At 37.8% G+C, this 72,089-nt stretch overlaps 2 protein-coding genes and 1 pseudogene across 2 annotated transcripts; 1 reads left to right on the top strand and 2 right to left on the bottom strand.

The window, feature by feature from the left end:
- Window positions 1-559: 559 nt before the first annotated feature.
- LOC110579898 lies at window positions 560-17,695 on the bottom strand (annotated as a pseudogene).
- A 2,525-nt stretch (window positions 17,696-20,220) lies between these two features.
- NDUFA4 (NDUFA4 mitochondrial complex associated) lies at window positions 20,221-27,813 on the top strand. Its single transcript, XM_021689648.1, has 4 exons — window positions 20,221-20,382; window positions 21,444-21,532; window positions 23,234-23,294; window positions 27,597-27,813. Exons 1-4 carry the CDS (start codon window positions 20,341-20,343, stop codon window positions 27,651-27,653), a joined length of 249 nt encoding a protein of 82 aa, XP_021545323.1. The 5' UTR covers window positions 20,221-20,340; the 3' UTR covers window positions 27,654-27,813.
- A 32,247-nt stretch (window positions 27,814-60,060) lies between these two features.
- On the bottom strand, window positions 60,061-60,458 carry LOC110579984 (60S ribosomal protein L36a-like). The gene has a single exon (XM_021689629.1). It carries the CDS (start codon window positions 60,432-60,434, stop codon window positions 60,114-60,116), a length of 321 nt encoding a protein of 106 aa, XP_021545304.1. The 5' UTR covers window positions 60,435-60,458; the 3' UTR covers window positions 60,061-60,113.
- Window positions 60,459-72,089: the final 11,631 nt, after the last annotated feature.

The following is a 72,089-nucleotide window of genomic DNA, read 5'->3' as shown; positions in this document are numbered from 1 at the left end:
GCTATGTGCCCCCTCAAACCGTTCTACAGTGCTGTAGAAACTTAAATTCCAAAATTGTACAACCTTCTTAGTAAACCCTCTTCCTTTTCAATGACCATTCATGCACTTCCTTGTCTAAAATGGAAAGTTACCCTGCAGCCCTCTCAACTGGAGGCCACTCAGCCTCCCACACCTCATTTTCTCAAGATCCAGAGGTGGCATCGAATCCTTAATACTCCCCACTGGCCTTCAGACCTGTTATTCCTCCAGTTAAAAGCCTAGCAACTTAATTGACCAGCTCCACTTCAGGAACTTAATTTCCATTCTATTTCAAACATGAACCATACTAAGGATTGTTTTACTTCTGAGGTTAGAGAACCAAACATTCCACTCTCCTAGATTCATTGGGAGGAATTATGCTGAATTATCTAAAACGGAAAAGACACTCCAAAAGCTAGCATTCAAGTTTCTATAAGAGAAATTTCTAGAAATAGATTGTCTTTTTTTTTCTTCAAAGATTTTATTAAAGGTCTTTACATGGCAAAATCCAGACTCCAGATCCAGCTGCCAAGGGACCCTGTTATCCTGTGGGTATTGGCTGCAGCATGGCAGGCCACCCTGGATTCCCACCCTTCTGTTCCAAGATGGGGGTGGTAGGCAATATCTCATCTTTGGGTTCCACAATGCTCACATGACCAAGCAGGGGCTTCTTAGGGCCAATCTTACCACGTGAGTCCCCAGGAAGCATGATCTTCACTTTGATGCCTCAGCAGTATCAACATAGTAGTTAATAGGGTCCCCACTGTGAATCATCAGGCCATGCATAAACATCATGGATTTAGGAGTTTCCCAGACACCAAGATCTCACAGCCTTTGGCTCCACCCTTCATGATGAACCGCAGCACACTATAGCAAACGCTCTGCACAGCAAGTCCTCCTAGGAGTTTGTATTGGAGAGACTCTGCCCTAGTAATAGCACACAGACCTCTTGTGGCCACCTTTTCAGTTTAAAGTTCTACACTGTCCTCGGAGAAATCAAACCTCTTCTGAACCACAATGGTCAATTCCCATATCTGCTGGCCCTTCTCACCAAGAACATTCTGTGTTCTGGTGGCCAAGATAATGATTTTTGTCCTGGTCGGTGTAATTCAGACCTCAATCCCAGAGTAGCCATCTTCAGTCAGCTCCTGAGTGAGAAACTCGTTCAGTTCAGTTTTAAAGATGCCATTGGCAACAAACTTCCTCTTCTTGGAAATCTGCACCACTGTCTTGCTGCCATGGGCCACTGATAGAAATAGATTTTCTGAATAAAAAAATATAAACACATTTATATTTAATAAACATTGCCTAATTGCTCTCTAAAAATAGGCTGTACTAATATATATTATGACCAAGAGTGCATGAGAATTCTTTCCAAACCCCTGGCCATTGAGTATTAAAAATCATTTTTTTTAACTTTTAATTTCTAAGTAGTTTTAGATTTATGAAAGAATGCACCAATAATACTGTTTGTATATACTCCTCACCCTGCTTCCACTAATGTCAATATTTTGCATAACCATGTTACATTTACAAAACTAAGAAATTAACATTAGTACAATATTATTAATTAAACCAGAAACTTTATTTGGATTTTACTAGTTCTCTCACTAATGTCCTCTTCTGTTCCAAGATCCAGTCCAGAGGACCATGTTGCATTTAAATTAGCAATCTTTTTAACCTTTGTAATACATGAGTTAAAAGAAAAAAAAGACAAAAAGGAAAAAAGGAAGGAAGGAAAGAAACGGAGAGAGAAAAAAAAATTTTAAATAGCGAATTGCTTTTTTGATTTGTATTTAATAAATGTGGAAGAAATTGCTAGTTGTTTCCCAATACCTATTATCCTTGTCTTCAAAAATAAAGCCCCAGGGGCGCCTGGATGGCTCAGTCGTTAAGCGTCTGCCTTCAGCTCAGGTCATGATCTCAGGATCCTGGGAACGAGACTTTCATCGGGCTCCCTGCTTAGCAGGAAGCCTGCTTCTCCCTCTCCCACTCCCCCTGCTTGTGTTCCCTCTCTTGCTGAGTCTCTGTCAAGTAAATAAATAAAAATCTTTTTTAAAAAAATAAATAAATAAAAGCCCCAAATTTTAACTAGACACAAGTTTTTCTCTTTTTTGAAAAGATTTTATTTATTTATTTATCTGAGAGAGAAAAAGCTGGGAGAGGGGGAGGGGAGGAGCCCAGAGCCCAGCACAGGGCCCAATCTGGGCTTAATCTGATGACCCTGAGATCATGACCTGAGCCAAAATCAAGAGTCTGACACTTAACTGACTGAGCCACCCAGGTGCCCCACTAGACACAAGTTTTTCAAGAATAGCAACTATAGGGGTGCCTGGGTGGCTCAGTCGTAAAGTGTCTACGTTCCGCTCAGGAAGCCTGCTTCTCCCTCTCCCACTCCCCCTGCTTGTGTTCTCTGTCTCGCTGTGTGTCTCTCTCTGTCAAATAAATAAATAAAATCTTAAAAAAAAAAATAGAGACTACATTTTCTAACTTTCTCGAAGTTATCTGTGGTTACATAATTAAGTTCTGGCCAATGGGATGCTAGCTGAAAAGGTATGTACAATTTCCTCACTTTTCTGCCCTCTTTTTTTTTTTTTCCTAATCATTGTGGTTAGAACTTCCAGTACACTGTTGAATAAAAGTAGTAAGGGTACAATTCCTTGTCTTGTTCTTGATCTTAGAAAGAAAGCTTTCAATCTTTCACTGTTTTAGTCTGATGTTACCTGTGGGTTTTCATAGATGCTTTTATTTCATAAAAGAATAACTTCTTTTCTGTTTCTAGTTTGCTGATTGTTTTCATTTTGAAAGAGTTTTGAGTTTTATTAAATGCTTTTTCTGTATATATCGGAACAATCATGTGGTTTTTTTATACTTTTGTAATTTTGTCAGTATGGTGTAGTACATTGATTTTCATGTTGAACCAACCTTGCATTACTGGTACAAATTCCATTTAGTCATGGTGTATATGTTACTGGATTCAGTTTTGCTAGTATTTTGTTGAGTATTATTGCTTGTATGTTCATAAGGGATGTTGCTTTGCTACTATTTTTCTGTCATATAAAGAATCTTCATTGTTTATGAACTGCTATATTAGCATCTCCTATAATATTTTTCTATGTGTCTTGAAGGCACATATTATAAATTACTGTGAGCATTCTTAACTCAGAAAAATTTGAATCTCCTAATGATATGCCATCTTCTTGTTAAAATACTTGTGTTATATAATCCCGCATGCTTTTCTTTTTATTCTCTATTCGATTCAAGGTATCCATGCATTAGTACACATATTAGGAGAATAATTATTTCCTAATAGTTGCAACCACAGACAGCCTTAACGTAGTATTTTGTCAAAGAATACTCTTAATGTTCACAATTCTCTCCAACTAATCAAGCTGAACATGACTGTACAAGTATCATCAACAACAAGTATAAAAAGCAGATTTATATTTAGATATGGTCCTTCAAACTACTCCTACAAAAGGTGGTGAAGTAAGCGGCGTAGTGTTGTATGGACACTTGCTATATGAAAAAGAATCAAACTGAAAAAAGACAGCAAACAGAGAGTCTGCAGACCTGAATTTGAGTCCAAGCTTTGCCACTGAATTTCTGTTTGACCTTCAAAAGGCAATTTGAACTCTTTGAGCCTCTGATTCTTCCTTTAGAATCTGGGCGTGATAATAATAACCTCTCTAGTTAAATGAGAAGTTTTAAGAAGCAGATGACAAAGGACTCTATCTCCAAAATTACTCCAGAAAAATGGGAGAAAAACAAAACAAAACAGAACCCAAGAACATGCAATGCACATAATGATGTAAAAAGAAAAGAGAAAAAAAGTTATAATTAAATATGAATAATTATTGATAATGAAATTGTGAAATTTAATACAATTATTAAGCAAGGATAGGTAACCAGAAGAGCCATAATTCTAAAAGATTATAACCAAATCCAAGAGATTCGGAGGTAAAAAGATGGGAAGCATGGGGAAAGTAAAATAAGAGAAATGAAAACAAAAATTGAATTGTCTTATATGGTTCAAGGGAGAAGCTGTAGATCCTGATTAATTTTTTTAATCCAGGAAAGTACAAATCAGTTTGTTATAAATCTAAGGATAATATATCTGGTTCACAAAGGGTAGTTGAACACATGAATTACCTTTCTACCCTCCCCAAATTTCACTGAAGTCACCTAATAAATATAAAAATAGAAATAAGACCATAAAACCATCGTACTGTTATAAACCAAGGAGGAGTGTCACCAACAAACTTTTGAAGGCTATTGAGGAATTTTGATAGTTACAGAGGTAGGCTCAGATTGCCAACAAAACCCACCAAACTAAGAAGCTAATAATTTCATCCAGGTGAAAAAGGAGTTACTGAAGTGAGATTTTCCTACAAAGTGCCTGCATATCCCTCAGATGAGGGATAATAAGGCCTGTAAAAAGGGCCAAGACTAGGACAACAGTCTGGATGATTCATTAAAAGGAAAAAGTCACACAACAATCCTGTTTTCAGCTTTCTCTCCTGAAAAAAAGTTCAAGTTCAGTTCTATTAAGTGGGAAGTCTGACTCCAGAAATTTTCAGAATGGGCACTAGGTTATAAGAGAACGAATGATAGTGAGCCCAGTGACGATCAACTGCCACAAGAAATAGAAAAATCTAGCATTATAAACTACTCATAAGCCATAAAGGACAGCCTACTCATTCACATGCACCCTCCCGTACCACCAACCTTCTTCCCACCCACTATAACCATTGAAGCAAGGATGTCTATAAGCAGAACCTGCATTCATTATTTGCCAAGTGAACAGGGCTTCTTATTTAGGCAAGGTATATAAATTTTGGCTACCAATACCATGCAATCCATGTAAAAAGACATATATAGGCAACCAAGTTTCATTAAATATTAAAGTAAAACTAACAACATGAGAGGAACTAAAGTTTTAAAAATCTTTAAAACAATTATATAATTCAGATATATCAGGGCTCCTATGTACATCATGAGAATTTAGAAGGTAAAAGGGAGGCCAAGGCCATCTACTTTTAGCTGCAGCAGCACCAAAACAAGCTCCATAAACTGTGAAGGTAGAATCCACATTCTGGCATCTACTCACCAGCTTCAAAGGTATAAGGTTATGTTGGAGGAACAGTTCTGGAAAAGGTTAGCGGCAATAGCTGCACTCATTTTCTGACTTCTAGATCACAGCTACAAGTGTATGATCTTCAAACTAAAAGTCTCATTGGATCCCTGACTTTCATTCCTCCAGCCTTTCAAATGACTTCATATGCACCAACTTTCTTTTCAGCATAACATACTTAGAGTGGTTTCTGTTTCCTCTACTGAAACCTTGTCTGATACAGTGTTTAGTGCAGAAAGGTGTTCAGAAAATAAATAAATAAAACCTCAAAATGGGAATTTAAGATTTATTATTTAACTTGGTGTGGGTCAAAAGACAGTGGTGATTTTATTACCAGTGGAAAATAAGATATTGGCAAGCCAAGGCATGCATGATAAAAGAGTTACTTATATTATCACATGTGATCACCTGGAATAAGGTGCCTGTTGAAGGCCAGCTTTTTGTAGCAAGTATTTGTTTTGATAGAATGCTAAGATGAAAACAAGAAATATTTAACTGCCTTGGAACCAGCACAAGCCAGCAGCTAGCCATCATTTACAATCCTTTAAGGATATCCCCTGCAGAGAGTCCATAGCTCATATTATCTCGCCATAATTAATATTTTCAGAGGGGCGCCTGGGTGGCTCAGTCGTTAAGCGTCTGCCTTTGGCTCAGGTCATGATCCCAGGATCCTGGGATTGAGCCCTGCATCGGGCTCCCTGCTCAGCGGGAAGGCTGCTTCTCCCTCTCCCAGTCCCCCTGCTTGTGTTCCCTCTCTAGCTGTGTGTCTCTCTCTGTCAAATAAATACATAAAATCTTTAAAAAAAAAATTAATATCTTCAGAGATATTCAAGAGAAAACAATATTGATGAAGAAAAGATTGTGCTCAAATTTCTGAACTTCAAGAGAATTCTAAATATTCCTTTAGAGAAAAGACAGAATATCTACAAAGGAATAGGAATCAGGTTCAAGTCAGAATTCTTAACTACAACTTTGGGTGTCTGGGAACTTCTAAAATTCTTTCAATGTTGGGGTACCTGGGTGGCTCAGTTGTTGGGCATCTGCCTTCAGCTGAGGTCATGATCCCAGCATCCTGGGATCGAGCCCCACATCAGGCTCCCTGCTCAGCGGGAAGCCTGCTTCTCCCTCTCCCACTCCCCCTGCTTGTGTTCCCTCTCTTGCCGTGTCTTTCTCTGTCAAGTAAATAAATAAAATCTTAAAAATAAATAAATAAATAAATAAATAAAATTCTTTCAATGTTTTGTAATAAAGGGTTCACTGATAATCATCCTTTTCAAATTATGTAAAATATACTGACTACAGTATTTTCTTCAAGTATTTAGGCAGCAAAAATCTACTCTAGTATTACATGAATAAAATCTTTCTACATATTTAACAAATGAATAATATTGAAAAGAATTTCAGTTAGTTTCTCACAGCTAGTATGTATATATAGTACAAAAATTTTAAATGCACAAAAGAGTATCATGAAAATAAATTATCATCTTATCTTTGTACCTTAGCCAGTCAATCATCTCTCTTGATATAACAAGATTACTTTTTTAGAAAAGGTGCTTGGGGTGCCTGGGTGGCTCATTTGGTTAAACATCTGACTATTGGTTTTGGCTCAGGTCATGATCTGCTAGAGACTGACCCCATTAGAGTCTGCTTCCTCTTTCCCTCTCCCTCTGTCCTTCCCCCTGGTCTGCTCTCTCTCTCTCTCTCTCACTAAAATAAATAAATAACCCTTTAAAAAACTAAAAACTAAAAAACTTGCTTAGCTCAGGGCGTAGTTTTTATAATGGCTTTATTGAGATATAATTCCCATACCATAAAACTTACCCTTTTGTGGTGTAAAATTCAGTTTTTAGCATATTCAAAAGTTGTACAATGATTACCACTATCTAATTCAAGAACATTTACTTACACCAGAAAGAAATCTCATACTCATTAGCAGTTACTTCACATTTCCCCTATTCCTAGTCCCTGGCAATCAATAATTGACTTTCTGTCTCTATGGATTTGCCTATTGTAGGTATTTCATATAAATGCAATAAAAATGTCGGTCTCATGTGTCTGGATTCTTTAATCAAGCACAGTGTTTTCATGATTCATTCACATAGTAACATAGCTTTTTTATTTTTATTTATTTATTTATTTTTTAAGATTTTATTTATCCATTTGACAGAGAGACAAAGCGAGAGAAGGAACACAAGCAGGGGGAGTGGGAGAGGGAGAAGCAGGCCTCCGGCTGAGCAGGGAGCCCAATGTGGGGCTCGATCCCAGAACCGTGGGATCATGACCTGAGCTGAAGGCAGACGCTTAATGACTGAACCACCCAGGAGCGCCATAACTTAGCTTTTTTATTTTTATTTTTATTTATTTATTTATTTTTAAAAGATTTTATTTATTTATTTGACAGAGAGAGAGACAGCGAGAGAGGGAACACAAGCAGGGGGAGTGGGAGAGGGAGAAGCAGGCTTCCTGCTGAGCAGGGAGCCCCATGCCGATGCGGGGCTCTATCCCAGGACCCTGGGATCATGACCTGAGCTGAAGGCAGACGCTTAACAACTGAGCCACCCAGGCGCCCCATAACTTAGCTTTTTAAAAACTAACATGACGGCGCCTGGGTGGCTCAGTTGGTTGAGCGACTGCCTTCGGCTCAGGTCATGATCCTGGAGACCCGGGATCGAGTCCGGCATCGGGCTCCCTGCTCGGCAGGGAGCCTGCTTCTCCCTCTGACCCTCCCCCCTCTCATGTGCTCTCTGTCTCTCTCATTCTCTCTGTCTCAAATAAATAAATAAAAATCTTAAAAAAAATAAAAAATAAAAAAAATTAAAAAAAAAAAACTAACATGATACCGTGAAATTTTATCAGTATTTGTTCTGTATGAAGAAAAAATAAAAGTAAGAGGTGAGTTCTTCAATATTTGCTATAATAGCTGTTTATTAGACAGATCTCTTAGACAAGCTAAGGTATTTAATTATTTTTCGGTGCATATGAATGGCAGTCTTAGGAGCTGTGTTTCACAAGGGGCAAGTTCCAAGAAAGCAAAGCAGATGGGCAAAGACAGCATCAGTGAAGCAACATCATAAAATGTACAATATTGGATGTTAGACAAATAAGATTAGTAGAGACAAGTTTCATGTTATCATCTCAAAAGCTGCAGAGAAGCTTTCAAACAAACAAAAATGCACAAATGACACCTTCTGTTCTTTTTTTTAATCCATCAGATCTTTAAGTGACAATCATAAGCAAACTCCCTAACATTGTTCTAAATCTAAACAATTCAGTTTAAAGAAATTATTGGAAAATATAACAGAGAAAAGTGAAAAATAAACAAATGTACAGATCAAAGGATCATCAAGAAGCAAACATCTTTCCAAACACCACGTAAAGGGGCACCTGGGTGGCTCAGCCGGTTAAGTGTCTGCCTATTTTAAAATTTTATACAAATGGACTCACACAATGTTGTTTTGTTTCTGATTTCTTTGAACAATTTGTTTTTGTAAGAATCATTTATGTTGTTGTGTGTACTTGTAGTTCATTTGCAATATGGAATCACATGCTTGAATGTACTACATTTATTTATTCATTTGCCCTTGATAAACATTTTTGCTCTTTCCAGTTCAAAGCTATTATAAATAATGATTCTATATGCATTCTTGTTTGTGTCTCTCGATGCACATAAGCACACATTACTGTTGGGTTTATATTTCAGAGTGAAATTACTGGATCGTATAATATTCAAATATTCAATTTTGGTACAAAAAGTGAAGCAGATTTTCAAAGTGTAGTAAATTTATACTCTCATCAGCAACGTATTTAGGTCTGTTTTTCTTCTCTTCTATAGGATACTTAACGAGAGTTTTGCATCTTTAGTTTGATATCCTACATCAGATTTGAAACAATCTTTGTTATTATATCTCCAATTTTTTTGCCTTAAAATCTTAGTCTTCTTCAGGACTTCAATTTCATGTATCTTGGATGCTCTCTATCGCGTATGTCTCTTGCACTATCTCCATTTTGCTTAACAGTTACTTCTTTATTCTTCTCCTCTTGCATTTTACTATAAGTAGCAAGGAGAAATGAGGCTGTACCTTTAACACTTTACTTGGAAATCTCCTCAGCTAAATATCCAAATTCATCATTGACAAGTTCTACTTTATACCCAACAAAAGGACACAATTTAGCCAAAGTTGTCTGCCACTTATAACAAAGATCACCTTTCTTCCAATGGCCAGTAACAATGGCCTCATTTCTTTCTGTCACCAGAAGCACCTTTAATATTTATAATTCTACCAATATTCTATTCATGACAATATGAGTATTCTCTAAGATGACAGAAGCTTTCTCTACTGTGTTCTCATTTCCAACAGAACCATCATCAGAACTGCCTTTGATGTCTATATTTCTATGAATTGTCTCTTCAAGGCAATCTAGGATTTTTCTATCATGCACCTCAAAATTCTTCCAGCCTCTACCCCATTACCCAATTCCAAAGGAATTTCCTCTTTTTTAGGTATTTGTTATAGGAGCAACTCACTTCTGGTACCAAAATCTGCCTAAGTTTTTGAAGTTTACCACAAAAATTATTATAATTGGGTGGCTTAAAACAGTAGGAATTTATTTTCTCACAGTTCTGGGGGTCAGAAATCTGAAATCAAGGTGTTGACAGGGCCACAATTCCTCCAAAAACTGTAGGGGAGAATCTTTCCCTGCCTCTTCCAGTTCCTAGTGGCTCCCGGTGTTCCTGGGCTTGTGGTAGCATAACTCCAATCTGTGTCTCTGTTTTAACATGGACTTCTGTGTGTGTCTATGTCTTCCCTTCTTTTCTTATAAGAAAATCAGTCATTGGATTTAGGGCCTATTCTAATTAAGTATGACCTTAACTAATTACATCTACAATGACCCTAATTCCAAATAACTTCACATTCTGAGGTTCCAGGTGTTCACAAATAATGTCAGTGGACATTATTCAACCCTCCACTCTTCAATGTCTTTGAACAGAAAAAGAGTCTGCATTGTCTGAATGATGTAATCTGCCAACTAAAATCAACTAATTTTAACTAATATTTCACTAGGGCCCCACATTTTGAGGGATCTGATATTTCTTTGATGAAACTGTTATTAGACTGGTTGGAATTAAAGGAAATATGCGTGGACTCTTCTTGTCAAATTTTATTATGAGGTTAATGCTTATTTTGTAATGTGAATTTTGAAGCTTCCTTTTTCAAAGATATGGGACAAATTTAATAGCATGAGAATTATCTATACCTTGAAGGTTTGGTAGGTATTATGGACTGAATGATCGTGTGCCCCCTTTATATGTTGAAGCCCTACCCTGCAATATGACAGTATTTGGAGATAGGGCCTTTGAGAGGTAATTAGGTGTAGATGAGATCATGAGGGTGGAGTCCCCATGATGGGATTAGTATCTTCATAAGAAAAAGAGAGGCCAGAGCTCTCTCTCTCTCTCTCTGCCAAGTGAGGATGGCCTCCATCTGCAAGTCTGGAAGAGGGTTCTCACTAGGGACCAAGTCTGCTGGCACCTTAATTTTGGACCAGTGAATGCTTTCCATATCTATAGCTGTTATGAAAAACCAGCAAAAGTAATTTGCTTTCTGTAGATGAGTAACACACTTTGACTGTCTTACCTTATGGATACATCAACTCTGCAGCCCTATTACAGGTTCCTAGATCATCTCTATTCCACAGAAATTCATTTTGGTCAGTTACATTGATGGCATCATGGTAACTGGACCTAGTAAGAAAGAAGTAACAACAACTTAGGACATAGGTAAGCCAGATGGTAGGAGGTAAATCTGACCAAAAATCAGGTTTCTGCCACCTCAGTGAAATTTCTAGGGTTCCAGTGGTCTGGGACATGTCAACATAGCTCTTTGAAAGTAAAGCACAGATTATTGCATTTGGCTCCTCTTATCACAAAGATGCTTTCTACTCTGTGGGCCTCTTTGAATTTTGGAGGCAACAATTACCTCATCTGTGTATGCTACCCTGATCCATTTACTGAGCAACCTGAAAAGTTGCTAGTTTTGGGCAGGGTCCTGCAACAGGTCTGGGCTCCCATGCAAATTGTTTTTTTTTTATTTTTTTTAGATTTTATTTATTTGTCAGAGAGAGAGAGAGCTCTTGCTCAAGAGCATGGGGAGGGGCAGAGGGAGAAGCAGGCTCTCCACTGAGCAAGGAGCCCAATGCAGGACTTGATCCCAGGACCCTGGGATCACAACCCGAGTCAAAGGCAGATGCCTAACCGACTGAGCCACCCAGGCATCCCCCATGCAAATTGTTCTTAACCTGAGATGTATAACCTAGCAGATCTGTTGGTGCTGGAAGCAAATTACCATGTTACCTCAGTTATCTATCATGAACTGGGTCTTATCTGAAGAACAAAGCTATAAGATTGAATATACACTGCAGCATTTCACCACCAAATGGAAACCATCACCAGATGGATTTGAGCAGGTCCTGAAAGCCTAAGTTGCACGCCCATGTTCAATACTCCCCTCTCAACCTGAACTTATGGTATGGAGCATTGCCTATGGCCAATTAACTAAGAAAGATATATTTGAGCCTGTTTTACAGATGGTTCTGTATAAAATGCTATCAATATTCCAAAGTAGACAGCTGTAGCACTATAATCCCACTCTGGATTGACTCTGAAGGACAGCAATGAGAGACAATATGGAAGTGGTTCTTACCTTCTGTAGTGATCCACTAGTAAAATTATGACTTACCATCCCTGCAACTGTAGCTTTGCTGGTCTGGAAGTCATAATTTCAAGGAAAGAAAACTCTATTACTCTATTAGCTTGGGTGGTTGATTTTGATTAGCAAGGGGAAATTGGAATTCTACAATTCAATGAAGGCAAGGAGGAATATGTCTGTAATGCATGGAGCATCTCTTAGTTTTCCTTTTCTTGTCAAATTCCTCCTTTAGTTTCTATATTCTTGAACTAGATTTATATCTAATTCCGTGACAAAGGGTTCTAGAAATAAGGTCTCTCTGTCCTCATGGGTTCCACCTGTCCCCACAGGTTCCAATATATCTTTGCTTCTGACTTCATGTTCCTCTTCCCTTACTGCCTCCCCTGTTGACTTCAGACTGCAATAAGATATTGCTCCCACAATTGCATAATGTCAATTCCTTGTAATAAATTCCTTATTATGTATGTATATTTCCTAGAAGATCTGTTTCTCTGGCTAAACCCTGACTGGTATAAAATATTTATCTGCCTCCATTTCTGACTTGATCTAACTTTGCTGTTCTGATTCCTCCTTCCTGGCCTGGTCCCCATTTTGTTCATGTTCTTTAGGATTTTAGCATTAACGCTCTTCTCTCATTACACTTTCTTTCACACATATTCTTCATGGACAAGCTCATCAGTTCCCAATAACTGTCACTTATATCCCCTTTCCTCTTAAATTGTACCTCTAGACCAAACTTCTCTCTGAGCTGAAGAGTGATGTTTTGCCAGCCTTCAGAACATCTCTAATTGGATATTTTGGAGGTATACCAGACTTAACATTTCCAAAGATGAATTTATATTCTTGATCTTGGTTGGGACACTATATATCGAGTAGCCTAACTCATATATCAGTGTCTATTGTAGCACTTATCAGAAAGCTTTGTAATAATGATACCCCTAGCCCCACTAGACTTGAAGATGTTGAAGAAAGACAGCAACGTGTTATTCTTCTTATCCTAAGCACTCAGCATGAGGAGCAATATATAGTGGGCACTTAATATATGTTTAATGAAGGAATGGATGAATGAATGGATTCATAGAGAAGACAAATTTCAGAGAGATAATAAATAACAACAGAAGAGTAATTTCTTCAACAAATTTCTAATTTGAAGATCTAGGTGTATGGTATAATTTTCCAAAAATTGTAAATATGCAGTTTTCCTAAAATATTGTTTAACCAGAAGGTTTCAGTGAAAATGAGTGTATTTCAAATTGTTAGATTTTTGGGGTTCCTGGGTGGCTTAGCCGGTTAAATGTCAAGACTCTTGATTTCAGCTCAGGTCATGATCTCAGGGTTGTGGGATCCAGCCCCAGTTAGGCTCCACACTCAGCTGGCAGTCGGCTTGAGATTCTCTCCTTCTCCCTCTACCCCTCTACCTGCTTGTGTTCTCTATTGCTTTCAAATAAATAAATAAATCTTAAATAAATAAATAAGCAAAGTTTCTTTGCTTTTTAGTATTCATTGAATTTTGTACATAAAGTTCTTCAGGTATTTAATTTAAATTAATGACAGTATGTGAAGCTTTGAGATTTACAACAGTGGAAGTAAACTTTCACAGACGAAAATATGTTCTAATTTTTCTAATAGAAATTTTATAATTAAATACAGTTTATGCTAAGTAACCATAATACTAGTGGAAGAACATATTTATTTTTAGATTAAGGATAGCTGCAGAATCTTCATTAACAAGTGAAGGTATAATTTGTATTTGCGTTATCAGAAAAACAACTACAGTTGTCAATATATCTGCTAGAAAAATAATTAAATGCCCAAATGCAAACAGTAAAACATAAGATTCTGCCTTCAGTTGCATTATCATATTCCACGGCTCACTTATCAAATTATTCCTCTCTAAAGAAGCCATTTCTTTACTGTCACACATTAATAACAACACATAATCACTATACCTTCCAGAATTTTCTAGGCTTGAATTTTCAGAGAAACTCTGCAAGAGAAATCACCTTTGGGGTGTGCTATTGATATACTCTTAGTTTTTAGACCTATTCATAGTACAACTTACATTTAATTTAGAAAACTCCTATTTATACATTTTTGTATTTTAAAATTATTCACAAAATTAAATCAAACAATGGAACAGAAATCTAGAGGACACAAGTCACAGAGTAAAATGGTAAAAAACAGCTCCAATTAATTTATTAAGATATTATTGCAGGATTTTTTTTCCCCCGCCTGGTGCCAGCGGTTCTTGGTCATGCTGCTTCGAAGAATGAAGAGGTAGACCAGACAGAGTGGTGGGCAACAAAGTAAGGTTTATTGAGCGATAGCAAAGTGATAGTACAAAGCTCCTGAGGGGGGAGGGGACCCGGAAGGGGTTGCTGCAGTTTTTTTCTTTTTTTGAAGATTTTATTTATTTGAGAGAGAGAGAGAGAGGATGAGAGGGAGAGAGATCATGAGCAGGAGGGAGGGGTAGAGGGAGAAGCCGACTCCCCCCAGAGCAGGGAGCCGGACATAGGACTCAATCCCAGGACTCTTGGATCATGACTTGAGCCGAAGGCAGATGCTTAACCAACTGAGCCACCCAGGTGCCGGCTACCGGGAGTTTCTAAGTCTAGGGGTTTTTATGGGCTTTGTTAGCGGGCTGTTTCAATCTGATTAACCCTCCCTTTCCTGTCATCCAATCAGATTTTTGTCACCTATCTATAATATGGGAAAGGGTGGAGGACTCCTTCCAGGATAGTGTAAAATCCTTTTAAGGGTGGTTTTCTCTTAGGGTGGGGGCCCCTTGTCCCTGCCTGCCTACCTTCCAACTATCCTTCATCATTATGTCTTGTAGTTGTTTTATCCTGTGTTTAGACACAAAGCTTTTATGAATCCTCACTACCTAAAGGATCAAGTTACAAATCTAAAATTCTCAAAAATCTGGGTTAACCTTTTCTGGTTCATTTTCTAGAACCCCTCCCTATGCAATCTAAGCTTCCAACACACTGAATTCATCTCAATTTCTTATACATATTATGCACTTACACTATGAACTTTTCTTTCTTCCGCCTTATTTCACCCATATGGAATGCAAATCTTCCTCTTTTTTGGCCTGATCATTCCACAAAGATCATAGTCTTCATTAAGTTCTTCATAGGCCCCAAAGTCTTATTTCCTTCTGTTTTATCAGTATTTTTACTTTTGCATGCTTATTGCTCAGATCAAGTCATCTGACAAAGCTTATCAACAGGGAAATAAAAGACAATCTTTTCCCAGTAAGGACATTAAATATTTGTGATCAAAAAGACAATCTACCACAGTGGCCCTTCTGATTACAATCATTCAGATCTTTCTCCTTTCCTCTTTCACCCTCCTCGCCAAGGGAAATTACCTAAAAGTCCTATACTGTCATTATTTCCAACTCAAAGCCCATGATCTATGAGTGATGCTGTAGTCTCTGTTCTAGGTATGTCTCCTCTTAATTTGGAGACCTATGAAATAGGCAAGTTAAGTTATTTGCCCCACAACACACAAAATGCAGTGGTGGAACAGGGACTGGATAACCACCATGAATGATCCCATTCAGAAAAAGAAAGAATGGGAGGCACACACCCATCCTGAAATCTCACAAAGTAGAAGTTGCTGCTGACTGAAAGTGTGGAATATTGAGTAGGTCCTGAATTTGCTATTTGGAGGTTAGTTCTAGTCTGGTCTTCTCTGTGGCTCCTGTTTCACCTTTTGGGAAGTCTTGCCCTAGATCTATCTAAAGGGGGCATTAGAGAATAGGCTCTTGGGCGCCTGGGTGGCTCAGATGGTTAACCGTCTGCCTTTGGCTCAAGTCATGATCTCAGTGTCCTGGGATACAGTCCCATGTCCTGCTCTCTGCTCAGCAGGGAATCTGCCTCTCCCTCTGTGCTCATGTGCTCTTTCTCTCTAAGAAATAAACCAATAAAATATTTTTAAAAAAGAGAGAGGAATAGGCTCTCCTTGGAGGATGAGTATATCTCTCAACCTGCTTTTCATCTCCAGAACACTGGGAGTCCAAGTGTCATTTTACATCTCAATTAGTCACAGTGTCTTTAACCAAATCTGATGTTTTTTTTTTTTTTAAATCAGTACTTAGTCTATGTTTCTTTTATTTGATTCCAGTCAACTCTATCCATCAATGGCTATACTCACATTTCTTTTTAGTGTATACCTTTAGTATACCTCCTTCTTTCTTGAGATTTAATGATCCTGCCAGGCTTTGGTGAGAGAGCTACACCCTTATCTCTTTGTCCAGACTTTCAAATTGTTTAGTTGAGAGACTTTACTAAGACACCTTAATTTACTGAGATGTTTCAATAAAGGTGTGATGGCTACATTCATGACTGGGTCACTATCTTGAGATTTTTAATTGATCTTTTTGATTAAACATCAATCTCCATTTTATCTTGTACAGCTGAAGGTAAGTATCAGCCATATCTTCTAACTCTGCAAGTCTCTAAATTTCTGGATGCTCCATTCCCTGTCCTTGAAGCTTGCATATGGACCAATTATTTTCTGAGTCCATCTCTATATTGTATTACCTTGTCAACTGTTGCCAATAGTAGCGGACACATGCAGCTTACATACCCTTTGCCTGCCATTTCACTGAAACCTATGAATTTATGAGGGACATTAACTGCCTTCAAATGAGAACAATTTCATCAAATGTTCCAACACTGTATAACATAATTGCTATCCTTCCAGCTTCTGGTAACAGTTATCTTGTGACCTGTTGCTGGGACCTGAATCCAATGCCAGATATTTTAGGATTTTTATTATGGTAATATACCACCATACTTTCAGTGCCAAATTCTTTATTAGAGTAAGCTAAGTTAGGCTGCAGTAACAAACCACTCTTAAATCTGGTGACTTACAGCAATAAAGGCTTATTTCTAATTCTCAATACATGTTCATTGTAGGTCAGCAATGTCTCTGCTCCAAGTAATTTTCACCCTGACACCCAAACCTCTATCTAGAACACTGCTGATCTTGTGGCAAAGAGAAAATAAAAAACATGGCACATATCGGATATTAAAGCTTCTGCTTGTGCATGACACAGGTTACGTTTCACATTTCATTTGCTAATAAAGCAAGTCATCTTATCAAGCCTGACATGGAGGCAAGTGAGTGATAATCCCCTTCCAGGGGCAGGCAACAGGTATTTGTGTACAATATAATCTACCACACATACAAAAACCACTTCTAAAGCTAAAATGTATTTTTACAATATGCATCCTCTACTATGGCTTCTTTTCCTTGATTGTCTCTTCTATTCTTCCAATCCCTGCTTAAAATATAGGTCACAGACTCTTTCCCCTAACTCTAATATGCATAATTCAAACTTTTATAATTTGACATTCTGGTTAATATTTAATGAAATTTATATTCTGCAACCCTGCTTTGTTAACATTTCCAAAGGCATCACTTGACTACCTGTATTATTCTTACTGCTAGAAATTAGGTCAATAACCAAAAGGTAAGCCTTTGGATTTTACTTTCTTATCAACAGTGATATTCCTGTATACCTAATCACTTATTTTAGTATCATTTGTTATCATTAAAAATAAAATATTACAAGAAGAAATCTTCCTTCTAATTTCTTTACTTTCACCTGCACTTACTGCTGTTAGGTTTCTGTGTTCACTTTTAAGTATTTTCCATGATCTTTGTGCTGATTTTTAAAAATATAGCCACATTCCTCACCATCATCTGTAAAGTCAATGTCAGAGTCCTTTACAACCTCCCTGATCTCATTTTCTTCTCTCCTTTGATATGGCTCGGCCACACTGGCCTTGGGTTTTGTTTTGTTTTTCAATCTCAAAACCATTTCTCTTGAAAATAGAACATTCTTCACCTATATTGTCACCAGGTTACCACCTTATTTAAGTGTGGTAACCTTAATTTATTTAGATATTATGGCTAAATTTATTTATTTACCTCCTCAGAGGGACCTTCCTTATCTACTTTCACTTAAGTAATCTTCTTTTCTCCACTCCCGCATGTCCTTCTCTCATTATCATATTTTATTGGTTTATCATGATCTAAAGTTATCTTGTTTATTTATGTGTGTATTCCCAACTTCCATGTAATCTCCATTAGGATAGAACAATGTTTGCATTCACTGCTTTCTCCCAAGTTAGAACAGGGCCTGGTGCTGAGTAGGTACTTAATGCAAGATTTACTGAATGAATTATAAAGACACCATCTTTCCAAGCTTCATGATATATCATCTTAATAATCACCACTTATTTATTTTTTATTTCTTGCTGAACTTATCTCCTCTTCCAAACATTGCATGTTGGAATTCCTCACCTCCATGTCTTTTGTCTCTCTTCTTACCTTCTACCTTCTCTCCCTAAGCAATCTCATTCAGTCATATGGCTTCATTTCCCATGAATAAACTGAGTCCTAACTATATTTTTCTAGTCTAGATCTCTTCTGCCCTTACAGAGCTCTACTTGTATTTTACATAAATACATATCCCATCATTCTCTATTGTTTCTTCTCTCAGTAATTGGCATCAACATCCAAACAGCCGGTCAAAACTGAACCTCTGAAATTATCCTGGGCTTCTTCTCCTCACTTCCTCACATTCGACCAATGTCTGGAATCCTTTCTACATCATCACATTGCTCACACTAGTCCAATCTACTATTATCTCTTGCAAGGACTACTACAGTGTCCCATGACCCGTCTACTCCCCTTTCATGCTTATGTCCTCTAATCCATTCTTCATAGACAAAGCAATCATTTACAACCACAGCAACTTTTTTTTTTTTTTGCATAACTTACTAATGCTTAAAACCCTTGATGTGTAAGTGGTCACTGGCCCAGTAGATCTGATCCCCACCCTGCTCTCCCTTCAAGTTGCAACCATACCAGACCTCCTTCAGCTCTTCAAAAGGATCTCTCCAGTTTCAGCCTGTCACACTTACTACCACTCTTTTGTACACCTGCGTCACCCGTTCTGACTTGGTTAATGTTTACTTCTCCTTTAGGTCTAACGTTGCTTTTTCGGAGGAGCCTTTTCCTAGTCTTTGCAGTCCCAGTCACTGGTGTGATGATTCGATTAATGCTTTACGTAGGAGATAGGAGAGGGTTCAGATTGTCCGGAGACCCCTGAAGCCTGTCCCATGTTACGACTTTCAGATTAAAAAAAATAATAAAAACAACAGATAAATGAAAATTGTGTTGGAATACTATAAGGTATGTATAAGCACAGGGGCACTCAAAACACATTTTTTTTTATTTTTATTTTATTTATTTATTTATTTATTTAAAGATTTTATTTATTTATTTGAGAGAGAGAATGAGAGACAGCACAAGAGGGAAGAGAGTCAGAGGGAGAAGCAGGCCCCCCGCTGAGCAGAGAGCCCGATGCGGGACTCGATCCCAGGATGCTGGGATCATGACCTGAGCCGAAGGCAGACGCTTAACCATCTGAGCCACCCAGGCGCCCTCAAAACACATTTTAAGAATGCAATTTGGGGGGCGCCTGGGTGGCTCAGTTGGTCAGGCGTCTGCCTTCGGCTCAGGTCATGATCCTGGAGTCCTAGGTCATGATCCCGGAGTCCTAGGTCATGATCCCGGAGTCCTAGGATCGAGTCCCCCATCGGGCTCCCCGCTCAGCGGGGAGCCTGCTTCTCCCTCTGACCCTCTCCCCTCTCATGCCGTTTCTCTCTCGCTCGCTCTTAAATAAATAAATAAATAAATAAATAAAACCTTTTAAAAAAAATGCAATTTTGGGTCCCGGGACAGGGTACAAGGGTATGGCACTGAACATTAAATCCAGAGCCCGGACCTGGGGATTTAGAGATTACGTTGAGAGGCCATCTTCAAGTCATTTACTAGTTTTTAACTTCTGCCCATAAGCGACAGTCTAAGACAGGAAGCAGCTGCAGTCCTCTTAAACCGCAGTCGCTGACCTTAGTAGCAAGAGACTCGACCCGCTCTCCAGGCGTCAGACGCTCAGCAGCCGTAGGTGCCGCGTGGCTTCCTCTGCGCCCGTCACCGCCGGCAAGCGCGCGCCCAGCACGCGCGCCCTCAGCGCCTTAGAGCGCGCGGACAGGCTTGCAGGCGCCTCCCAAGAAGACCCACCCATTCCATTTCTCAACGCGAGTCCTCCCGAGAAAGTGCCTGTCTAGTCAATCAAAGTGTTCCAGTTTCGACGCAAAAATTTACCGGTCAGAAGCATATATAGGACAGGAATGAGAATGTTTCGCTTGGGACTGGAACGCTAAGGGTCTGCCCAGGTTAGAGCGGACGCATAAGGCGCTGGATCAAGGCAGGCACTGTTAAGGACAGCCGCATCCGGGCCCTCCTGCTGCAGACTGCCCTCCGAGCCAGGGGTCCTTTAGGTAGGAGGTTCTGGGTGACTTTGGACGTCCGTTCATCCTCGGTGTAGGGATTACTTAGTGGTGGGCCTTGCGCGTTTGGTTTTTTTCTTCTTGACCGGAGGCCTCTGCAGCAACCATGTTACGCCAGATCGTGGGTCAGGCCAAGAAGCATCCGAGCGTAAGTTCGTGACCCCTTTAGCAGTGTCTTCACTTGTCCATTCTGTGTCCGGCTGCGGCTTCCTCAGCTCCCTGCGGGCTTCCTCCTTCACCTTGGGGTGGACCCTGCCTCACTTATTTTGTCGTCCTAGTTACCCAGGCCCTTGAGCTCTGACCACGCCAGGTATTGAGGGGCTTAGGCTGGCAGGCGGAAGGTGAGGGATACCTTCGAGGGAAATGAACTAGTGAATGTTGGAACAGTCTGGTGGTTGCACCCTCTCGTATGTTGGTCCGACCCAGGGGTAGTTGTGCGCCGTGTGGGTTGGAGACCAGCAGGTCAGGTTTCCTATTTGTTGTGCCACCTCAGAGATGTAGTGCACACCGCATTGCACCACCAGGCAATTACAAAGGTCTATAATCTTGAGGATTCTGAGACGTCTTGACGTCTTGAGATTTGGGGGGAGTTCGGTAGCGCAGAGGTGACTCGCGGTTAAGTTCATCTTAATTTTCTCCCAAGCGCATCAATTTGTTGTGGTCCTAAAACTCAGTTACGCAGTTTTTATCTTAAACGCATTTCGTAACTACGCTTTAAGCATTGGTAGCAGTATGTTTTCAGAGATTTATGCACGTAACCAATATTTGTAATGGGCGTGCTTTTGTTTTTGCTCAAACTCTTAATTTCACAGAATTTGTGTTTCTCAAAACACTTATAAGACAGACCAAGAAGTTGTTTTACAAGCCTCAAGATAAAGGAGGCTGGGAAATTTAATGAGAATAATGTATAAATATTAGGTGACGATTGGATATATTTTCCTGGAAATTTAAAAATTTGAATATGTTACTCTACATTAAACCAGATTCATCTTCACATCTTTCAGAAATTCCATTTCTTTTGAACACAGTTATAAGAGATCTTATCTCAATGTAAGGTCTATCTTTATTCAAATTTTAAAACAAGACCGAAAAATAGCAGTTTGAGACTTCAGAATTAGTGTGTAGGAACTATTGTAGCCTTTCTTTTTTTCAGTAGCTAGGTATTTGAAGCTGGCTGTTAATTCTTGTCTGTTTTGTGTTTGATTCTAGTTGATTCCCCTCTTCGTATTTATTGGGGCAGGAGGTACTGGAGCAGCGCTGTATGTCTTGCGCCTGGCATTGTTCAATCCAGATGTCAGGTAAGTACTTAAAAATATTTATAACTTTAGTGGTCTAAAGCTGGTTTAGGAGCCACAGTCTTCAGGGAGGCAACATCAAGTAGTAGAAAGAGCCTAAAATTTTGTAGTCGTATATAGAAAGTTCAGATCCTAGTTCTGTTGTCATCTACTTGGTTCATAAAATTGTCTAAATTTCTCTGAGTCTCTTTTTTCTCGTGGGTAGAGTAGAACTACTAATATCTATTTGTAATCTTGTGAGAATTGAGATAAGTATTTTTATAAAATACTTAATCAGGGTTACTCATGCATGTAAATGGTTTTTCCTGCTTTTCCTCAATAAGGAATGCTTTTTTTTTTAAGATTTTATTTATTTGTCAGAGAGCGGGCACAAGCAGGGGGGTGGCAGGCAGAGGGAGAAGCAGGCTCCCTGCTGAGCAAGGACCCTGATGCTAGACTTGATCCCAAGACCCTGGGATCATGACCTAACCCGAAGGCAACTCTTAACCGACTGAGCCACTCAGGTGTCCCAGGAATGCTTCTTTTTGAAGTTAGAGAACAACAGCCAACAAAAAGAGATTTATTGTTATTCTGTATACTTTTCTATATATCACTTCTTTAGTAAAAGCCAAGTTTAAAGTTTCTGGTGACAGGGATAGGGACAGATACACTGCCCCAGGGGCCCTGTGTTCTACCCTTTTTTCTTTTTTCTTTTTTTCTTTTAAATTTAAATTCAGTTAGTCAACATATCATCATTATCATCATATCATCAAACCATCATTAGTTTTTGGTGTAGTGTTCAGTGATTCATTAGTTGCGTATAACACCCAGTGCTCATCACATCACATGGACTCCTTAATGCCTATCACCCTGTTACCCCATCCCCCAACCCACCTCCCTTTCAGCAACCCTCACTTTCCCAGAGTCAGGAGTCTTTCATGGTTTGTCTCCTTCTCTGATTTCTTCCCATTCAGTTTTCCCTCCCTTCCCTTAACGATCTTCTGTGCTAATTCTTATATTGCACATATGAGTGAAACAATATGATAATTATCTTTCTCTGATTGACTTATTTCACTTAACATAATACCTTCCAGTTCCGTCCATGTTGATGTAAGTGGTAGGTATTCATCCTTTCCATGGCTAAGTAATATTCCGTTGTATTTATGAACCACATCTTCTTTTTTTTTTTTTAAAGATTTATTTATTTATTTGACAAGGAGAGAGACAGCAAGAAGAGGGAACACAAGCAGGGGGAGCAGGAGAGGGAGGAGCAGGCTTCCCGCTGAGCAGGGAGCCTGATGCGGGGCTCGATCCCAGGACCCTGGGATCATGACCTGAGCCGAAGGCAGACGCCCAACGACTGAGCCACCCAGGCACCCCTGAACCACATCTTCTTTATCCATTCATCTGTTGAGGACACCTCAGATCCTTCTGCAGTTCAGCTATTGTGGACATTGCTGCATGAACATTGGGGTGCAGGTGCCCCTTTTTTCCACTACATCTGTATCTTGGGGTAAATACCCAGTAGTACTCTACCCTTTTTTCTAACTGATTACATGGAATTGCTAATTATAGAGCCTGTGTCTGCTTCAACTCTAATGAAAACAACACCATACTTATTCTAATAGAAAATGAGATCTATTCGAAATACTAGCTTCTTAGGAAGTACAAAAATATTTTAAATAGTTTTATTTTTATAACAATTATAGTGTTTGTTCCTTTTAGTTGGGATAGGAAGAATAACCCAGAACCCTGGAACAAACTGGGTCCCAATGATCAATACAAGGTAAGCTACAAAATTGTTTCAGAATTGCTAGAAAGTATATTTTAATACTCATGTAGTAGGTTTTTGTTTTTTTTTTTTTAAATTGGATATACATGTAAAATTCCATTATGATGAACTTTGGAGGAATTGCTAGATTGTTCTATATGAAATTAAAATGGCATATTTCCCTAGCAAATATTTTTTTCTAAGGATTTTATTCACAGACTTTAGACTCTGGATGTGAAATTAAGACAATGTTTTCATGATTTGACTAAGGAAAAAAAGGAGAGGTGGTAATAGCTATCATATACCATTTTCTTAGATTTTGAATAGTCTAGTGCAGTGGTTTTCAGACTTCAGTGTACATCCTCACCTGGACAGGTGGTTAAAACACATATTGTTCAGCTCCATCTCCAGAGATGCTAATTTAGTTGGTCTGTTGTGGAGAGTAAGAATTTGCATTTCTAACAAGGTTTCAGGTCATGCTGATGCTGCTGGTCCATGGACCACACTTTGAGTAGTACTATTTCAGTGGATGGTTTGGTTGGCTCTTCTTTCTTGTTGGTATGGTTGAAATATTTCAGGTGAGGGTAATTAGGAAGAAATGAAAGTCACGTGGAACTTAAATTTTACAATGAACCTTCTAACTAAACTTTTTAACATCTTAACCTGAAAAGTGGTTTGTGGGACTATGCTTTCACAGAATGAGTTTATGGACTGAGACCATTTATTTATTTAATTAATTTTTTTTTAATTTTAATTTTTTTTAAAGATTTTATTTATTTGTGAGAGAGAATGAGATAGAGCATGAGAGGGGGGAGGGTCAGAGGGAGAAGCGGACTCCCCACCGAGCAAGGAGCCTGATCTGGGACTCGATCCCGGGACTCCAGGATCATGATCTGAGCCGAAGGCAGTAGCTTAACCAACTGAGCCACCCAGGCGCCCCTATTTATTTTACTGAGATACAATTGGCACATAAAATTATGTTAAGTATAAAGTATACAAGGTTGGTTTGATAAATTTATGTATTGCAGTATGATTACTATATTAGGATTACCTAACTCTTTTATTGTGTCACATAATTACTATTTTTTTGTGTGTTGAGAATAATTAAGACCTAGTGTCTTAGTGGCTTTGAAATTTATAATACAATATCGTTGACTATAATTCCTGTGTTGTGTATTGTATCTCCAGGATTTATTTACTAGTTGCAAGTTTGTACTCTTAAACAGCATCTCCCTGATTCCCCCACCCCCCAGCCCCTAGTAACCACCATTCTACTACTTTTACAAGTTCAGCTTTTTTAGATTTTGCATATAAGGGATATTATGCAGTATTTGTCTTTCTCCGTGAGATGTATCTTACTTAGCATAATGCTCTTAAAGCCCATCCATGTTGTTTTAAATCTGAGACCATTTGTTAATTCCCTAAAAGAACCTTCCTTATGTGTAAAAATTTTGCATACAAAGAATCTCTGGAAATGCTAAAACCAGGGCACCTTTATTAGGGTATAATTCACATTGCATACAATTTACCTATTTAAAGTGTATAACTCACCATGTGCACTTCCAGTGTACTAAGGTGCTTCATCAAAAGAGAAATAGCAGTGTGCTTAAGCACTTTCAAGAAGGGGTGCTCTGACCAATGAATGTCCAGGACCCTTAGCAGATCTACATCAGATGGAGATGGCTGCTATCATTATTGATAAGAGCAACTTTGAAGATAATTATTGCCTTTTTCTGATTACAAGCTTTCCACTCAATTGTCTGATCATAATTGGGCTCCCAAATCTAAATGGATGTCCCTGCAAGAAACAGATAAAAATGTGCTGGCAAAGCTGAAATAAGCCACCTAACCTGTGTATTACATTTTAACTTGAAAAAATGGTAAAGGGGCATCCTGATTTATTTTTCCTCTCTTATAAGATTGTTTAAATTAAGTACATTCTAAAGAAAATGATTCCACATCCAGTAAACTTTAAAAAAGAAAAGGGAAAAAAACAGGCCTTGATCCTTCCACCAAATTGTGTATTGGAGTCTCTGGGTAGGTGTAGTTCAAAAAGCTCCCTAGGTGATTCTGATAATGAAGGCAATTAACCAGTGCCCTGGCACTATGATAACACATGCCAGTATGAGGACATATGAAGTGGAAATGGAATGTTGCTGCAACAAAAGTCTAATTTGTGTGGCATGAATGGGATGAGTAGCTATGACGCTGATTTAGAGATTGGAAAGATGAATCATATTTGATATAAAACATTTGATAAGTATCACCTGCTGTAACTTGGAAGGACGACCATGTGCCTAAAGAGCTTGTTACAGGAAAAGATCTTGGAAAACAGGATTTTAGTGGACTATTATTGGCTGTATTTGCCAAGAGATGAACTTGTAGAATTGGGCGATTTGTAAGCAGAAATAAAAGGGAACCAAGTCCAGAAACTTGTGAGCCTGGAGTGAAAGAAGCCTGCTACTGCTTCTAAACCTAAACAGTGAGGTAGACTAGATTATTTTTATCATTCACTACCTGTCACCTAAGATACTTGTTTTTTTTTATTTTTGGCCACATCACTTATTCTGGAAAATCCTAAGTGAGGGGAAGTGATACCTGCCATTTCTGAACCAGTGTGTGCTTCCTCCATTGTTCTATTTCATCTGTCCTGAGACCAAAACGGACAGTTAAGGGTTTTTCATTCAACCCAGAATTGCAATGAAGAGAACATGGAGCAGTCAGCTTACAAATGGCTTGTAATGTGAGTGAAAAACAAACCTTTGTTGTTGTAAACCACTAAATTTGGGGGATTGTTGCCACTTTGCAAATCTAGCCGAAGTTAAGACAAACGAGAGGACTAAAATAGGATTTAAGCTTATTAAAGGCCCAGCAACACTCTCCACTGAATAAAACATCCCAAAGCCATGATCAGAATATGTGTGCCTTCCCAACTGTTGTTCCAGAGACTTCCAGGTAGCCACCATTAAATTGAGAAAAAGAATGGGGACATGGAAGCTGAAAAATAAAACAGATTTGAAAATTACTTCGTTACTTCAGCAGAGAATTTTGATGCTGGCACATGGAACCAAACAGAAGCAAATACATCAGAAGCCTGCTTAGTTTTGACAAAATTGGCAAAGATACTATGACCTTTCCACTCTGCATGAGTGTAAGGGCTTGATCCTGTTTCTCATTCAGTGTTTGGCGAATCTTGTAACTTGATCTTCAGTTGCTTCTTTTATAAAGTAAGAATGAGTAAGGCTGTGTCTGGCATCCATTAGAAGAACCCAATCAGTGTTTACTTTCTTAATATGTAGCCTGTAGTTCTTTTATAAATAGTCCCTCTAATTTTGTTAACATGTTAAGGTCACACAAATTAGTTTATTTTCAAAAATCTCGTTGTTTAGGTTCAATTGCTTCATAAGAACAATGTCAGAACAAAGATTACTGCTCTTTGGCTTATTTGTACTTCTCTGTCTATGCAGCTTTGTGTATAACTCAAGGATAAGCCTTACAACCTGGGAATTTTTCTTTTTTTAAAACTTAAGTAAAATAAGAATTTTGAATTCTTCAGTTAGACATAAAGAAGTTAGGGTATGTTTGGAAAAATAAAGAAAAGGGTTTGAAAAATAATAGAAACAGATTTATGAGCTTCTTAAAAACCCTGAAGAAAATGTTGATGATGATTCTGCAGCTTTAGTTCTTTTGGAGTTAAAATAACGTAGTCTTCAAGTAATTATATCACAACCTCTTCAGTGTTCTTTGGCACAAGATTCTGTAAACCCAAGATTATAGCCTTGGGCTTAATGTATAAATCCTAATGTTTTCTCAGTAGAAACTCTGGAGATGTTTCAAATACAAATCATTTTAAAAAAAAGATGTTGAGAGTTAGAGGCAGTTTTTTCCTAAAGCAATCATAGATTTCTAAAATTAATTTTAGTTGGAAATTTTTAGAAATTACAGGTTTCCAAACATGCATTATGATTTAAATACAGTATTATTTAGAAGCAAAAATATGGTATTTAAAAACTTTTGTACCGGAAGTGGTCAGATGTCACTTTGATATTGATGCAATTTGATTTAGAAAATTGAGGGAACATACTAACACTGTTCTTCTGAGGTAGATTGAATATTTTTACCTTACTAAAATCATTATTAAAGGACTGGAATTTTAGTGTCTTTCTTTGGATGACTTTTATATTGTTAAATATCCATAATAAAAAATTCATGTCTGTAATTGTTACTATAGAAAGCTGAATAAAAATAATTTTAAAACTTCTGTATCATCTCTGTGTGTTTGATAGATTATCTAAAATATCTTTTTTCTTTTCCAAGTTCTACTCAGTGAATGTAGATTACAGCAAACTGAAGAAAGAAGGTCCAGACTTCTAAATGAAATGTTTCACTATAAAGCTGCTTAGAATGAAGGTCTTCCAGAAGCCATCCGCACAATTTTCCACTTATCCAGGAAATATTTCCCCTCTAAATGCACGAAATCATGTTGGTGTATTGTGTTGGGGTTTACACTGAATAATAAACATCTGAAACTTGATATGTGTCACTATTTAATGCTGAAAATCTGCTCTGAACTTTATAACTATATAGAGTATAAGAAATAAACTTAGAATTTAAGGAATTTCCTGAATTTCCATCTATTTGTATAATTTGAAAATAAGACTTTAAGCTGCTCAAAACACTTCTCATTTTTTTGTATAGGACTTGGTAACTTCACTAGGTATATTTAACAACTGGAACTGGAAATATGCAAAGATAGATCGGGAAGAGTATTCAGGTGTCTGGCATTGGCAAAGTGGAAACCTTTGGATTTCTGCTACTGACTGATGTTGAAACATGTTGTCAATGATTTTTACCATGGCATACTCCATGCTGGAGATTTTCAAGGTTATCCCGGATTGTAGTTGGATCTGAGTCCATCTAGTTCATTGAGTTAGTGGCCATTATGCTTTTACTGTGCTGATTTAATCACAGCGGACTACTTTGTTCCTTAATGAGGTCACCAAGCAAAGCTGCATTTAAATACATGTCTTGGGTTAGCATTTATGTATATTTGATAAGTTGCAGTTTTCAGAATTTGCAAATGCTTCCCAGTAGGTACTTGAAAAGGAAACAAAAGAGAGCCAAGCAAAAATTACACTGAATTTCACTTCTTTAAAGTTTTATTAATTCACCCTGATCAGAATTCACCTTTACTACTCTAAAAATGATTCTATTAAGGTCATCTGTTACCTATGTCCATGTTTCTAAATTCAAAAGTCAATAATCAGTACTCATTTTGACCTAACACAGTTGACATAACTCTTCTTGGAAACATTTTAATCCTGTAGTCTATAGAACAACATACTTTGTTTTACTTTTACATAATTGGCTTTTCTACTCAGTTTCTTGGTTCTGCACTTTCATCTTTGTGACCTTTTAATACTGGAATACCCCAAAGAAAAAACACTTAGGACCTCTTCATTATCTGCAGTCTTCATCCAGTCTCATATTTTCAAATACGATGTGGATGTCCTTAAGGCAGACGCTTAATGACTGAGCCACCCAGGTGTCCCTAACCTTTTTTTTTTAATACCCCAATATATCAGTAAGTCATGTTTGCTCTAACCTTCAAAATATATCCAGAATCTCACTGTTTTCAACAAATAATTCTCTCCCCTGTCACCATGGTCCTAAGCCATTGTCAGCTAACGTCAATTATTTAACCTCTCAACTAATTTCCCTGTCTATGGTTCTCAACACAGCAACCTAAATGATCTTTAATGTATGTCAGAATATGACATTTTTTTGCTCAAAGCCCACTAACATCTTTCCATTTTGTTCAAAAGCCAGATATTTCAACTTTCTGACTCTACTTTCTCTTATTTTCTACTTTGCTAACACACCTCCACCAAGTGGATTTCCTCGATTTTCCACCTCAATGCATATTTCCTGCCTCAGGGATTTGATCTCTGGTTTAGAATTCTCTTCCCCAAATATTGGCATGGCTTGCTCTCTCACTTTTTCTAGTCTTTTTCCAGTGTTACCTTTTTCAATGAGGCCTTCCCTGTCCCAAATTTTGCACCCTGCTTCACCATCATCACTATTTTTTTCCCATATTTATTACTGTCCTAATATGTAATTAGCTTACTTATTTTGTTTGAAGTATCTCCCCTCACTAAAAGTTAAGCTCCATGAAGACAAGTATTTTTTGTCCGATTGTTGTATCCATAACACCTGCAATGGTACCTAGCACATAATTGGTGTTCAATAAATACTTGTTAAATGGATACTTAAATAAAGGGCCAGTCCATTAAGCATCTAGAACAGAGTATCCAGTCTTTAAGTCGGTACAGGTGACTCTTAATGGAGGCAGTCAATCAGAACTGGAGATGCTGAAACACCTTTTACAATAGAACTCTAAGCTATGCTCTCTCATCACTGCCCCCAGTTGATAATTTTTAGTAAGTTTTTAAAATTTTCAACTGGAACATTATGTTTGTACTAAAATAGTATCTACTGTTCTGGAGTTTGAAGGTTATTTTCTTTCACAAACTACAATCAAGATGAATCTGAATGAAAAAAAGAAAAGTATAGGCACAAAACCAGATAGATCTCTTTTTTATTAAAAAAAAAAAAAGTCCTTGAGTCCCCAGTACCATAGTCCTTGCCAAAACTATACATTTTCTTTTGTTTCCAGTTGTAAAAGCAATGCATGCTCAGCACAGTTAAAATAGATTCACAGAAAATATGTATCTAAGGCTTGTTTTTTTGTGGTGTAGAGGATATGTTAGATACTATTTTGTAACCACTTTTTCAAAAATGCTCAAATATGGCATTCAAGAATGTCATTATTTTAACAAATAACAGTTACCGTTAAGCAAAACAGACCATGTATGTTAATGAATAGTGAAATGCAATAATGAAAAATATATATTATACATATTAATTATATGTACATTTACTACCCTTTAACATTTCCCATTGTACCAGTTTGTCCCTTTCCTCTGGGGTGGTTGGTGGAATTCATTTTTGGAGGAAATCTCCACTTGGTTATGTAGACCGTAATGAAACCGAGAAAGGGTTATAAGAGGGCATCTTTTAACAGGATGGAACTAATAATAATAGATAACATTATTCAGCTAGGCACCACACTAAGCTCCTTACATGTGTTCATTTATTACTAATTACAACATTGTATGGCAGACTCTTTACTTCTCCCCACCCTTTTTTTGACAAATAAGGAAACCAAGACATAAAAATATGCCCAAGGTCAAACATGATTAGGAAGTGGTGGAGCCAGGATTTGGATCCAAGGAATTTGACCTAAAAGTTCATTCTCTGAACCCTCTAGACTTGTCTTATAACGTTGTTTTTAGAATTAAATAAGATAATATATGTAAGAAGTTTAGTCTATTTCCTGGCAGGATAAGCATTACTTAAGTTACAAGCTATTGTAATTATAAACTCTGGAGTTTATTTCTCCCTCTCCTTCCATGAGAAACTTTAATGAGAAACTTCTAAAAGCCATATTATGTAACACTTTATAAAAGCTTATCCAACTACCAACAATTTGATCAAAACATCCTCTATTATAAATATCATTGATTTTAACATGTGGACAATGTGGACTACCTTTTATACCAGAGCTGTAAGACTTAAGAAGTGGTGTGATTTATGTTTCTCAATTAGGTTTGCTAAAGCATTGCCTACCTACATAGCATGACATAATAATGTTCCACCTTCTCTGGTTTGCCTTATGACTCAGTGAATTAAAATCTTGATATTCAGGTCATTTCTTCTAGGTTGAAAATGATAATGAGTTAATCCATGCCTGATGCTGGAAGAATTCCTTTGATGTTATATGAATGACAAATAACATCTAAAAAAATCTTTAAGTCTCTTCCCTGCTGTTGTTTTTTTTTTTAATCTTAAAAGGTAACAGCTTATGTACTTTATAATAACATTTTCCTGTTTGTTCCTTACCAGCTAATGCTACACAAGATTTTTAGACTCCATATTAATTCATCCTAAGGAAGATACTTTGCAAACTTAATTTGTTTTAAACTGTTCAGAGAGTAATTTATCCTTCCCAGCTATCTAGTGTATTTAAACATCTTAAGGTACAAAGCAACTTTGTTAGAATTCTATAAATTGCTTTAATCCTATAATTCTTATAAGGGTTTCGTCTGATGTTCCCTCATGATTACTTGTAGCAATGGTGTGCTGGTAAATGTTTAACAACCAGCTTTCTGGGAAGAAGAGTCTTGATTTGTAGCATTTGCCAATTTCTGTTATTGGCAGATTAATGCCCCCCTAAAGTAGTTCACTTCCTAATGCCTGGAACCTGAGAATGTGTTAAGTTACATGGCAAAGGAGAAGTAAGGTTGCAGATGAAATTTTTTTTTTTTAAGATTTTATTTATTTATTTGAGAGAGAGAATGAGAGACACAGCACGAGAGGGAAGAGGGTCAGATGGAGAAGCAGACCCCCTGCTGAGAAGGGAGCCCGATACGGGACTCGATCCCGGGACTCCAGGATCATGACCTGAGCTGAAGGCAGTCGCTTAACCAACTGAGCCACCCAGGCGCCCAGGTTGCAGATGAAATTAATGTTGCTAATCAACTGACCTTAAAATAGGGACATTATCTTGGATTATACTGGGCTCTGTGTAATCATAAGAGTCCTTCAAAGTGGAGAGGCTGAAGAAGAAAGTTATAAGGAGGTGTGACTGCAAAATAACGATCAAATAAATGTTGCTGGCTTTAAAGATGGAGAAAGGGGCCATGAGCCAAGGAATGTGGGAGATTCCTCTAGAATCTGGAAAATCTGTGGGAATGGATTTTCTTCCTAGAGCTTCCAGAAAGAATTCAGCCCAATGAGACCTATAACAGAATTCTTTTTTTTTTTTTTAAGATTTATTTATTTGAGAGAGAGAGAGTAAGCAAGTGGGGGGAGGGAGAGAAAGAGAGAATCCCCAAGCAGACTCCCTGCTGAGTGCAGAGCCCAAAGCAGGGCTTAATCCCAGGAGCCATGAGATCATGACCTGAGTCAAAACCAAGAGTCGGATGCTTAACTGACTGATCCACCCAGGCACCCCATAGACCTGTGACAGACTTCTAACCTACATAACTAAAATATTAAACTTAGGTTGTTTTAAACCACTGAATTCATGATAATTTTTTGTAACAGCAATAGAAAACTAATGCACCCACCATGGAAGGGTTCAGGACACCATGTTGGTGTGATGGATCACAGGTTGGGAAAAGATGAGAACATTCAGCTCTTAGGAATTGATGTGAACTGGTTCCAGCACACCACTGAGTGGACTCAAAAGTTTTGTTCATTTTTCTCCTTACATTTTATAGTAGAATAATAAACTAGATAAGAAGTGACTAAAGAAAATCTCATACTATCATTAAACTATTTCCTAGTACTTACTTTTTTTCTTGCTTTTTAGGACCTAAGGCAGCTGGAAAGTAGGAAGTAAGCAATTAGAGAGGGGAAAGGATATGAGACAGAGTCACCACATTGAACAACTCCTGAGAGGGCTTTTTCATATTGACTGTGGTACAGATGACATCCCATGGAGTTGAGCAAAATTAAACCTCCAAAATGGTTTTAGATTTTTACACAAATATGAAAACTGATTTATGTTTCTCAATTAGGTTTGCTAAAGCATTGCCTACCTACATAGCATGTATTTTACACAAATATGAAAACTGATTTATGTTTCTCAATTAGGTTTGCTAAAGCATTGCCTACCTACATAGCATGACATAATAATGTTCCACCTTCTCTGGTTTGCCTTATGACTCTTTTGATCAAGTGTTTCTTTTAAATTTAAATTCTTTTAAATTAGTGTCTATAAACTAAAGTTTTTTTGTTTTTGTTTTGTTTTGTTTTAATTTTATTATGTTAGTCACCATTAGTCAGTTACATCATTGGTTTTTGATGTGGTGATCCACGATCCATTGTTTTTTTTTTATTAAAAATTCAGACTCATGTAGGAAAAAGAGCACGGGGTTTGGAATATATAGAATTTGATTTTAGTTCTGTCTACCTAAAAGAACCAAAAAGAAATGCAAGAGATCAAAACATTGTAACAGAAATGAAGAATGCCTTTGATGGGCTCTATATAGACTGGATATGGCTGAGAAAAAAATCTCTGAGCAAGAGAATATATCAACAGAATCCTTGAAAACTGAAAAACAAAGTGAACAGAGACTGGAAAAAAACAAAAACAGAATACCCAAGGACTGTGGGGCAACTATAAAAGGTGTAACATACATGTAATGGAAATACAAGAAGAAGAAGAAGAAAGAAAGGGATGGAAGGAATATTTGAAACAATAATGACTGAGAATTTGCTATAATTAATATCAGAAAGCAGACCACAGATCTGACCCAGGAAGCTCAACAAACTCTGGCAGATAAAAACAAGACAAAACAAACAAAACAAAAAACTACACATAGGCATATTATTTTCAAACTATAGAAAATCAACTTTAAATTTAAAAAATCCTGAAAGAAGCCAGAGAAACAAATAAGAAAGGAGAGAAAATGGATTCATGTGGAATGCTCAGTTAAAACCACAAAAGGCGGAAAAGGAGTGAGTAGAGCACAAAAATAGGAAAAAGAACAAGGGCAACAAATAGGAAACAATGACAAATATGTAATATTTATTCCAACTATATCAATAATCACCTTGGATGACAGTGATCTAAATATACCAATTAAAAAACAGAGATTGTTAGAGTGGATCAAAAAACAAGACCCAGCAATATGTTGTTTATAGGAAACCCACTTAAATAGACAAATAGATTAAAAATAAATGGATGGAGAAAAGTACACCATGCTAACACTAATCTAAAGAAAGCAGAAGTAGCTGTAATAATTTCAGACAGAGTAGATATCAAAGCAAAGAAGGTTAGGGATAAAGAGGGGTGTAACATAATGATAAAGGGGTTAATTCTACAAGAAGACATAATAATCCTTAATGTGTATGTACTTAACAATAGAGTGTCAAACTATATGAGGCAAAATGTGATAGAACTGCAAGGAGAAACAGATGAATCCATCATTGTAGTAGGAGACTTCAACACCCCTCAGTTCCTCAGTTGAGGAACACAATTTGTCAAAACTCACAGGGAAGAAATAGACAATCTTAATAGGCCTATATCTATAAAAGAAACTGAGTCAACAATGAAAAACCGTCAAAAACAGAAAGCACCACTCCCAGATGTTCAATGATAGATTTCACCAAACATTTAGGGAGGATATACCAATTCTCTGCACTCTCTTTGGAAGTCCTAGCTAAAGCAATAAGACAATAAAAGGGAAGAAAAGGTATAACAATTGGGAAGGAAGAAATAAATCGTCTTTGTTCACAGATGATATGATCACCTATGTAGAAAATATGGAAGAATTCACCAAAAAAGTCTGGAGCTAATAAGTTACTATAGCAAGGTTGCAGGATACAAGGTTAATATACAAAAGTCAATCATTTGGGCCACCTGGTTGGCTCAGTTGGAGGAGCATGCAACTCTGGATTTCAGGGTTGTAAGTTTGAGCCCCATGTTGGGGCTAAAAAAAAGTAAAATGAACTGAAAAAAAGTATTAAAAAAAGTCATTTTCCTGTATACCAGCAATAAACAAATGGAATTTGAAATTAAAAACACAGTACCACTTGTATCAGTGTATATATTTAGGTTTATATCTAAGTATTTCTCTTATTTTGGATACTGATATATATATATATATATATATATATATATATATATATATATATATATGAAAAACTATAAACTCTGATGAGAGAAACAATAAACCTAAATAAATGGAGAGATATTCCATGTTCATGGATAGGAAAACTCAGTATTTTCAAAATGTCAGTTGTTCCCAACTTGGTCTATAGATTCGGTGCAATCCCAATCAAAATCTTGGTTGGTTATTTTGTTGATATCAACAAAATGATTCTGAATTTTATATGGAGAGGCAAAAGATTCAGAATAACCAACATGATACTGAAGGAGAAGAACAAAGCTGGAAGACTGACAGTACCCAATTTCAAGATTTAACTATAAAGCTACAGTAATGAAGACAGTATTGGTACTGGCAAAAGAATATACAAATAGATGAATGCAACAGGATAGAAACCCCCCCCCCCCCCCCCCGCCAAAAAAAATGGTTCAGCCACTTTGGAAAACAGTTGGTGGGTTTCTTACAAAACTAAACATGCTTCTTGGTATTTACCCAAAGGAGTTGAAAACATGTGCCCACACAAAAACCGAACATAATCTTTAGCAACTTTATTTGTAATTGCTAAAACTTGGAAGCAACCAAGTTGTCCTTTAGTAGGTGAGTGGATAGATACACTGTTACATCTAGGCAGTTGAATAAAATTCAGCACTAAAAAGAAAGGAACTATCTCAAGCCATGAAAAGACAGGAGGAAACTTAAATACATATTACTAAGTGAAAGAAGTCAATATGGAAAGGCTACATATACTGTATGATTCTGACTATGTGACCTTCTAGAAAAATCAAAACTATGGAGGCAGTAAAAATTTCAGTGGTTGCCAGGGGCTAGGGGTGTTGGCAGTGATGAGGAAGTGATGAATAAGTGGAACACAGGATTTTTAAGGCACTAAAAATACTCTGTATGATACTATAAAGATGGATACATGTCATTATACATTTGTCCAATCCCATAGAAAGAACAACACCGGGAGTGAACTATAATGTAAACTATGGACTTTGGATGGTTGGGATGAGTCAAAATAGGTTTATCAGTTGTAACAAATGTAACACTCTGGTCAGGGATGTTGATAGTGGAGGAGTTTATGCATACGTAGGGACAGGGTGTATTTGGGAAATCTCTGAATCTTCCCCTTAATTTTGCTGTGAACCTAAAACTGCTCTATTTAAGAGAGAGAGAGAGAAGAAAGGAAGGTTAAAAAAAAAAGAAAAAAAATCCAGAATGTGATATTCAGCCTAGATTCTTTACCCCCTTGGACCTCTCATAATACATGGCCATAGATTTAATATTTATGATGGCTACCAAAACTCTGTGTCTAAATCTGCTTCCCCATTTCACACATCTTGAGTGCAACATTGAGGTTTTCTGTGTATCCATAAGAACAGCATCTATGTTTGTTTTGCTCATCATTGTATCCTCAAGGCCTGTATGTGTCTCTACCTAATAGGCCCACAAATATTCATTGATTGAGTATATACAACATAATGTGATTGCCGAAGCTTTTGATTTATAGACATTTTCTCAGTGCCTGTATAACTTAATTTGTAGATGGTAGTTGAATTTTGAATGAATGTTTAGAAGCAAAAGCTCAAGTGCTTATAGGTTATTAAAATGAAAATAAAATGCATTAAAATGTTTTTTTATATAAGCCTGAAGGGATCACATATAAAACAGCAATGAAATAGTGGTTGAAAAACCCTAATTACTGACAGTTGTTTACTATGTAGATACCTTATATGACATTTCTAGATGGAAGCTATTAATTTGAATCACTCTTGAAAAATAATGTATATAGGCATTTGTAGTTTATCATTATAATATGGTGATATACCCCCCTTTTTTACTAGAATCCCACAGTGCCTAACAGTCATGAATAAATTTATAGACTTGTTTTTTCATATTGAAGGAAAATGACTATGAACATTAAATGTCCTCTTCTTTTAGTTTCCTTACTCCAGGCAAATAAAGCAAAAGACCTAGTGGATAATGAGAGTAAATTACTCCATGGAGGAGCAGAACTAGATGACTATTATTAATTTTTAGGTCAATAAATAAACAAAAAGATCATATTACTGGCCAATATTGGTAAAACAATAATTTTAACTTTAGTTTTGAACTTGACTTATCAAATAAGTATAATATTTGAATTCCAGAAAATGTTGGCAGGAGAAGAAATGAGTATGGTATTTGCTGGCATGTAAACATGTAGGCTTGATTACCGATCATAAACAATTGCAAGAAATACAGCGCTATTTATTTGTTAGAATGCAGTGAGAATTAGTTCACTGGAAAGAAAACAGAAAGACATTTTAGCTAATTTATATTGCTTCTTAAGAGCACAAACCTAGGGCGCCTGGGTGGCTCAGTTGGTTAAGCGACTGCCTTCGGCTCAGGTCATGATCCTGGAGTCCCTGGATGGAGTCCTGCATCGGGCCCCCTGCTCGGCAGGGAGTCTGCTTCTCCCTCTCCCGCTCCCCCCTCTTGTGCTCTCTCTCTCTCTCACTCTCTCTCTCAAATAAATAAATTTAAAAAATCTTTAAAAAAAAAAGAGCACAAACCTAATGAAATACTGTGTTAGGAAAGAAATGCTTAGAAAGCAAAGTACATGGAGAAACATTGAAGAATCAGACTGCTAGGGATAAAAAATAAAGCTTCAGGAATTAGGGGGATTAATTTTGCTTTTGCTTCTGTTAATGGATAGTGAGAGGGAAGCAGGAGCTCATGTTTGAATATGCAAGGCTATTTGCTTGGGTTACCTCACTTTTTATCCTCCCATCACTCTTATTGGGCTGCTTTATTTTACTTATTTTTATATAGGAGAAATAAAGTTCAGAGAGGCTGGCTGAATAAGTGATTTTTAAGTTACATTACTAGCTTTTGAAACAAAATCTACATAGCTCCAAGGTCTATTTTCTTTCCACTATACCATACCTCTTCTCTGGTAAGAGGCTCTCTACTTCCAGCTATGCCTATCAGGGTAGCTCATGAAAAGTGTCAGTAATTTTGAGTCCTAAAGCCATTTGCAAAATGATCCGGCTTTACAAAACTGCAAACCTGGTGGGAGTGGCTCAAACTTGCCTTTACTGTAACTTGCTTTTTTCATTGCCTTTGGGCTATTTTTATTCCTATTTTAACAGATGAAGAAATGGGTATTGCAGTTAAGTAAATTACCTATGGTTACATAGACACAAATTGCTGAAATGGGATTTGAAACCAGGCAGGGTAACTCCAGAGTGCACATGCTTAACCTCTGTGCAGAAATGCCAGGCCTCATGGAGGAGGAAATATAATCCTTCCTCCCTGCTACAGGTTTCATTATCTTCTGGTGATTTATACTGTTTGTGGAAAAGTAGCTGGGGATAAGGAGATGGGTAGGAGGGGAGTGCAGAGGGAAGGGAACTCAAATGCAGTTCTTTATTTACACTGGTGATTGTTTTATGGTTTATACCTGCTCTTGGTACATGTTGTGGGAGACGGGAACACAAAAGGTATATTTGGATAGTGATAAATAGCGATCATAGATGTAAGGTTTATAGCATAAGGTATGTAAGCTGATAGTAAGAGATAAGACTGAGGGACGCCTGGGTGGCTCAGTTGGTTAAGCGACTGCCTTCGGCTCAGGTCACGATCCTGGAGTCCCGGGATCGAGTCCCGCATCGGGATCCCTGCTCGGCGGGGAGCCTGCTTCTGCCTCTGACCCTCCCCCCTCTCATGCTCTCTGTCTCTCATTCTCTCTGTCTCAAATAAATAAATAAAATCTTTAAAAAAAAAAAAAAAAGAGATAAGACTGAAAATATGTGTTGAGGACAGATCAAGAAAGGAAGAAAAGACAAGATTGAATTTTATATGGTAGTTGAAGAGGTGCATTTATTTTTTAAAAGATTTATTTATTTGAAAGAGAGAGAGCGCCTACCTACAAGTGGGGGGAGGGGCAGAAGAAAAGAGGAGGAAAGAGAGAGAGAGAGAGAGAGAATCCCCAAACAGACTCCCTGCTGAGTGGGGAGCCTGATGTGGGGCTTGATCCCAGGACCCTGAGATCATGACCTGAGCCGAAATCAAGAGTCGGATGCTCAACCGACTGAGCTACCCAGGCACTCAAGAGAGGAGCATTTATGATTGGCACAATCATTATGATAGATAAAAGTTACCTTTAAGAGATTAATCTGGTGTAGTTTGTATATGGTGAGTTGGAAAGAGAAGACATTAGAATTAGGAAGTCCAACCAGAAGGCTATTTGAAAAATAATATACATTACATGTATTGATTAGGGAAATATTGTTAGAACAGATAAATCTCCCTGTCTTAGCTGGGCTACCATAACAAAATACCAGAGATTGGGTGGCTTAAACAACAGATATTTATTTTCTCACAGTTCTGAAGGCTGGAAATCCAAGATTAAGGGGCCTATATGTTTCACTTTCTGGTGAGAACACCTTTCTTAGCTTGTAGCCCTCTCTCTATGTCATCACATGACAGAGAGAGAGTGAGAGAGAGCACTCAGATTGTCTATTTTTATGAGGGTATTAATGCCATCATGAAAGTACCACCCTTATGACCTCATCTAACCCTGCTTACCTCCCAAAGGCCCCATCTCAAATGCCATTACATTGGTGTTTAGGGCTTCAACATTTGAGGGAACATAAACATTCAGTCCATAACATCCCAGACCTTCATGGCTTAACACAATAGAATTTTGTGGGGTCCGACACAGGCATTCCTTGGCAGAAGATTTCAATATGTTTCATATTCTGAGACCTTTCTGTTTGTGATTCTACCCTTTTATAACACCTTGGAGACCTCTGCATTTATTTGGCTTATGGGTGGAGAGAATAGAGGATCATACATGGGAAGTTTTATAGCACATGCCTGCAAGAGGCTCTTATCACTTCTGTCACACTCCTTATACAATAACTCCTTCATGTATCGTTAACTAATTGCAAGGAAGACAGACTGGACAATGTACTTTAGCTGTATCAGTCAAGATAGGTTAGGTTTTGCTATTGTAAAAAGCAACACCAAAAACTTCATTAACTTCACTAACAAAAGTTTATTGTTCACTCATAGAACATTTCCAAACAGGTCAGTGAGGGAGCTCTGCTTATCAAAGCCACTCTGCACCCTAAGCTAATGAGGACTTTATTTCCTAGACTACTCTTCTGGTCACTAAAAATTTGACTCATTCCCCTTCTCTCAAGCAGAAGAGGTCACCTCCTAATCTGTATCTAGATACAGAATTAACCTCAAACTTTAGACTGATTTCTGGGTGATACATAACAGTTTCTACATCAGGGAATACTGTGTAGTAATTTCTAAATCTGGATATAGCTCCTCTTGATTCAGAGAGACTTGAAGGGGGCACCTGACTGGCTCAGTTGGAAGAGCATGTGAATTTTGATCTTGGGGTCTTGAGTTTGAGCCCCATGTTGGATGTAGAGATTACTAAAAATAAATAAATAAATAAATAAAACTTTTAAAAAATAGACTTGAGAAATACAAGACAAACTATATATCCCACATAGTCAATATATAGTGGTAGAATAGGCACAAAATAACCATTATAACAAAATAAACATTCCCATTCAAAGGAAGAATGGGAACACACAGTAGTCTCTGGTCCCTTAAAATTCTGAAATCTCTCTGTGTTACGAGGGTCAACAAACCTAAGGATAAAGAATGCTCCCTGATTGGGTCAGTTCTACTTTCTGGGAGGTGCTGCACAGTCCATTGTTCTCTGTGGTTCCCAGGTCTTGCCTTTTGAAGATTCTTCCTACCCATTATTCCTCTCAGTCTCACCTAAAGTGGAAATTGTAGACTATATCCTCCTTGGAGACTGAGTAGCTTTTTTTTTTTTTTTAAGATTTTATTTATTTATTTGACAGAGAGAGACACAGCGAGAGAGGGAACACAAGCAGGGGGAGTGGGAGAGGGAGAAGCAGGCTTCCCGCGGAGCAGGGAGCCCGATGCGGGGCTCGATCCCAAGACCCTGAGATCATGACCTGAGCCGAAGGCAGACACTTAACGACTGAGCCACCCAGGCGCCCCAACCCCGTGTCTTTAGTAGGATTGTTTAGTGAGAAAAATCTTTCCCAAAATGACCATTGAAGGACTGTTCTCCTAAAAAACACAAATAGATTTTCTCTCTATTTACCTTTAAAATAGCCCCCTCTGTCCGTATCCCCTTGACTCAGGGCCCTTGACTTTGCAGTCATAGGCAATGTAGTTGTATAGGAAATACTTTTAACTCTTTTATTCCCAGAAATGTCAGTAAAAGTTACATTGGACTAGAAGAAAGGTACGATTCATGTATAGGACATAAGTAAAATCTTTTTTATTTAAAGATTTTATTTATTATTTAATTGACAGAGAGAGAGAGACACAGCGAGAGGGGGAACACAAGCAGGGGGAGTGGGAGAGGGAGAAGCAGGCTTCCCGCGGAGCAGGGAGCCCGATGCGGGGCTCGATCCCAGGACCCTGGAATCATGACCTGAGCCAAAGGCAGACACTCAACGGCTGAGCCACCCAGGTGCCCCCCCCCTTTTTTTTTAAAGATTTTATTTATTTGACAGAGAAAGATAGCGAGGGCAGTAACACAAGCAGGGGGAGTGGGAGAGGGAGAAGCAGGCCTCCTGCCGAGCAGGTTGCCCAACGTGGGACTCGATCCCAGGACCTTGGGATCATGACCCGAGCCGAAGGCAGACGCTTAACAACCGAGCCACCCAGGCACCCCCTGAGTAGCTTTTGTTCATTCTGCTTCTTGTCCAAGGAAAGTTGGAGGCCAAGGGTCATTCTAAGTCTTAAACTGTCATAGAAGTTTCTAGTATAGACTTGTGATTTTTTTGAAAGAAAAAGGTTCTTGTTAACTTAATAGGCATTTAATCTGATTTATTACTTTTATGTGCCAATGACACACCCGTAGTTCTTTTCTAGACATATGTAGATTTACTATATAACTTTTCTTTTTCATCCCCATCCGCTCTCTATCTTTCTATTACTCTCACTTTCATCATTCTCTCTTGGTATCTCAGCTTGCTTGGAGGATCTTGGATTTACCAGACTTCAGTAGCAGAACACACCCTTGATTTATTTTCCCTGGGTCATTTTGACCAATTGAAAACACAATGGATATCAACTCAATTTATTCACAAACCTTAGGTTTAATCTCTACTAGAAGGCTGAGTTTTACTTGGTCTTTCTTGCTCAAAGATCTTCTCTGTTTTATCTTTAACTATTTGGGTTCAAGGAGTTACCTCTTCAACCCTACAAGTCACCAAACTCAGGCTTATAGTCCTGCTTGTTACCAGCCAGTTCTTTTCATGACCTTCTCATTTTCTTGTAATGTCTCATGGAATGTAGGCAACACCAATTAAAACATGCTACTAAACTTCTCTTTCTAACCTTTTCCCTTATGGCCAAAAGTTCATCAGGTATATAATCTTCCATCTAAGTTATTACAGGTGGCAGATCTATCAAATGCTTTGCCATGGCATTAGTATGGGAAAATCATATTTTCACCCTTTGAAAAGAATTTCCTCACAGTTTCCTGTTGTCTGAATACAATGCCACATTTGTTATGTTGTTATGGCAGCACCTGACTGGTAGGACTAATTTAGCATTTTTTCAGAATAGGCCAGATATAGAATAAAAAACTCTCAAATCTCAGTGACTTACTAAACGAAAATTTATTTTTCTTTCATTCTACATTCCTGGTGTGGGTTGGACGAGACGTTCTGTTCATAATAGACACTATGGAATCAAGGCTAGTAGAGGTTTCATCTAAAACCCACTTCCGAAATCATAGGACGACCAAGCCATTCTGGATTGTCTAGATCTTTCCCAGATTTAGCACTGAACACCTGGCTTCCCAAGAACGCCCTTTAGTCCCTGTCAAACCAGATCAGTTTGCCTGAGATTGTTCTGATCTTAAATCTGGAAATCCTATGTCCCAGGAACACCCTCAGTTCTGGGAAAATTGGGATGGCTGGTTACCCCCATGCAATCACTGCAGCAGTGGGAAGGAAATGTTGCTCTTAAGGCATCAGCCCAATAATTACACTTGTTAACTTCTCCTTCCTGTCATTTGCCAATGCAAGCCAGATGTCATTGTCTAAAATCAAAGTGGGCAGAGAAGAACAACCTACCATGTTTATGTAAGGCAGAAATATTTAGTGAACAGCACAAAGAACTACCACACTAGCTCTGTGCTTAGGAAGAAGACAAAATGGTTTGATAAGCAGCTGGTTAGACCACAGTATATAAAAGAAATTGTGGTGGCTTATGACACTAAAACTTGTGAAAAGATGCACAAATAAAATCAATATAAAACTGGTAAAAGCAGATGTTTAGAAAGTGATCCAGAAAATAAATCAGATTTAAAAGATAACAAGATCAGCTTTTGAACTAGAAATTTGAACTTGGTTTTAGTTAGTATATGTACATGTGCATATGATAGTGGATATAATACATGTAGAATTTTAAGATTAGTTACACTCTGAGGGTGAAATTTTGGAGAAAATACAGGCAATGAATGCAAATCAGCCACCTGTACAGATTGCTCTTTCTGAGCTCAACAAATGTGAAAATGAACTTTAAAGATTTCCAAGTTTATTAGTTACTAGAGCTTAGGTTCATAATAGTAGTCAATCATTTATTCACATATTAATTTACTCAACAAATATTTATTGAGGGACAAACAGTGATAGGGACTAAGAATGTAGACATATAACTGCCTTCTTATTGGGGGAGATAGGTAAGCAGGTACATATGTTATAGATTGTGATCATTATTGTGGGAGAATAAACAGGTTGATAAGATGAGAACTAAAAGAGAGGGCGAAGAAGAGGTAGGAAGCATTTTGAATCAGGACATAAGGGATGTCATATAGCTAAAGCTTGAAGGGTAGGCATGAGCTGGCCAACAGAAGAGCTGGTGGAATAGCTCTATAGTCACAAGTATTAGTAAGTGCAAAGGCACCGAGCCTGGAAAGTAGAGCCACGTGAAGCCTACATGGCTAGAGTGTAGTCTTTGGAAAACTGATCCAAAAAAAAAAAAAAAATGTGAGAGAGGAGGTAGGAGCCAGGCTAGAGTAAGGAGATTGGACTCTATTCTTTTTTTTTTTTTTTAATTTTTTTATTATTTATTTGTCAGAGATAGAGCACACAAGCAGGGGGAGTGGCAGGCAGAGGGAGAAGCAGGCTCCCCGCTGAACAAGGAGCCTGATGTGGGACTCGATCCCAGCACCCTGGGATCACGACCTGAGCCGAAGGCAGACGCTTAACCTACTGAGCCACCCAGGCGTCCCTGGGCTCTATTCTGATAATAGAAAGATTTTTATTCAGTAAGTGATATGATCTGTTTTTTGTTTGTTTGTTTTACAAAGAATGGTCTGATTGCTGTTTGGAGAATGGCTGGAAGAGGGCAAGAGTAAAGGCAAGGAGACCAAGTAGGAGCCACTTTTAACAATCTTGATGAGATAAAATTACCTTTGGATTAGCGTGGTGGCAGTGGGGATTGGGAGAAGAGGATGGGTTTTAGACGTAATGTGGAATGACCACCAATAGGACTTGATGGATGTAAGGACGGAAAGGAAGAGAAGGGACTAAAGAGAATGACTCTAGTTTTTGGCTTGAGCAATTTAACGGGAGGATGTACCCTTTACCAACCTATGGATAACTTAGAAAGAAATAAAATCTGTAGGAAAATCAAGATTTCTGCTTGGACTGACAGTTTGGTATATTTGTTAGATATCCAAGTGGGTTATCAAGTAAGCATGGGTATGTGGGTCTGGAGACCTGGATAGAAGGCATTTATGAGATGTCAGCATATCGATGGTATTTAAAGGGAGGGTAGTAGTTAAGAATGTGTAGGGAGAGCATGTAGATACAGAAGAGAAGATCCTGGACAGATCTGGAAGAACTCCCAACATTTAGAGATTTTATAGAGAAGGAGGAGCAGGAAAGGAGACTGAGAAGATGAGCACAGAGAGTCCAGTGTAATGGACACCAAATGAGGAGACTGTTTCAAGAAGGAGGTGTGGTGGTGAACTGTGCTATTGCTGCTGAAAAGTTCAATAAGAAAAGGACAGAAAATAACCACCACATTTGGTAACATGCAGATTGCCACATGAACAATCTCTATGGAATAGGTTGAGGAATGAGTGGAAAATGAGGAAATGGAGACAGTGAGTATACTATAAAGATCTCCAGGCATAAACTAATCATATTAAATATAAACATCTGTATCATAATTAAGTGGCAACTTAATATACTATAGTAAATAGAAAATTTACCAGTTCATAATTATATTACTTATCGCTAGATGGACATTAATTAACAGAAGGTGATAGAGTAGAACCTACAAAGAGGAGACCAAAGTCCAGAAATTGAGTAGTTAATCCAACAGGTTCAAAGGGAGAGTGACAATTAACCTGGTGGGAAGAACTGTTTTCATGATCACAGAGATGACTCAGTGAAGAGCAAGGAGAATTCTTCAGATTTCATTATTGTCTGAGCAAAAATTTCCTCAAGACTATTTCTCTTCACTTTTTCTTACCTTCTCACGAATAATTCATTGTCTCCAAGTAACCTGGTATCAGAGAGAAGGGACAGAGAAACAGAGGAGTTTTGATGGGGGCTACAGATGGAAGGATTTATTTTGGAGATAAGAGGTTTTTGTTTTTGTTTTTTGTCTTTTTCCTAAGAGTCAAGTAGAGAAGATAGTATGTAATCAGACACACCAAAATGTGTAGTAAGTAACCAAGTGTGGAACTTCTCTACAATGGTGTTATTAGTCAGCTCAGGCTGCCATGAGAGAGTACTACAGACGGGGTGGTTTAAACAGAGAAACTTATTTTCTCACAGTTCGGAAGGCTAGAAATCCAAGATGAAGGTGCTGGCAAACTTTTCTGGGAAGAACTTTTTTCCTGGTTTGCAGACTGCCACCAGCTCCCTCTGTCGTATGACCTTTCTTCTGTGCATGTGTTTTTAGGGAGATCTCTGATGTCTCCTCCTATTCTTATAAGGGCACCACTCCTGTCGATTAGGACCCCACCCTTATAATCTCATTTAACCTTAATTACCTCCCTAAAGGCCCAATCTCCAAATATAGTCACTTTGGGGGTTTAAGCTTCAATAAACAAATTTGGTAGGGGGGACATGATTTAGTCCCTAACAGATGGTTTTAGTCTTCTTAATAAAAGAGGTGCATTCCCTTTGGCTTTAGTTAGTAAGAAATGTGTACTCATTTCTTTTTTTTTTTTTTTTAAGATTTTTATTTATTTAGAGAAGGAGGAGCAGGAAAGGAGACTGAGAAGATGATATTGAGAGAGATAGTGATAGAGAGAGAGCATGAGACGGGAGAGTCAGAGGGAGAGGCAGACTCCCCGCTGAGCAGGGAGCCCGATGCGGGACTCGATCCAGGGACTCCAGGATCATGACCTGAGCCGAAGGCAGTCGCTTAACCAACTGAGCCACCCAGGCGCCCCATGTGTACTCATTTCTTATAGTTTGATTATGTTCTCAAGCAAGACACGGCAGGGTGGGAGTGAGACTTTGTATAAATGCCAGGGATTAAACAGGGTTGGGAAACGGAGTAGTAGACATAACACAGGAGTATTTGGGAGAGTGGAGGAGAGACGAGGAACAGATAATATTGTTAATGAGAGCCTCTTCAAAATGGTTGGCCATTGGATTTAAACTAATTCTTTACTAACTTTCTTCATGTGGCAGGAAAATGACATAGAAATGACAATTTTTTGTGGTGTTTGGAGTTATCTATATGGGTCTTGGAAAAATTTTGTATTGCTAATTTTATTTTTTAGTAATAGTATAATAAGAATAATGAATACCAAATAATATGGAAGATATTACTATTGAATTTGTACATAATTCTAAATAAAATCTTTTAAAAATTTTAATGAAAAACTTGAGTTTATTTTCTGAGGATATCATTTTTTTTAAATTTTTTAAAGATTTTTATTTATTTATTTGACAGAGAGAGAGAGGGCAGGAACACAAGCAGGGGGAGTGGGAGAGGGAGAAGCAGACTCCCCGCTGAGCAGGAAGCCTGAAGTGGGGCTTGATCCCAGGACCCCGGGATCATGACCTGAGCCAAAGGCAGACGCTTAACAACTGAGCCACCCAGGTGCCCCTGAGCATTTCATTTTTAGTATCAGGATGGTTTCCCCCTTAGAATAGCCATATGCAATTACAGATCAAAATTTTTATGTGATGATCTATTTACATTCTTTTTTTTTTTATAAAGATTTTATTTATTTATTTGACAGAGAGAGACACAGCGAGAGAGGGAACATAAGCAGGGGGAGTGGGGGAGGGAGAAGCAGGCTTCCCGCAGAGCAGGGAGCCCGATGTGGGACTCGATCCCAGGATCCTGGGATCATGACCTGAGCCGAAGGCAGACGCTTAACGACTGAGCCACCCAGGCGCCCGATCTATTTACATTCTTAATAGTTATTATTGATGAGAAACATTGTTCACATCTAAAAAATTAAAACAAATTCTTTAGAATAATTTAATTTTACAAGAGTTGCAATCAGTTTTCTAAATGTTTAAATGTTAAATGTGGTACTTTTTGAGATAGTGAAACAAGATTTCAGATCCAATTAAACTTTTTCAGACTAAGCATTTAAATGTATATGCATTGTTAGAAGAATCATCCTGTAGCTAGCTTGGTGGCTGCTGAAAGGGCAGATGGACCATAAGGATTATTTATGATGATGGATTTTGGTATATAGCCCCCAAACTGTGACTGCCAGATGCCCTGCCTGACCTCACTCCAGTGTTCTGGAGAATGGGCTGTATTACTTGGATGCCTGGAACACAAACTCCTTCAACAGCCTCCTGGTTCATTTGTGGGGAATGGGCAGTGATTGACTGCTGAACCAGATTTTGAGGATGTCTAGGTGATAGAACACATCCTTGTTCATACTTATCATTGTATGATAGAATAGGACGTACCACAGGGTTCTCATCATTTTTTGATGGCAGCACTTGGGCTGCTCTCTGAGGAGGCCCAGAGGAGGTTGCTTTGTGTAAGATGTTACTAGGTGGGGCTGTGGTATATCCAAGCTCCACTGTGCCTCTCTAAGATTTTAGACAGCATCATTTCAGAGATCTCTGCTTAAGTTTTGGAAAGAAGCAGAATCAGAAGAGGGATGACAGTTTCAAGGAACTAGGAGAAATTATAATAAGGAAAAAGAGCAGGTTCATTTATTCAGAGCTTAAATTCTAAAAACTCTTTGTTTTTATTTATTTTTTCCTGAAAACTCTTTGTATCCTTTTTCCCCCTTTTGGTTTAACACATAAAAAACCCAAATGCCATATTTGTTTAGACCAATGGATCATCCATCTCTATCTATTTTTGTATACTGACACCAAGAAATATTTTATGAGGGAACATAATTCTCTTCAAGCAAGTAATAAAACCAAATTTGCTAACTTTTCTTAACACTCTGTTATAAATAAGTTATCTGGGGGCGCCTGGGTGGCTTATTCAGTTGAGTGACCAACTCTTGATTTTGGCTCAGGTCGTGATCTCGGGGTCATGAGATCCAGCCCTGCAATGGGCTGCACGCTCAGCATGGAGTCTGCTTGAGATTCTCTCTCTCCCTCCACCCCTTCCCCTCTTCATGCACTCTCTCTCCATCTCTTTCTAAAATAGATAAATAAAATCTTTAAAAATAATTAAATAAATAAATAAGTCATCTGTGCATTTGTGTCAATCTTCTTGAATATATTGCAACACTTTAATAATAGCCACTATATTTTTTTTTTTTTTTTAAGATTTTATTTATTTATTCATGAGAGACAGAGAGAGAGGCAGAGGGAGAAGCAGGCTCCCAAGGAGCAGGGACCCCGATGCGGGACTCGATCCCAGGACGCTGGGATCATGACCTGAGCCGAAGGCAGACGCTCAACCATCTGAGCCACCCAGGCGCCCCTAGCCACTATATTTTTAAACAGCTTTATTGAAATATGAATCACTTACCATACAATTCACCCTTTTAAAGTATACAATTCATTGGTTCTCCATATGTTCGCATATATGTACAACATCACCACACTCAATTTTAGAACATTTTCATCACCTCAAAAATAAAATCTGTGTTCTTTAGCTACCACTAACCTACTCTCCTATCTTAGTCCTAAGCAACCACTAATCTACTCCTCCCCAGAGGAGGACACAGCATATCATGCAGGACCACATGGGGCTTGCAATTGGGGATAGCAGGAATAAGCAGAGGCTGTGGAAGTCAGACTTTGTAGTAACCAGAGGATGAGGTGATCCATGCTTCCCATGGGAGGTCATTGGCTGGCAGGGAGCTGGAACCCATTAGACTGAGGACTGAGTGGGTTGCCAATGGTCCAGTTGATAGAACTATTCAGATGGGGAGCTTTTCCTGCGCTAAGTGGGGGACATATTAGGCAAGAGCAAGGTATCTCATGCTTAGAACTTTGGGGCCCTATGAGGCTCAAAGATGTCAATGCAGCATCCGAAATGTTAGACCTTGTAATACAAAGAGACCAACTTCATTCTTTTTGCATGTGGCTATCCAGTTGTCCCAGCACCATTGTTTTGAAGACTAGTCTTTCCCCATTGAATGGTCTTGGCACCCTTGTTGAAAATCTGTTGACTCATAGATGTATGAGTTCATTTTTCTTTTTTTTTTTTGGTTAAGATTTTATTTACTTATTTGAGAGAGAGAGCATAAGAGGGGGGAGGGTCAGAGGGAGAAGCAGACTCCCTGCTGAGCAGGGAGCCCGATGTGGGACTCGATCCTGGGTTTCCATGGTCATGACCTGAGCCAAAGGCAGACGCTTAACCAACTGAGCCACCCAGCGCCCATGAGTTCATTTTTCAATTCTCAGTTTTTTTCCATTGATCTATATGTCTATCTCTTTTTACTGGTACCACACTCTATTTCCATTGCTTTGTAGTGAGTTTGGAAACTGTTAGTCTTCCTACTTTTTTCTTCTTTTCTGGGATTGTTTTGGCTAAGTAGCCAGTATGTTTTGGAGGTTATGTTAGAATCTTATAAGTGGATTGAGATTTATATAGAAGAAGAATATAGCTCTTGTAGACTAAGGAAGGTTTTCTTCTATCTTATAAGTGGTACTCTTCAAGAGAGTGGCAGCTTTAAAAAGAAAGTACATAGAATGATAAAGGAGAATCCTTCCATAAGAATTAGCCCTGGGTGATGAGGTACTTGTGAAGTGGGTGATATACAAGCAATATAACCCTTAAATCCTTATATACGGACTCATTTAACTTGAGAGAGTGATTAGTTCTATTTACTAATATTTCCAGATATAGATAGGATTGCATTTTCCTGTACCTTGAGGTTACTTGCACTGGATAATGAAATGGGAATACAAGTGATGTGAGTCCCTTCTACATAGAAGCTGTAAGAGCCAGTGTATAATTTACTACTTTCTCTTCTTCCTACCCAGGAAATGGAAACATTGCAGATGGGCTTCCCTTAGCTAGGATTCTTTTTTTTTTTAAAGATTTTATTTATTTATTTGAGAGAGAGAATGAGAGAGAACGAGCACATGAGAGGGGGGAGGGTCAGAGGGAGAAGCAGACTCCCTGCCGAGCAGGGAGCCCGATGTGGGACTCGATCCAGGGACTTCAGGATCATGACCTGAGCCAAAGGCAGTCGCTTAACCAACTGAGCCAACCAGGCGCCCCCTTAGCTAGGATTCTTGAGTTAGGATGATATAGAGCAGAGCACACCTCTCTCACCCCCACCCTAGCACACTCATAATGGATGTGTAGCATGATGGGAAATAGACCACTGTTGTTCTAAGACACCGGGAATTTGATTGTTACTGATTTTTAACATTTTAAAAAAATTTTATTTCCAGTATAATTAACATACAGTGTTATATTAGTTTCAGGTGTACAATATAGTGATTCATCAATTTTATACATTACTCAGTTCTCATCCTGATTAAGTGTACTCTTAATCCCCTTCACCTATTTCACCCATCCCCCCACCTCCCCTCTAGTAACCATCAGTTTTGTTTTCTATAGTTAAGAGTCTGTTTTTTGGTTCATCTCTTTGTCTTTGTCCATTTGTTTTGTTTCTTAAATTCCACATGTGAGTGAAATCATACGGTGTTTGTCTTTCTCACTGACTTATTTCATTTAGCATTATTCTCTCTAGATCCATCCATGTTGTTGAAAATGGCAAGATTTCGTTCTTTTTTTATGATCAGATAATATTCCACTATATACATACAGACCCCACATTCTTTATCTATTCATCTATCAGTGCACAGTTGGGCTGCTTCCATAATTTGGCTATTGTAAATAATGCTACAGTAAAAATAGGGGTGCATATACCTTTTTGAACTAGTGTTTTTGTATTCTTTCGGTAAATACCAGTAGTGGAATTACTGGATCATATGGTAGTTCTATTTTTAATTTTTTGAGGAACCTCTATACTGCTTTCCATAGTGGTTGCACCAGTTTGCATTCCCACCAACAGCACATGAGGGTTCCTGTTTCTCTGCATCTTCACCAGCGCTTGTTTCTTGTGTTTTTATTTTTAGCTATTCTGACAAGAGTGAGGGGACATCTCATTGTGGTTTTGATTTGCATTTCCATGATGATTGGTGATGGTGAGCATCTTTTCATGTGTCTGTTGACTATCATGTCTGTAGAGAAATGTCTGTTCATGTCTGCCCATTTTTAAATTGGATTATTTGTGGTTTTTTGGTGTTGAGTTGTGTAAGTTCTTTACATATTTTGGATACTAATTCTTCATCAGATCTATCATTTACAAATATCTTCTCCCATTTTGTAGGTTGCCTTTTAGTTTTGTTGATTGTTTCCTTTGCTGCGAAGAAGTTTTTTATTTTGATGTTCCCAATAGTTTATTTGTGCTTTTGTTTCCCTTGCCTCCAGGAAAATGTTGCTGAAAAATGTTCCTGTGGTTGATAACAGAGAAATTACTCCCTGTGCTCTCTTCTAGGATTTTTATGATTTCAGGCCTCACATTTAGGTCTTTAATCCACTTTGAATTTGTTTTTGTGTATGGTGTGAGAAAATGATTCAGTTTCCTTCTTTTGCATATAGCTGTCCAGTTTTCCCAACACCATTTGTGGAGGAGACTCTCTCTTTCCCATTGCATGTTCTTGCCTCCTTTGTCAAAGATTAATTTGCCAAATAATCATGGGTTTATTTCTGTGCTCTTTGTTCTGTTCCATTGATCTATGTGTCTATTTTTGTGCCAGTATCATACTGTTTTGAATACTGTAGCTTTGTAATATATATTGAAATCTGGGATTGTAATACCTTCAGTTTTGTTCTTTATCAAGAATGCTTTGGCTTTTCAGGGTCCTTTGTGGTTTCACACAAATTTTAGGATTATTTGTGCCAGTTCTGTGAAAAATGCTGTTGGTATTTTTAAAGATTTTATTTACTTATGTGTGTGTGCACACACGCACAAGCAAGGGGAAGGGCAGAGGTAGAGGGAGAAGCAGATTCCCTGTTCAGCAGGGAACCTGATGTGGGGCTGGATCCCAGGACCCTGAGATCATGACCTGAGCAGAAGGCAGATGCTTAACCGACTAAGCCACCCAGGCACCTGCTGTTGGTATTTTGATAGGGATTGCATTAAATGTGTAGATTGCTTTGGGTAGTGTGGACATTTTAAAAATATTCGTTTTTCCAATCCATGAGCATCAGTTATCTTTCCATTTCTTTGTGTCATCTTCAATTTCTTTCATCACTGTTGTATAGTTATCAGAGTATAGGTCTTTCACCTCCAGGGTTAACTTTATTCCTAGGTATTTTATTATTTTTGGTGCAATTATAAATGGGATTGTTTTCTTAATTTCTCTTTCTGCTACTTCAGTATTAGTGTATATAAATGCAACAAATTTCTGTGTATTGATTTTGTATCCTGTGACCTTACTGATTTCATTTATCAGTTCTAGTAGTTTTTTGGAGCAGTCTACAGTTTCCTATATATAGTATGATGCCATCTGCAAATAGTGGACATTTTCCTTTTTCCTTACCAATTTGGGTGTCTTTTATTTCTTTTTCTTGTCTGATTGCTGTGGCGAGGTCTTGCAGTACTATTTTTTTAAATTATCTTTAGTTTTCTTTATTTTATATATATATATTTTTTAAAGATTTCTTTTATTTATTCATTTGAGACACAGAGATAGAGAGAGCATGAGCAGGGGGAATGGCAGAGGGAGAGGGAGAAGCAGGCTCCCCGCTGAGCCAGGTGCCCGACGTGGGGCTTGATCCCAGGACCCTGGGATCATGACCCGAGCCGAAGGCAGATGCTTAACCATCTGAGCCACCTAGGCGCCCCCTTCCAGTACTATGTTGAATAAAATTGGTGTCAGTGGATATCCTTGTCTTGTTCCTGATCTTAGGGGAACAACTCTCAGTTTTTTGCCATTGAGTATGATGTTAGTTGGGGCCTTTATTGGTCATGTGTGTCCTTTATTATGTTGCAGTATGTTCCCTTCAAACCTACTTTGTTGAGAGGCTCTATCATGAATGGATGTTGCACATTGTACTTTGTCAAATGCCTTTTCTGCGTCTATTGAAATGATTAAATTTTTTTTTATCTTTTCTCTTATTGATGTGATATATTGCATTGATTGATTTGCAAATATTGAACCACCCTTGCATCCCAGGAATAAATCCCACTTGATTGTGGTGAATGATTTTTTTAATGTATTGTTGGATTCAGTTTGGTAATATTTTGTTGAGGATTTTTGCACCTATGTTCATCAGAGGTATTGGAGTGAAGGTCTCTTTTTTTGTAGTGTCTTTATCTGGTTTTGGTATCAGGGTAATTCATGGAATTCAGCCTCATGGAATGAATCTGAAAGTTTTCCTTCCTCTTCTATGTTTTTGGAATAGTTTGAGAAGAATAGATGTTAACTCTTCTTTAAATGTTTGGTAGAATTCATCTGTGAAGCCATCTCGTCCTGGACTTTTGTTTGTTGGGTTTTGTTTGTTTATTTGTTTGTTTTTTGTTAATGATTCAATTTCATTGCTGGTAATCTGTTCAAATTTTTAATTTCTTTTTGATTCAGTTTTGGGAGGGTATATGTTTCTAAAAATTTATCCATTTCTTCTTGATTGTCCAATTTGTTGGCATATAATTTTTCATAATATTCTCATAATTCTGTATATTTCTATGGCCTTGGTTATTTTTCCTCTTTCACTTCTGATTTTGTTTATTTGAATTCTCTGTCTCTCTCTTTGTTTTTTTGTTTGTTTGTTTGTTTTATGAATCTGGCTAAAGGTTTATCACTTTTGTTGATCTTTACAAAGAACCAGCTCCTGGTTTCATTGATGTGCTCTATTTTTTAAAATTTCTATTTCATGGGTGCCTGGGTGACTCAGTCGGTTAAGCATCTGCCTTCAGCTCAGGTCATGATCCCAGGATCCTGGGATCGAGCCCTGTCTCGGGCTCCCTGCTCAGCAGTGAGCCTACTTCCCCCTCTCCCTCTGCTGCTCCCCCTGCTGTGCTCTCTCTCTGTCAAATAAATAAATAAAAATAAATTTATATCTCATTTATTTCTACTCTAATCTTTATTATTTCCTTCCTTCTACTGGTTTTGGGTTTTGTTTTGTTTTGTTTTGTTTTATTTTGTTTTCCTAGCTCCTTTAGTTGTAAGATTAGGTTGTTTATTTGAGATTTTTCTTGCTTCTTGAAGTAGGCTTGTATGGCTATAAAATTCCCTCTTTGGATAGCTTTGCTACATTCCAAAGATTTTGGACCATTGTGTTTTCATTTTCATTTGTCTCCAGGTATTTTTTGACTTCCTCTTTAATATCTTGGTTGACTTATTCATTGTTCAGTAGCATGTTATTTAGCCTTCATGTATTTGTGTTTTTTTCCAGATATTTTCTTGTCATTGATTTCTAGTTTCATAGTATCGTGATCAGAAAAGATGCGCGGTATGACTTCAATCTCTTTGAATTTATTGAGCCTTGTTTTGTGGCCCAACATGGGATCTGTTTTGGAGAATGTTCCATGTGCACTTGAAGACAATGTTCTGAATATATCTAGATATATCCATCTGGTTCAATGTGTCATTCAAAGCCATTGTTTCCTTGTTGATTTTCTGTTTGGATGATCTATCCACTGATATAAATGGGGTTTTAAAATCCCCTACTATTATTGTATTACTATCAATTACTTCCTTTATGTTTGTTATTAGCTGCTTTATGTATTTGGGTGCTCCCATGTGGGGTACATAAATATTTGCAATTGTTACATCTTCTTGTTGGATTGTTCCCTGAATGATTATATACTGCCCTTCTCTGTCTCTTGACACAGTCTTTGTTTTAAAGTCCGTTTTGTTCGATAAGTATTGCTATCCCAGTTTCCTTTTTATTTCCATTTGCATGATAAATGCTTTTCATTTCTTCATTTTCAATCTGTATGTGTTTTTAGGTCTGAAATTAGTTTCTTGTATGCAGCATATAGATGGGTCTTGCTTTTTTACCCGTTCTGTCACCCTTTGTCTTTTGATTGGAGCATTTAGTCCATTTACATTCAAAATAATTATTGATAGGTACGTACTTAGTGCCATTTTGTTACTTGTTTTGTGGTTGATCTTGTAGTTCTTCTCTGTTCCTTTCTTTTCTTGCTCTCTTCTCTCATGGCTTGGTGGCTTTCTTTAATGATATAGTTGGATTCCTTTCTCTTTATTTTTTGTGTATCTATTACCAGTTTTTGATTTGTGGCTACCATTAGGTTTATGTATAATATCTTCTGCCTATAGCAGTCTATATTAAGGCAATGCTCAGTTAAGTTTGAACTCATTCTTTACACTTCTCCCCTCTACGTTTTAGGTATATGTCATACTCTACGTCCTTTTTTTGTGTGTGTGAATACCTTTACTGATTTTTACTGATATACTTATTTTTACTGCTTCTATTTTTTCCTATTTTCCTTACTCCTACTTATAGTTTTTCCTTTCCACTCAAAAACTCCCTTTTAACATTCTTATAAGGCTCATTTAGTTGTCATGAATTCCTTTAACTTTTGTTTGTCTGGGAAACTTTATCTCTCCTATTCTGAATAACAGTTTTGCTGGATAGAGGATTCTTGGCTGCAGTTTTTTTGTTTGTTTGTTTATGGTTTTGTTTTGTTTCAGCATTTTGAATATATCACACCACTCTTTTCTGGTCTGCAGTTTCTGCTGAAAAATCAGCTGATAGCCTTATAGTTTTCTTTTCTCTTGCTGCTTTAAAAATTCTCTATCATTCCTTTTTGCCATTTTAATTATTATATGTCTTGCTGTGGACCTCCTTGAGTTGATTTTGTTGGGGGATCTCTGTGCCTCTTGGATCTAGATTTCTGTTTCCTTTCAGATTCAGGAAGTTTTCAGCTATTATTTATTCAAATATACTTTCTGCCTGCTCTTCTCTCTCTTCTCCTTCTGGGATCCCTATAATGCAAGTGTTATTATGCTTGATGGTGTCGCTGAGTTCCTTATATCTATTTTCCTTTTTTACTATTATTTTTTTCTCTCTCCTGTTTAGCTTGATTGCTTTACATTACTCTGTCCTCCAGGTCACTGATCCTGTCTTCTGCTTCCTCTGGTCTACTATTTATTCCCTTTAGTATATTTTTAGTTTCATTTATTGAGCTCTTTGTTATGTCATCTATCTCTTTGTTAAGAGTTTTACTGAGCTCCTCCACCCTTTTCTTAAGTCCAGTGAGGATCTTTACCATTACTTTAAATTCTCTATCAGGCACATATGTCCATTTTGTTTAGATCTCTTATTGTGGTTTTGCCCTGTTGTTTCATTTGGGACATATTCCTCTTTCTCCTCATTTTGTCTTACTCTCTGTGTCTGCTTCTTTGTATTAGGAAAGTCAGTTACATCTCCTGCTCTTGAAAGTAGTGGCCTTATAAAGAAGAATTCCTATAGTGTCTTGCAATGCAATGTCCCCTGGGAGGATGAGAGTAAACTGAATCACCACCCTTAAAGATATAACACAACAAACAGCCCTGTGGAGATACAGCATAGAAGCAGCAGTGTGAAAAATGCCTAGGGTATGCAATAGTGAGATTTGTTTACTAATCTCAGAGTGTGTGCTGGAGGATCAGGGGTCATTGGGAAACTTCTCTAGGAATAATGGAGCTGGCAGGTGCATTTCCCTCCCCCACACCTCAGCCTAGATACACGGACACCTGTGGGAACCAGTGTGGTGCCAACACTTGCTACCTAACTTGTTAACAGCGCATCCACCCCTGCTTTCTCCTGCAGACACGCCTCCCTCCAGCCAGCCTGGGTTCCAGGCCCTCTCCCCCAGCAGACCCATGCAAACCTTACTGCCACCCTGCCCTCACCTGCTTCTGATGATCTGTCGCCTCCAACCTGGCTTGCCTTCGTTTTCTGGCAGCTGGAGGTCCCCTCCAGTCAGCACAAAACTTGCTGGCACCACATGCTCCACCCCACATTTTCCTGCAGTTCGGTATTACTATATCTCTGGCAAATGCCTGATCTGACTCAACTTAATCCCAAGGCAGCCCCAAATTGGTCCACTAACACAGGGACCAAACCCTTCCCACAACAGGCTCCCATTTTTTTTTTCTTTTTACTTTGTGAGTGTATTTATTTTGGTTATCCTACCCTGCTTCCCTGTTGTATATTGGGTTTGTGGGAACAATAACTTACCTTTTTAGTTCATAGGCCTCTGGATCAAGAGAAGCCACATCCAAGACTTTATATTAACCTCTGATGTAGAGATTTTTGTACATCACCCAAAGATCCTGAACTCTGAGCTTGATGCCATGACTTTTGAATTGACTCCAAGGGGAAATGATGAGTATATTTTGCCTGTGGAAGAACAATGAACAGGATATTTGGTGGTGTTGGGTATATTATAGTGGTCATTATTGTTGTTAACCAACTTTTTCCAGTTCTCTCCTTCTTTTGGGTATACGTAGGATTGTTTTTCTTGTAACTTTGAAGCTTGATGGGACCATGTGTCCCATCAATTTCTGGGTGAAATTTTAAAACTTTTATGTGACTTACTGCTGTCCTTTCTTTTTGGTTTGGAACATAGAGATGGAGCCTTTTTCTTCCTGGGCCCCTGTGTGATGACATCCCAAGCTGACACCCTTCCTCCTACCTACCCTGCCACCACCAGTGGATGTGTGGTGGATTATAGTGAGAATATTGTTATTGCAGGACATCTTAGTCTATCCTGTCTGACAAAAGTCTTTGATTTGGCAGCTCATGGAAATTTTTTGGAAAATTTGAATATATAAAAGTTTTATATATATATCTTGATCTACATCTTTATTTTATATGTAATCTTTATTACAAGCTTAATGGCTCCTCCAGAAAGATCTAGACTCTAGTAGGTAATTAATGCACAATTGAAATAACATTGCGCTGAACCTGTGTGCTGTAGCTGCTGAGGTATTTATTGACCATTTTTATATCGTCAATCAATGTAAGCTTTCCTGACATTAGTTGGGTTTAACATAAGCCAGAAGACCTGAAACATAAGACTAGACCTGAGGATTGGAAATATTTTGCTACCCAACTTTACATTTAAGTGAATCAGAAGCAACTGGGACTAGTTATACAAAACCAGATGCAATATGAGATGAGACTATGAGACTAAGGATATGTTATAAAACTATGTTAACTGAAAAAGAAAACGAGTAGCCTATGTAATACTTGCTTTTTTTTTATTATTTTAACATTTGAATGAGATTTGAATACAGATGTATATAGTTCACATAATTTACATTATATTCATATCTGATGCATTATATAGAATAAAAATTCCACTATACTTACTATACTTGTAAATTAGCCTGAACACAATTTGGTTGTTACCTTCAGGTATAAACAGATATGACAAATTCAAGCTGATTTGGGAAATTATTTAATCAGTGAGAGATAAAATGTGTGCAAATGAAAATGAAATGTCATATTGTACAAGTCAATTTCAAGCTGAAATAATATAATTTCTACATAAAATTTGGGCTTCCCATAAATATTAACAATGCAAAGTCAAAGCTGCTTCTCTACATTTATATCACTCTATGATATTATTTTGCAAGGATATATTAATGTGAGTTACAGAAAAGGAAAAAACTTTACAGAATGAAACTCAGAAGAAAAACCCGATGTTTGTGTATTTTCTTTCAATTAGGTTTATTGCATATTTGTATTTTAAAAATGGAGTTTATGGGAGCACCTGGGTGGCTCAGTCGTTAAGCGTCTGCCTTTGGCTCAGGTCATGATCCCAGGGTCCTGGGATCGAGCCCTGCATCGGGCTCCCTGCTCAGCGGGAAGTCTGCTTCTCCCTCTCCCATTCCCCCTGCTTGTGTTCCCTCTCTCGCTGTGTCTCTCTCTGTCAAATAAATAAAATCTTTAAAAAAAAAATAAAATAAAAAAATAAAAATTGAGTTTATGTTCAATTACATATACAGCAAGAAGCTAAGATTTGTATATTTATCACCATGTGTAGGCCCTGTGCTAAGTGCTCTCTTTCTCTTTCTATATATATATATATATATACATTAATCCATACATATATATATTTTATCTTTACAATTAATCTATAAGGTAGCCACTATCATTATAATACCAGTTTTATAATAAGGAAATAGACACTTAGAAAGGTTAAATAACCTGCCTACGATTAAACTGCTAATAACTGATGAAGGTAGAAGGAATCCCTGTTTTTCTGACTATAAGACTCATATTATTATGCTATAATACTCCGCTTCCTCTCATAATATTCTCATATTAATTTGAGTACATTCTGGAGAACTGTATGACTAATAAAGAAAATACAAAAAAATGTAAAAACTTAACTTCAGATGAATTCTCTTTCAAATGAAAATTTCATTTTTTTCTCAGTGTACATTTAAAGATCTCAAGATGATTTAACAAGATATCTTGACTTAAATTTTCCCTAAGAACACTGAAAACTTTGATGAGATTGGTAGAAGATTAAAAAAAAAAATTGTCTATTCTAACCCAGAACCTCTTTTTTTTTTTTTTTGAAGTGAACATAACCTCAAAATTTTATTGTCTTCATAATATTAACAAAATATGAAGCTTAGAACTGGATCACTTGGCCCTTTCTCTTCTTATCTCCTCCCAGTTCAAAATGCTTGCATCTGTTAATAGCCAGCATTCTCTTAGATCTGCAATTGGGCTCAACACATTCAAGCCTCAGCACAATCTTCTTTGTAGTTTTAGCCTTTTTCCGGAAAATCGGCTTAGTCTGCCCACCATAGCCACTCTGCTTCCTGTCATAACGCCGCTTTCCCTGGGCATAAAGAGAATCTTTGCCCTTCTTGTACTGTGTCACTTTGTGGGGCTGGTGCTTGCCACACTTCTTGCAGAAAGTCCGGCGGGTTTTAGGAACGTTCACCATGTTTGCGGGAGCGCTATCGACAGGGAAAGCTCTTTTTTTTTTTTTAATCTGGCCTGAAAAAGAGGTAATGAATTGATTTAGAAGCAGTTTCTTTTTTTATGGAAAAACTGACTGCTGAGGTCCATTTCATTATTCAAAACTACCAATGAAATTGAAGCAATTTGGGAATCTGTGGTTCTAGTGTGTGAAACTGTTTTTTATAGTAAATTTTATAGTAAAGACAGTGAAATTGTCTTATATAGTAAATATAGTAAATATAGTGTTTGTCTAGGAGTGGGTAGATCTGCATTTCCTCATTTCTACAAATCATTTCCTTTGGAGAAGAGATTCTTTTTTTCTATGGATGTCATGGAATAGAACTCTGCCTGTTAACTGGCTTGCTGAGATTGTGTACTTGCTTCAGCTGCAGATCACAGGCAATCTACACCTGAAGATAGGAAGAGTCAATTCATTGGACAAATATTTATTGAGCATCATCTGTGGCTCAGACACCGTGGGAGGTGCTAGAATAGAGCAATAAAAGTAATACAAAAATCTCTGTAGTCTATATTCCAGTAGAGGAAGCAGACAATAACAAGTAATATGTATTGTAGATCAGAAGTTGATAAGTGCTTTGGAGAAAAACAAATTAGAGAGGGAAATGGGAAATGTATTGGGTGGATTTACATTTTTATTTATTTAGAAATAACTTCAAACTTACAGAAAAACAATGCAAGAATAGTGCAAGAAACCTCTGTTTTCAAGAACCATTTTAGAGTAAGTTGCTATCACTTCTGACTACTTTACAATACACAAGGACTTTCTCCTACACAATCATAATGTAGCCATCAAAATCAAGAAATTAGCACTGATTTTTCACTGCTCATACAGTTTCATCAGTTGTCCCAATAACGTTCTTTATATAAAAAGACCCTATTCAGGATCATATATTGCATTTAGTTGTCATGTCCTTTTAGTGTCCTAAATCAAGACAGTCTCTTCAATAAATGGTGTTGCAGCCACATGCTGCAGCATGTGCATGTGCAGCCACATGCAGAAGAATGAAACTCAACCATCCTCTAACACCATACACAAAGGTAAACTCCAAATGGATGAAAGACCTCAATGTGAGACAGGAATCCATCAAAATCCTAGAGGAGAACACAGGCAATAACCTCTTTGACATCAGCCACAGCAACTTCTTTCAAGATACATCTCCAAAAGCTAGTGAAACAAAAACAAAAATGAACTTTTGGGACTTCATCAAGATAAAAAGCTTCTGCACAGCAAAGGAAACAGTCAACAAAACAAGGAGGCAACCCACAGAATGGGAGAAGATATTTGCAAATGGCACTACAGATAAAGGGCTGGTATCCAAGATCTATAAAGAACTTCTCAAACTCAATACCCAAAAACCAAATAATCAAGTCAAAAAATGGGCAGAAGACATGAACAGACACTTCTCTGAAGAAGACATACAAATGGCTAACAGACACATGAAAAAATGTTCATCATCATTAGCCATCAGGGAAATTCAAGTCAAAACCACATTGAGATACCACCTTACACCAGTTAGAATGGCAAAAATGGACAGGGCAAGAAACAACAAATGTTGGAGAGGTTGTGGAGAAAGGGGAACCCTCTTACACTGTTGGTGGGAATGCAAGTTGGTACAGCCACTTTGGAAAACAGTGTGGAGGTTCCTCAAAAATTTAAAAATAAAGCTACCCTATGACCCAGCAATTGCACTCCTGGGTATTTACCCCAAAGACATAGATATAGTGAAAAGAGGGGCCATATGCACCCCAATGTTCATAGCAGCAATGTCCTCAATAGCCCAACTGTGGAAAGAGCCAAAATGCCCTTCAACAGATGAATGGATAAAGAAGATGTGGTCCATATATACAATGGAATATTACTCAGCCATCAGAAAGGATGAATACCCAACTTTTACACCAACATGGATGGGACTGGAGGAGATTATGCTAAGTAAAATAAGTCAAGCAGAGAAAGTCAATTATCATATGGTTTCACTTATTTGTGGAACATAAGGAATAGCATGGAGGACATTAGGAGAAGGAAGGGCAAAATGAAGGGGGGGAAATCAGAGGGAGAGATGAACCATGAGACTATGGACTCTGAGAAACAAACTGAGGGTTTTAGAGGGGAGGGGAGTGGGGGGATGGGTTATCCCGGTGATGAGTATTAAGGAGGGCACGTACTGCATGGAGCATTGGGTGTTATACGAAAACAATGAATTGTGGATCACCACATCAAAAACTAATGATGTATTTTATGGTGACTAACAACATAATAAAATAAAATAAAATAAAAAGTTTTTCATTGATGGGGAAAATCCTTTCACTATATCTATCTATCTCAAAACATTACATTGTACACATTAAATGTCTTACAATTTTGTGAGTTAGACCTTAATAAAGCTGGGGAAAAAATAGTTTTTTAGTATTTCTTTGACTTTCAACCTTGACACTTTGAAGATTACTTGCTAAACATTTTGTAGAATGTCCTAGTATATGTGTTTGTCTGATGACTCCTCATGGTTAGATGCCAATTATACATTTTTGGTAAGAATGCCACATAAGTCAAATTGTTCTTACTGCATCCAGTCAAGTGAGAGGTTATTTCAATTTGTTTCATAATTGTTAACATTAACTTTGATCACTTAATTAAGAAGATGTCTGTCAGGCATCTCCATTGCAAAGTTCTTTTTCCCTTTGTAATTAAAAAGCATTTTATGGGGAAGTATTTTGAGAGTATGTAAATATCCCATTCCATACTGACTTTCATCCACTATTTTAGCATCTGTTGATATTTCTTGGTTGTTAATTACTATCACGGTCCATGACTTACACTACATTTATTAGTCATTGTTCTACTATAGAGAAAATCTTTCTCTTCTCTATATTTATTTACTATTAGAAAAATTTAGATGAGGATAAACTCATAGATTTTCATAATATAATTTTATGTTATATAATTTTATATAATTTTTAGCATTATTATTTAATTTGATACTCAAATTTTGCCAGCTTTGGCCAGTGAAGTTTCTTTTAAATTGATACCTGTGTCATTTTGACAAAGCCCCACCTTTGAGTGCTCCTTTCTCTCTGGCATAAAAAGCTGCTTCAGGCTCTGTAATTCCTCTGCTTAGCCCTGGAATCAGCCCTTTCGAGGATCCCTGGATCTCTTAAGCAGAAAATGACATTGGATATTTGGAAACCAAGATCTGAGTGCTAGATATATTTGTTGCCAATGGAGTATTGTTGCTCCTAAATCTTTTTAGTGTTCATAGCTGGGGTTACATATACTTATAAACACCCACCTATTTATGTACATATTCATTTCTATATCTATATATTCTGAAAGCATGAGTTAACATTAACCTCCAGCTCCAATCCCATACCACAGGGTTCACTCTAGTTGTAACTCCCTTCTTCCCCAGTAAGAAACATCGCTGTCATAACCTTTAACATTATGTATTAGATAAATATTTTCTGAATAGAGCCAATCTCCTGTTGCTGCTACCAGCCCCCTTCCTTCACAGGGCTAAACTCTTCAGTCTTCACCACTTTATCCTGTTGAGACTTGAACATGCTTCTCCAAGCTTCCTCTTTCAGTGCTCCCTTCATAGATGGCCTCTGCAACTCATGCATTGCTACACAACACACAGGTCTGCTGCCATCCACAACTCAACTCTGCATAGATGACTACCTTTCTGGGCTTTTGGAAAAAATTATTTAGGAATGCAAGAAGAATACAGGGTTGCAATTTTCAATATAGTGGTCAGGAGACATCTTGCTAGGATTAGATTTGAGGGAAGATCTGAGGTTGGTGAGGGAGTGGATCATGTATGTGGATACTGGGAGAAGAATATCCTAGGCAGAGGAACTAATTTGTGCAGAGGTCCTGAGGCACAAAGGTGCCCTGTGAGTTAAAAGCAGGAAGGCCACCATCACTGGAGCACAGTGAAAGGGAGAGAGAGTAAGTGAGGTCAGAGAGATGTCAGTAGGACAGACTGTGTAAAGTCTTGTAACCACTGTGTAGTCTTGGCTTTTCTCTAAGTGAGCTAGGGGGCCATAGGAGGATTTTGAGCAGTGAAGTTATGTAATCTGGCTTTTGTTTTAAAGGGTCATCCTAGTTCCTGTGTTGAGAATAGCCTGTGTATATGTGTATGATGGTAGGGGGTGGGGGAGAGGGAAGTTGAAAGCAAGCAGAACAACTTAAATACCATTGGGATATTTAGAGGAGAAATTAGACTAAGTGTGGTAAATGTGGAGGTGGTGAGAAGTAGTCGGATTCTGGATATATTTTGAAAGTAGAGTTGATGAGATTTGCTGACTAGATAGATACAGAGTATAAGAATAAAAGATATATAGGTAACAAATACTTAAAAAAATACTGAAATGTAAACTCAAGGAGGTCAGGGATTTGAGTGTTTTTTTTTTTTTTTGGTCAGTTTTGTTCACTGTTATATCCCCTCCAATTCCCAGAACAATGCCTGGCACATAACAGATATTCAACAAGTAGTTACTGAATTGTTGAAGAAAAAAAAAGTAAAGAGGAAACTTAGCCTTTGTGCCTCTTGGGGAATTCACATCATCTTTAATGATGGGTTTAGAAATTACCACTGAAAAATACTTGGAAACCTGTATTTAGTCAACTGATAAAATGTGAGGTGAGAACAATAAAAGGGACCAAGAAAAATATACTTTTAAATGTTTCCTTTTACTAAAAATACCTTCTTAAATTGAATATTAGGAAAACTGAAGGGACCTGATTGTGTCCAGTAGCTCCTACTTCAGGACATTAGCACTCACCTGCTATGACATGATGGATTCTTGTGCACATGGGGTGAGTGGCAAGAAATTTGCTGCCCACAATAGGAAAGCACCAAAATTTGGATAGGATATTGTTAGAATAATAAAATAAGAGCAGATGTGATTATTCTTATTATAACAGACTCTTTCCCTCTTTCTGTCTCTTTTTTTGAATTAGACAAAGCATATTTGCAACAAGTATACTGGAAAATGTACACAACCTGCAACCTTTCTCATCTATTCCATACCTATACTGTAAACTGGTACAAACTTTCCAGAAAGATATTGAGAATACATTTGGGAAACCTTACGTATATTTGTGAAGGTTGACACCACAATTCCCACTCTGCATCCCACTCAGTATTGTTCATGTACATGGATTGACCTATTTCACCAGCCTGGTTACACAGAAAGTCACATTTAGTTGAAAAATTCACATAATTCACATACATTTCTCAAGGTTCCACATGTTCAAACAGTGAAACATCTGGTGACTCACTTTTGAAGTTGCCTTCACATAAATTGTTGAAAAATTTAGTGGGCTTAATTTGCCAAAAAAAAAGATCATCTTCCCTACAGATTTTTGAGGCAGAGAAGCTGCAAGAGAATGTGATTAACCATATGATTTTGTCTTGCCACCTATCCATTCCAATACTACCCATGTCCTTGGCTATGATGATGGCACTGTCATCACTGTGATGACCTGTAAGTACCACAGTAGTTCTTCTTGGAGATCCGACTCTCTCAGTCTTGTAGTCAGGCATGAGTGACTCACAGTTTGCACACATGGATACAGCTTTTATGATTATGACATATTCCACATGCTTATGGGATAATACAAAAAACAACTACCAACCAACATTTCAGACCACTTCTTTTCTTTCTTTCTCTATTTCTATTATTGGGATCTTCCTGTAATTCTTCTTCCTCCTCCTCCTCTCCTCCTCCTCCTCCTCCTTCTTCTTCTTCCTCTTTTTCTTATTAGAGAGAGAGAGGGGAAGGGGCAAAGGGAGAGGGACAGAGAGAATCTTAAGCAGTCTCCATGCCCAGTGCACAACCTGATGCAGGGCTTGATCTCATAATCCTGAGATCATGACCTGAACTGAAATCAAGAGTCCGACGCTTAACTAATTGAGCCACCCAGGCGTCCCTCTTCTTCTTTTTTTTAATGTTTAACTATTACATTTAATATTATATTATTGTCCCATAGTTGTGGAGTTTTTTTAAACGTAAATTTTAATAGTCACAAAATATACCATTGTAAGAGTTACCAAAGTTGATTTAACACCCTGATTTTTGGGTGTTTAAGTTGTTTTGTCACTTCCTCATTTTGAAGTGTTCCTATGCCAGGATTTCAGTTGAGCAGGTGAGGGGATTAAAGATTTGGACACTTGATGGGCATAAGTTGGGCAGATAAATTGCGGTATAAAAGAATCTATTGCATGCATAGTCATTACCATTAGCTCCATTATAGCCCTAACTTTATTTTGTTTTGTTTTTTATAGCCCTAACTTAAAACCAGGTTGACTCAGGCCCGAGGATGGGGAGATTACAGAACAGTGGCACCAATTACATGCCATGTTTTTTTTTTAAGTCATATTTACACGATGCTTAAATAATCCCATCAAGTAATTCAATTCAGTAAAAATATGACTTTATTTCATGTCCTGCCATGCTACTAATGGCTGCTAGAGGGCAGCAGAAGCCAGGAACTGACAGGAAAAGCACCAGCTTGAAAAGGCTGAAGAGGCTCTGCCCAGGCCTGGGGAACCATCTGTTCAAGGTTGAGACAGAAGATTGGGTTCAAAAGAGTCTGCAATAAAGGTTTCTCTAGTAACTTGAGAGGCTAACAAAATAAAAGAATGGCAAGAGTACTAAAAGGGTTAGGTGCTTAAAAGGCACGTAACCTTAAACCTTTGGAGGAGTGAAACTAACAAATGAAGACTAGGAAGAATCATCAAGTTTAAGCCAAAAGGCATGGGTTATCAGGTTATCCATTTGAAGGAGAGGATAGAGTTAAAGCTGTGTCAAGTTTGAAGTGCATATATCAGGGAAACCAGTTGTCTGTACAAGAACTGGGGATATCAGAGGGCCATAATAACGTGACATCATCTGAGCAAACCCTCCATTTGAAGAGGCCACATACCAAGGCCACAAGTGAGCCTCCTGTCTCACATTGAGGTCTTTCAACCATTTGGAGTCTATTTTTGTGTGTGGTGTAAGGAAATGGTCTAGTTTCATTCTTCTGCATGTGGCTATCCAATTTTCCCAACACCTGTGCTCTGGTAAGCGCTGTGAATTGTGCAAGACTGTTGAATCTCAGATCTGTACCTCTGAAACAAATAATGCAATATATGTTAAGAAAGAAAAAAAAGAAGAAGAAGAATGTAGCAGGAGGGGAAGAATGAAGGGGGGGAAATCGGAGGGGTAGACGAACCATGAGAGACGATGGACTCTGAAAAACAAACTGAGGGTTCTAGAGGGGTGGGGGGTGGGAGGATGGGTTAGCCTGGTGATGGGTATTGAGGAGGGCACGTTCTGCATGGAGCACTGGGTGTTATGCACAAACAATGAATCATGGAACACTACATCTAAAACTAATGATGTAATGTATGGGGATTAACATAACAATAAAAAATTAAAAAAAAAGAGGTGAGAGATTATTTTGTTTTAGCAGCATGTCGATGTGACTGTCATTTCATTACTTAAACTTTATTAGGCATTAACTTAGTTGCAAAATAGAAAATGTTTAATTTTTGACTCCATTGAAGCTAAATAGTAATATTGTGTGTGTGTGTGTGTGTGTGTGTTTGCCACTTACTTGAGGTGTCTCCCCAACCCTGCCCCTAAACATGTTATACATGTATAGTTTTTTAGAGGTGAGGAAGAGGACTATTTTGAGTAGTCCTGAAATACCGAAGTGTAGGTTACCTACTCCTACTTTTGGAACTAGTTCTGGCTCCTCCTCTTTCCCTGTGTACACATAACTAAAAGTATCTCTTGCCATTCCTTACTGTGATGCCTGAAAGTTCTATATCAACCCCCCCTTTTTTTGTAATCAAAATATCCAAATAACTCATCTTGGAGGATTAACACAATGATTTATTACCAGCATAACCAAGTCTTCATGAACTCTGCAAACTAGCAGAGAGTAGGGATGAGAAATAGGAAAAATCAAATTTAGAAGAGTAGTGAGATGAAGGACAATGGAACTTAGAATGCTCAAGTGATGGGCAGTGACAGCCACAGTTACCCTGGAGGCACCAGGAGCCTGGAGTTGGAATCAAAGAATCGACTGATTTTGTCTTACTCATAATTTTGTTTGGATTAATTCCATACATAGTATTTGTGTTCTGAGGAAAACCAAGCCTTTAAAGACATACTTGAAAATGAAATATTTTTGTGCCTGCTTCTAGCACTGATTTAGCACTGGAACCCTCACTGCTGGGTCTTGCTTTTAATATTGCAGTCATCACTAGAGTAAAATGAAAATTTAATTTTATGGTTTTTTAAGTATTAACAATTAAAACATACTTTAGTCTTACACCTGAAAAAAAGTTCTTGGGTTTGAATTTTATGTTTGCACACAGAGACTATTGTGAGGAAGGCATCTTTAAAAACAGAACCAAATAATTTAACTAAAAACAGAACTCTTCAATGACAACTATTAAAAAAATTACTTAGAGAACTCCTTGGGAACAGAACATTGCAGGATCCTGTAACTCATATAGTTGGTTAGTAGGAAAATCTGACCTAGAGACAAGTTTCCTGCTCCTCCTTCAGATGCTCAATTCACAAGGCAGGAACTCCTGAAGACCTGAAAGTAATCCTAAATTAAAAATGTCTTAGTTTCTCTGTTTAATAATAATAGGTACCACTTTTTTGCCAAAGTCTTGGCATGAACCAGACATTTACATCATCAGCTGCAATCTTTATAGCCATCCTGGAAGGTGGTAATAGCTAGCACTGAGAGGTGGAATAGCACAGAGATTAGGAGTATTGGTTCTGAGTCACGTAGAATAGTGCCTAGTACCTATCTGGATTCAGATTCCACCCATGTTACTTAATGGCTGAGTGGTCTTGGTTTCTTTAAGTTTAAGATCCAGATAAGTAGTACCCATGTTGCTATAAGTGCGAAAGAGGCCTGGCTCTATCAGTTAGGTCTTGGGTATAGCTGGAAGCAGGCTTGATAACTGGCAGCTAGTTTGTGGTGTTTGTCTGCTGAACATAAAAATTTCATAGAACTTTAATGGCAGACAAGGCCATTCTGTGGCTGTGATGAATCAAGACAAGATTATAATCATGTCTGAACACAGACAAAAGCAAGAAAATTGACCACAAAAATGATCCTGGCTAAATCAGGATAAATGAATTATTGTCCTGGCTAAAATGAATAACTGTAACTTCTTTACCAATTACATATCTAGACTTACTGTATTCTTCCTTCTTTCTACATAAGAATTATTAAGGTACCAATCATAGAATTACCTATACTTACTGACAGTATCAAATACAGAGCAATGTTCTATTCCTCTATTCCCCAAATCACCTTATACAAGCCTGAACCTTAGTCCTTTCTAATACCCACTTGCTGAGATGTCCCACAGTTGTCCACAATGTGTGGTCTCTTTCATTGTAACAAGTCAAGAAACCCAACCTTGTTTGACCAAAGGTGTGTTCCTTGTGGTCCTTGGCTAGAGGACATTGACATGAGGAGTGGATGAGTTAATCCATATAAAGCACTTAGGATAGTGCCTCGTACTGGGTAAGTGCTCAATGAATATTATCTATATAGTGTTTTATGATTTTGTAGATGGTGATATGGAAACTCAGAGAGGGCCAACAGCTGGGGGCTGGTAGTGCTGAAATTCCAGTTCAGTTTTACTATGCTCCAGAGCCCATGTTTTCACTACACCTCACTGCAATCACTTTGATTCATCACCATAACTTTCCCATTCCTCCTGTCAGGAGGTGCGTTTATTGGCCCCTGGGATTCTAATTTTGTCTTGATCTATGTTTGAGCAAAAATTCTTTTCCTTTAAATGGCATTAAAAATCAACTGTTAATCCTTTTTATTTATGTAGAGTCTTATTAGGTGAAAGACCTTCAGATTTTCTTTCTTTTACTACAACTTTAGTCTTTTGATCATGGAAAAATTCTCTTTTATCCTTCGAGGTCTCATTGACTGCAAAGGCTATGGTAAAGAATGTTAACTTGAATCTTTCGCAAGGGAAGGTAGCTGAAAGACAAGAATGGCAATAGTACCAAGCTAGCCCCAGGGTAGAGATGGGATCTCAAGGGTAGGCCTCAGTAAAACCATGAGAGACTATGGACCTGAGAAACAAACAGGGTTTTAGAGGGGAGGGGGGAGGGGGGATTGGTTAGCCCGGTGATGGGTATTAAGGAGGGCACGTACTGCATGGAGCACTGGGTGTTATACGAAAACAATGGATCGTGGATCACTACATCAAAAACTAATGGTGTATTGTATGGTGACTAACATAACATAATAAAATAAAAAAAAAACCCAACCATATAGCCAACTGCTACAGGGATAAAGGAATATCAGGGAACCTCAAGGAAGGAAAATACTGACAGCAAGAGGGATTGATAATAAAATTAGACCATGGATGTATGTGCCTTTTGCACTCATTCACTTTCTAGTTTATCCCATGGGGATTTGTGTGTGCCCTGGGGTGGGTGGAGTGAGGTATGTATTTGCATTAGGCAAGAACTTCTAATTTAGTTTTTCCCAAGCTATCTTTCTGAGAGTGCTGGTATTCTTAGGAGATATTAATATATGTTCTGTGAAAGACAGTTTAAGGTCAATTTTTTGAATTGTTCCAACTGTGTCTACTTGTAGATTCACAAATGGATATTAATAGCAATTAAAAGCTCTTAAAAATGCAGAATACCTGTTTAAATTTGTAAGTCAAGCATTTTCCAAATTTATTTGAATTCAATATTTTTTTCCTTAGAACATATTAACATCATCATCATCATCATCATCATCATCATCATCATCATTATAGCTAACACTTACGGAGTGTTTACCATATACCAGATACTGTTCTAAGTACTTTTCATATATTAACTCATTGCCTCAACAATTTTATTATTGTTAGGGAGACTGAGGCATGGAGTAGTTAAGTAACCTATTCAAGGTGACACAGCTAGTAAATCAGTACAGAATATTCTTTAACCGCCAATGTCTTAGAAGAAAAAGTGGGAAGTGCTCTTTTGACAGAAGGAGGTAAGAAAGAGAAAAGAGCTACATTTATTTAAGTATTCAATTAACATTTATTGAGAAACTAGTATGAACAGATGCTAATAGATAATAATAAATAAGCACTTAAGTAAACAAACACAAAAACCTGGTAGTGATAAATGCTGTGATGAAAATAGAGTGGTTTGACGGAGTGTGGATTAAGAGTAGTTTCATTTGGGGTGCCTGGGTGGCTCAGTCATTAAGCGTCTGCCTTTGGCTCAGGTCATGATCCCAGGGTCCTGGGTTCAAGCCCCACATCGGGCTCTCTGCTCAGCAGGAAGCCTGCTTCTCCCTCTCCCACTCCCCCTGCTTATGTTTCCTCTCTCGCTGTGTCTCTCTCTGTCAAATAAATAAATAAAATCTTTAAGGAAAAAAAAAGAGTAGTTTCATTTTTCTTGAAAATTAATTGCAATGTCTTACCAAATAATTTAACGTGACTCTACAGCAGAATAATCAGCTTAATCATAGCCTTTTAATATTAGGTTTAATGATTCATTGATAAGGTGTGTTTTTCCCTATTGGAAAGGTCACCAATTTGGCTTTTATATTCTTAGAGCCTTGTTTCCCAGA

Source organism: Neomonachus schauinslandi, chromosome 12, assembly GCF_002201575.2.
Source record: "Neomonachus schauinslandi chromosome 12, ASM220157v2, whole genome shotgun sequence".
Lineage (NCBI taxonomy): Eukaryota > Metazoa > Chordata > Mammalia > Carnivora > Phocidae > Neomonachus > Neomonachus schauinslandi.
Note: the sequence above shows the minus strand (reverse complement) of the source record. Positions and strands in the feature narration are given on the sequence as shown.

Bases quoted from the DNA above. Each gene is read 5' to 3' on its own strand.
- NDUFA4 (XM_021689648.1), top strand. From the start codon at position 20,341: ATGTTACGCCAGATCGTGGGTCAGGCCAAGAAGCATCCGAGC. The intron at 21,533-23,233 runs GTAAGTACTTAA...TGTTCCTTTTAG, and splicing joins TTGTTCAATCCAGATGTCAG to TTGGGATAGGAAGAATAACC. The intron at 23,295-27,596 runs GTAAGCTACAAA...TTCTTTTCCAAG, and splicing joins GTCCCAATGATCAATACAAG to TTCTACTCAGTGAATGTAGA.
- LOC110579984 (XM_021689629.1), bottom strand. From the start codon at position 60,434: ATGGTGAACGTTCCTAAAACCCGCCGGACTTTCTGCAAGAAGTGTGGC.